This window comes from Pleurodeles waltl, chromosome 1_2 (genome assembly GCF_031143425.1).
Source record: "Pleurodeles waltl isolate 20211129_DDA chromosome 1_2, aPleWal1.hap1.20221129, whole genome shotgun sequence".
In the NCBI taxonomy this organism is placed as follows: domain Eukaryota; kingdom Metazoa; phylum Chordata; class Amphibia; order Caudata; family Salamandridae; genus Pleurodeles; species Pleurodeles waltl.
Genome location: NC_090437.1, coordinates 816952426 through 817024514, shown reverse-complemented (window position 1 = coordinate 817024514; position 72089 = coordinate 816952426).

Below are 72089 nucleotides of genomic sequence, written 5' to 3'. Positions count from 1 at the left end.
CGGCGGAGGTGGTGGGCAGTTCATCATCCAGGCTGGTGTCAGGGGTCCCTTGTAGTGCCACAGTGTCCCTCCTGGTGTTGAGCAATTCGTTCAGCACCCCTACGATGGTGCCCAGGGTGGAATTGATGGATCTGAGTTCCTCCCTGAAGCCGAAATCCTGTTCCTTATGCAGGCGCTGGGTCTCCTGAAACTTGGCCAGTACCGTTGCCATCGTCTCCTGGCAGTGGTGGTACGCTCCCATGAAGTTGGAGAGGGCCTCGTGGAGAGTGGGTTCCCTGGGCCTGTCCGTCCCCTGTCGCACAGCAGCCCACGCAGTTACCCTGTGTTCCTGGGCCTCCGTCCCCTGGACTGTGTGCCCACTACCACTGCCCCCAGGTCCCTGTTGTTGTTGGGGTGGAGGGTTAGCCTGGTTACCCTGTAGTGGTGGACACACAGCTGATTGACGTGTCCTGGGGACGGAGGTATGGGCCTGCTGGGTGGGTGCTGTGCTGGTGTTTCCAGAGAGGGGAAGCTCTGTGGTGGCCTGTGACTGGGTGAGAGGAACTGACTGTCCTGAGGTCCCCGATGGGCCAGGCTGGTCCTCTAGATCCAGTTGGACAGAGGTGCTGTCATCACTGTTGGCCTCTTCTGTTGGTGGTGTGGACATGTGTGGACCCTCCTGTCCGGTGATGTTGTGTAGGGGTCCTGCAGGGGTATAAAAGGATGTTTATTACATCTGTGTGTGCCATGGTGTGCAATGGGTGGGTGACCGTGTACCCCAGTGCTTGCATTCCTGTGTGGGACCTTGGGTGATGATGGTTTAGGGGGGTGTATGGGTATGTGCAGTGGCCATGCTTTAGTGATGGGTGTCCATGCTTTGTTGTTGCATGCAGGGCTTGGGGTTAGGATGTGTGGTTTGTGATATTGGGACATTTGTGAGGAGTTAGAGTGATGGGGTTGAGCGTGAGGGTGAGGGTGGGGGTATGTGCTGGCATGCAGGTAGGGTGGGGGATGTAATAGTTAAGATTTAACTTACCAGAGTCCATTCCTCCACCTACTCCTGCGATGCCCTCAGGATGCAGAATCGCCAAGACCTGCTCCTCCCACGTTGTTAGTTGTGAGCGATGAGGTGGGGGTCCGGCGCCAGTCTGCTGAACCGCAAGGTGGTGTCTGGAGACCACGGAACGCACCTTCCCCCGTAGGTCGTTCTACCTCTTCCTGATGTCATCCCGATTTCTTGGGTGCTGTCCAACTGCGTTGACCCTGCCCACTATTCTTCGCCATAGCGCCATCTTCCTTGCAATTGAGGTGTGCTGCACCTGTGATCCGAATAGCTGTGGCTCTACCCGGACTATTTCCTCCACCATGACCCTGAGCTCCTCCTCCAAGAACCTGGGGTGTCTTTGCCGTGCCATGGGGTGGTGTAGGTGATGTGTGGGGTGGTGTGTGGGGTGGTTAGTGTGCTGATATGTAGTGGTGTGTAGTGTGAGGTGCGTGGAAGTAATGTGGGTGATGGTGTTGTGTGCCTGTGGATGCTGGTATTGTTGATGGTGGTGTCTCTCTCTGTCCTTCGTTCGTGATTTTAGGTTGTAGGGGTTTGTGGGTGATGTGGGTGTGTGTTTTATATTGTATTGGGTGTGTGGGAGTAGTGTGTGTATGTGTATCAAGTGTGTGTATTTTGAATTGTCCAATGTGGTAGTTTTTTTGTAAATGTGTGTGTATTTTGAGTTTGGTGGTGTGTACCGCCAATGGAAGACCGCGGTTGAAAGACCGCCGCATGGATTCGTGTGTCGTGATAGTGTGGGCATATTTCTGTTGGCGTGACGGTGGAGGTTTTGTTTTCGCCAGTTTATCACTGACCTTTGGTGTGGCGGATTTGTGTGGGTGTCTGAATTTTGGCGGATTCCGTGCTGTGGGTCATAATAGCTGTGGCGGTTTTCCGCGGCGGTGTGTTGGCGGTCTTCTGCACGGCGGTATGCGGCTTTTACCGCCAGTGTTGTAATGACCGCCTCTGTGTTTTGGTAGTAATGCTGCAATATAATCTAGAAAATGATACACAGGAAACCAAAAAGCAGGAAAAAAGTACCTACTGTGACATACAGCTAATTTAACGTTTTTCTGAGCCATCCGTAATACATGCAATAGAACAAAACATTCCTACAGCTAACTTCAGCTGGACAAACTGTATCAGGAATATGTATGATTGCATTGCATCATGAATGCACCTTGCAATGGGGCTTATTTACATGTTTTTGGTGCAGGGCAGCACTGCAAGCCTTCTTGCTGCGCTCCTCTTCATTAAAAGAAAAGGGCAGGATTGCACCATACCTATGAGACACGGTGCAGTCCTTTTCCCCTGCACTGGCACACAATGGACTGCCAGGAACCATCACAGGCACCCTTGCACCATTGTGTAAGGGTGTCTGTTTTCCAGAGATGATTGTTTTTGTGCAGGGACAGACACCTTCCTGCACAGAAACAATCACAAGAGGTGTTTTCCTCTTTCTACATGTGATGCAGAATGCAGCACACACAGAAAAAGGAAAAACGAGGAGAAATACATATATTTCTTCTTATTGTGCCTCCCTTACACATCCCCTGGGGAGTTATAGGCTTTTGCCACATTCACAGCTTTACAAAATCTCACAAACCTGAGAATGTGTCAAATGCCATGGGTTTTACGTGGGAACACCAACCGTAATGTCCATGGCATTCCTTCCTGTCACAGGATGAGGCATTGCAGTGACTTGCGCTGCATTGCCTCAATCCAGAGCTACAAGCCTATGAAATCCACACAGTTACATGTACAACACAATGTTCTATAGCAGATATAAGAAGCAAAACCAAGCAATTTTGATTTGATCAGGACGGCCTCATAAATCAGAAGTAGCGGAACACTGCACACACTGCTGCATTACACTATTGTGCCCTGGCTCACAGTGATTATTTACAGCCAAAACGAAAAAGATTTGGACACTTCCACACATTTATGAGACTATGGCCCTCATTCTGACCCTGGCGGTCGGTGATAAAGCGGCGGCCAACCCGCCAACAGGCCGGCGGTCCAAAATATGCAATTCTGACCCTGGCGGGAACCGCCAACACGGCCGCCGCATTAACACTCCGCCCGCCACGGCGGAACAAACAAACAGCGCGGCGGTCCCCGCCAACAGCCAGGCGGCAGACAATGTACCGCCCACCCTATCACGACCCACCAATCCGCCACCTTTTCCGGGGCGGGAGCACCGCCGATAAAAACACGGCGGAAACAGACTACGAACAGGAAAACGCTCACCTCCACATACACCACGCGAGATTCCGGCAGTATGGAACCTCAGTTGCAGGTCATCCCTGCACTCCTATACCTGCTCCTGTACCAGGAGCACGCCCGGCGGCGCGGAAGACATCGGTGAGTACTGCACCTACGACACAGGGGAGGGAAAAGATTACCGGCACACACCCACCCACCCACACCCCCTACAACACACACATCAATGCATTCCCACAGATCACTGTCACAACCCACAAACCCCCCCCTTCCGAAATAATGCAAAGACCAAAAGAAGAGATCTCAAACGGGCAGATATATTGAAAAATGGACAGCAGTAATCCAAATAAATAAATAAACTATGTACAAAATATATACAGCTACTAAATGTAGTCCAACCACTGTCCGTGGACCACAGGGGTCCTGAGCAAAGGGGCAAGGCCCAGTCCCACGACAAGAACTCCACGGAGAGAACACTGCAGGGGCATCAGAAAGAAAAAAGGACAGGCACCTCAGGGGGAAGGGAAGGGGGGGCACCTCAGCCACTTGAGTACACGACGCCAGATCCACGAGGGGACTCCATGACCACTGGCCCATCCTGGGGAGAGCAAAGCCACAGTCCAAACAGTCCATACAGTGGGTGGCCTGCCCACTGGGCCATCCTGGGGAGAGCCAAGCCACAGTCCAAACAGTCCATACAGTGGGTGGCCTGCCCACTGGGCCATCCTGGGGAGAGCCAAGCCACAGTCCAAACAGTCCATACAGTGGGTGGCCTGCCCACTGGGCCATCCTGGGGAGAGCAAAGCCACAGTCCATACAGTCCATACAGTGGGTGGCCTGCCCACTGGGCCATCCTGGGGAGAGCCAAGCCACAGTCCAAACAGTCCATACAGTGGGTGGCCTGCCCACTGGGCCATCCTGGGGAGAGCCAAGCCACAGTCCAAACAGTCCATACAGTGGGTGGCCTGCCCACTGGGCCATCCTGGGGAGAGCCAAGCCACAGTCCAAACAGTCCATACAGTGGGTGGCCTGCCCACTGGGCCATCCTGGGGAGAGCAAAGCCACAGTCCAAACAGTCCATAACAGACTCCACTGCCACTGGAGGAGGCATGTTGGCCAGAGGACATCCTGCAGCCCTGCCCGAGACAGATCCTGCCCTGCCACGTCTGCCAAAGGGCCAGCGGTTCCTGCCTGGAAGGGCCCAGTTCAGCGGTTCTTGCCTTGAAGGGCCCAGTTCAGCGGTTCTTGCCTTGAAGGGCCCAGTTCAGCGGTTCTTGAGACGGCGGTCCCCAGCGGAGCGGTGCTGGAGACGGCGGGGCCCAGTTCAGCGGTTCTTGAGACGGCGGGCCCCAGCGGAGCGGTGCTGGAGACGGCGGGGCCCAGTTCAGCGGTTCTTGCCTTGAAGGGCCCAGTTCAGCGGTTCTTGAGACGGCGGTCCCCAGCGGAGCGGTGCTGGAGACGGCGGGGCCCAGTTCAGCGGTTCTTGCCTTGAAGGGCCCAGTTCAGCGGTTCTTGAGACGGCGGGCCCCAGCGGAGCGGTGCTGGAGACGGCGGGGCCCAGTTCAGCGGTTCTTGCCTTGAAGGGCCCAGTTCAGCAGTTCTTGAGACGGCGGTCCCCAGCGGAGCGGTGCTGGAGACGGCGGGGCCCAGTTCAGCGGTTCTTGCCTTGAAGGGCCCAGTTCAGCGGTTCTTGAGACGGCGGGCCCCAGCGGAGCGGTGCTGGAGACGGCGGGGCCCAGTTCAGCGGTTCTTGCCTTGAAGGGCCCAGTTCAGCGGTTCTTGAGACGGCGGTCCCCAGCGGAGCGGTGCTGGAGACGGCGGCCATTCTATGGCCAACTGCTCATTGCCTGGTGGTGCCCTCCTGGGCAGCGGGGATGGTGCTCCTTCAATGCCCACCTGGGCTGTGGGTGGTGGGGCCCTCCTGGCCAGCTGGGCTGGGTCCTCCCTGGGCAGCGGCTATGGGGGTGGTGGGCTCTCCCGGGGCAGCTGTGCCGATTCCTCCCGGGGCAGCGGCTATGGGGGTTGCGGGCTCCTCCTGGGCAGCTGTGACGGGTCCTCCATGGGCAGCAGGCCTGCTGCCTGACTTCTCCGCCTTGCTGCCCTTGCCCTCCTTAGTCGGGAGTCTGTGGCCCTTTCCTCCCTTTGGAGTTGTGGCTGTTGACGGTGGCTGGCTAGTGTCCTGGGGGGATATCGAATCCGGGCTCCGGCGGCGGCCCTTCCGCCTTCTGCTCCTCTTCCCAGGGGGTGGGCTGGCTGTCCCCTTGCTGCTGGGCGAAGATCCAGACCTGCGGGCTGGTGGGCTCCAATACCCCTGCACTCTTGTCAAGGGGGCTGCAGGGCTGGTGGTGGCTGAGGTGCTCTTTTTACCCCGACGAGAAGGAGGGGGGGGCTCAGGGTCAGGAAAGAAGGTAGCAGTGGAGAGATAGATTTTCTTGGGACAATGGAGAGTGGTAGGTACAGTGGGTATGGGAGTGGAGGGAGAGGATGTGGTTGTAGGCGAGACAAGTTTGCTGTCTTTGGGTGCAGGTGCAGGAGCGGGAGGCTGTCGTGAGGTGGATGGCTGTTGGGTGGGTGGGTGGCTGCGTTTGTGTGGTGTGGAAGAGGGGGTGACAGACACAGTGGGAGAGGACACAGGGGACGTGTAAATGGCAGTGGGGGTGGTGACTGCACATGTGCGGACTGGAGTGGAGGGTATGCTGGTGATGGAAACACTGGCTGATGGTGAGGTGAATGAAGGTGTGAGTGTAGACGTCACAGGGAGGGAGGAGGGAGACGAGGAGGTGGGGGTCACAGAGGTGGTAGTGACTGTTGGCATGTCTGCATCGGAATGTTGCTTGTGTGAATGTCTGCGTGATCTGTGGTGCTTATGTTTGGATGAGCTGCTCTTGGGTGTTGAGGTGTGTGCAGGCTGGTCTGATGGTGTGGGAGGGACAGGCAGAGGAACAGGAGACTGGGAGGAGGGAGTTAGTAGAGGGAGGCAGGAGACAGGGACAATGGCTGCCGTCAGTGCTGAGGCCAGAGCCTGGAACGATCGCTGATGGGCAGCCTGACCCGAATGAATGCCCTCCAGGTACGCATTGCTGCGATGAACCTCCCTCTCCACCCCCTGGATGGCATTCAAAAGGGTAGTCTGCCCAACAATGAGCGTTCGGAGGAGGTCAATGACCTCCTCACTGAGGGCAGCGGGGGTAACAGGGGCAGGGCCTGAGGTGCCTGGGGCGAAGGAGATGCCCGGCTTCCTGGCAGAGCGGGCACGGGGCGAACGCTGAAGGGCTACTGGGAGGGCAGAGATGGTGCGCTGGGTGGCGGCTGTACCTGTAATGGCGGGGGGCACGGATGGTGCCACCCCCGCAAGGGAGCTCCCTTCCGAGGACGTGTCCGTGTCGCTGCAGGGTCCAGTCGTCCCCGTTGTGGAGCTCCCCTCGCCCTCCGTCTCACTGGTCCAGTCAGACTCTGTGGCATGGGCCATGTGAGATGCAGCTCCCTCCTGCCCCGATGCCACTTCTCCTCCGCCTGATGATGCTGATGCACACAAGCACAGAAAGACAAACAAAAAGGGGGGGGAGAGAGAAATAAAGAGATTTTGAGTACATGGATCACCGGTACAGTTAGCGGACATGACAGACACAGATGCCCCCTGCACTAAGTTGCGCACTTGGGGTCCGCTACGCATTCCGTGGAACATGCCCTACACGCCTAGAGGTGACAACTGCACCCATGGATGACACGGCCCAGGGATGGCTGTACTGACACACTACTGAGGGTGGTGGCTGGGGACACAGGGGCTTACGGGGGTGCCCAGCCTACAGATATCGCCCTGGCCTAGGGGGACCCACAGCCCTCCTCCCCCACCCAGACACCTCCACTGCGCGACAACAGAGTAGATGATGCTTGTACTCACCCCCTTGTGTCTGCTGTGCTGCCCTCACGCGCCCATCCAAATCAGGGTAGACCACCGCCAGGATCCGGAACATCAGGGGGGTCAGTTGACGGCAGGCACCCCGCCTACGTTGGGAGGCCATCCCCAGCAGAGACTCAGCCGTCTTCTTGGTCCCGCGGCGGATGTCCTCCCACCTCTTGCGGCAGTGGGTGCCCCGTCGATGGTGGACCCCCAGGGTCCGGACTTCCTTGGCGATGGCACGCCAAATCCCGATCTTCTCATGGGCGCGGACCTATGTGACACGTACAGGGAGGGAGAAATACCACGTTCAAGTTTTTCGTTGCCAGTGGCCCAACGCCCCCCATCCCCGCCATGCCCCCCGCCAGGCCCAACATGCCCCCCATCCCCGCCAGGCCCCCCGCCAGGCCCAACATGCCCCCCATCCCCGCCAGGCCCCCCGCCAGGCCCAACATGCCCCCCATCCCCGCCAGGCCCCCCGCCAGGCCCCCCGCCAGGCCCAACATGCCCCCCATCCCCGCCAGGCCCCCCGCCAGGCCCCCCGCCAGCCCCAACATGCCCCCCATCCCCGCCAGGCCCCCCGCCAGGCCCAACATGCCCCCCATCCCCGCCAGGCCCCCCGCCAGGCCCAACATGCCCCCCATCCCCGCCAGGCCCCCCGCCAGGCCCCCAAGCCAGCCAGTGGCCCCAAATCCATATTGAATTAAACTCACTTGTTGGTCTGGAGGACCGTAGAGTAGCGCATACTGGGGGAGGACCCCATCCACAAGTTTCTCCAACTCCTCTCCAGTGAAGGCAGGGGCCCTTTCCCCAGTCGCAGCAGCCATTGTCCCTTCCAGACCGAGGTCACAGCAACACTTGCAGTATAGGTCCTCTCCTGTGAAAGTTCAAGTCGCAAGTGGATAAGTAGATAGGAAATGGCGGTCACGTCCGCGGCGGTGCGTACCGCGGCGGGGCGTACCGCCACCGCCGGCGCCCTTCGCCATTGGCTCCTGAAACCCATAGGCTTCAATGTTAATCAATGCGGCTTCGCGCCGCGGTCTTCGCCCGCCGACCGCCGCGGTGTGCCACGCCAGCGCATTGACCTCACATCCCATTGTCACACTTCACAGGTCAGGCAGCCGCCATTTCGAGGGTCCACATGGCTCAATTTCAACTGCGTCACACAGGCCTAGGCCTTGCATAGCCACTCAGACACGCCATTCACTGCATAGAGAATCGTTTACTGTGCAAGCTGTGAGTACGTACCTGTGGGTTGCTTGACTCTGTGCTCCATGTTGTCCTTCCTAGGCACCGTCCGCTGGGTTTGGCGAGGAGACGGATGAATCCTCGCGTGTACCGACCGCTGGTGGACCTGTCGACAATGGAAGAACGCCACATTATCCTGACCTACCGGCTTGACCGTGCCACTATACATGAACTGTGTGCCCAGCTGGAGCCCGACCTGATGTCCCCCATCCGCCAACCCACAGGGATTCCCCCTCTGGTGCAGGTCCTGTCAGTACTCCATTTCCTGGCAAGTGGGTCATTTCAGACAACAGTGGGAATTGCTTCTGGGATGTCTCAGCCCATGTTTTCGAAGGTGTTATCCAGAGTGTTGTCTGCCCTGATGAAATACGTGAGGAGCTACATCATTTTCCCTGAGGTGGGCGAATTGGCTACAGTGAAGGGTGATTTCTACGCCCTTGGACATATTCCCAACGTCATTGGTGCCATTGATGGGACCCATGTGGCTTTGGTTCCCCCAAGAGACAGGGAGCAGGTGTACAGGAACAGAAAAAGTTACCATTCCATGAACATCCAGGTGGTGTGTTTGGCTGACCAGTACATCTCGCATGTAAATGCCAAGTTCCCTGGGTCAGTGCATGACGCCTACATCCTGAGGAATAGCAGCATCCCTTACGTGATGGAACAGCTAGAGAGACACCGTGTATGGCTATTGGGGGACTCTGGGTACCCCAACCTGTCGTGGCTACTGACCCCAGTAAGGAATCCCCGGACCAGGGCAGAGGAACGGTACAATGAGGCCCATGGGCGTACTAGGAGGGTGATCGAACACACCTTTGGCCTCCTAAAGGCCAGGTTTAGGTGCCTGCATATGACAGGTGGATCCCTAATGTACTCACCTAAGAAGGTGTGTCACATCATCGTGGCCTGCTGCATGCTTCACAACCTGGCTTTGCGCCGCCAGGTGCCTTTCCTGCAGGAGGATGGTCGAGACGGTGGTGTAGTGGCAGCTGTGGAACATAATTTAGTGAATGTGAACTACTCTCCTGCATCTTTCTCAATCTTTGTCGTAGGGGTTTGTGGGTGATGTGGGTGTGTGTTTTGTATTGTATTGTGTGTGTGGGAGTGGTGTGTGTATGTGTATCAGGTGTGTGGAATTCAAATCGGCCAATGTGGCTGAGTTTTGTTCGTTTGTGTGTATTCTGACCGCGGCGGTGTGTACCGCCAATGGAAAACCGCGTTTGAATGACCGCCGCGTGGATTCGTGGGTCGTAATGGCATGGGCGTATTTCTGTTGGCGTGACGGTGGAGGTTTGGTCACCTCCACTTTTCCGCCGACCGCTGGTCTGGCGGTCTGTTGTGGCTGTCGGATTTTCGGATGTTTGGCTGCTGCGGGTCAGAATGACCGTGGCGGGTTACCGCGACCGCGGCGGAATTATGGAGGATTTCTGACCGGCGGTAGGCGCCTTTTACCGCCAAGGTCAGAATGACCACCTATGTGATCTTGGAAAAATGCAACAGTCATTGGCCTCCCCAGGTGTAGCACAATGATGTGCGAAATCACTATTTCTTCCAGACAGTACACATAGAAAGATGCTAAAGCATCACAGGTTAGCCTATGTGCAGGAAGGTGCCTCTTCCTGCACAAATACAATCATGCATGCAACACAAGCACCCTTCCACCATGGTGCAGGGGGATTACATTGGATCTAGACACACCATTTAGCCCCATCTTAGGGGTAGAAGGTATGAATGCAGTAAATGCCTCAGCTATGGCCGTTGGCTGACCTTTCAATTTACAGAGTACAGAGCATCAAGTTGACTTGCAGCACAGCACTGCACCACCTCTTACTGAATTTGCTCCCAAATCATGACACAGTCTAAAACACCTATGTATTAGGAAGTTTCTTCACCGTATAGTCTGTCACACAGCCAACCTCCTCTCAGCAATGTATATGGTGTGCTAGTTTAATGTGACATTGTTTTAAAGTCTCAACAGCTTACATTTAATTGTACCCTTTTCAGTTACATTTTTTTTAACTTTTCCTTCTTGGACCCAGTGCAAAATGTAAATGACTCCATGTATTGACATCATCCATTGTGACACTTGCCTGCAGATTTTAGTGATTCTGGCACACTTCTCAGCTAGCCAGCTTTCAGCACTGGTATGCGTCCTGGTTAAATGGTAGTAAAGCAGCATATCTACAGCATACTGTGCATTACTGACCTTCAATCAGCACCAGCGAACTGCTAAACAAAGAACCCATACACCATAGTGCAAGGGTGTCTGTGTCACATGCAGGATTGTTTTTGTATTGTAACGAGCATATGCCTGTGCAAATACATTCCTTGGAGGCATATTCATCTTTCTTTGTGTACAGCACAATGCAGCACAATTCAACTGATGACAAAAGGATGTAAATAAATGAGATTACTCCTCTCTGCACCTCCCCTTGGGGGAGGCATAAGGTTTTAACGCATCCCCAGGTATACAAGTTCTTGTGAATCTGGGTTGGCATCTAAACCCATGTGTCTTGGTTGATAACATTGAACGCCTTCCTTGTGCAGAGTGAAACAATGCAGCAGTTTGTTCAGACTTGTCTCACCCCATATCTATGATGCCATTCAAAGCCATGCAGATTGATACAGTAGCAAGGTCAGCATCACCATTGCATCACAGAAAATTATGCTACAGTGGAACCAGGGGCTCATGGATATAGTCCTTGGTAGGTGGAAAGTTTAAGAGATCCATTGTCCAGGATGAGGACATCACTAAATTGATATGTACTGACCTTAAGCAATGGAGTCATTTGCAAATTTGTCAGCACTTTACTCCAATATTTTCACAAAATCCTTAGCAGGGCCTGACGTTTGACTCATGAATACATCTGTTGTTGACAAACTATGTATGTGGTTTACAGAGAAGTCTCAGGATGGAATTTATGGACAATGGCCCTCATTCTGACCCTGGCGGTCTTTGACCGCCAGGGCGGAGGACCGCGGGAGCACCGCCGACAGGCCGGTGGTGCTCCAATGGGGATTCCGACCGCGGTGGTAAAGCCGCGGTCGGACCGGCACCACTGGCGGGGTCCCGCCAGTGTACCGCGGCCCCATTGAATCCTCCGCGGCGGCGCAGCTTGCTGCACCGCCGCGGGGATTCCGACCCCCCCTACCGCCATCCAGATCCCGGCGGTCGGACCGCCGAGATCCGGATGGCGGTAGGGGGGGTCACGGGGCCCCTGGGGGCCCCTGCAGTGCCCATGCCACTGGCATGGGCACTGCAGGGGCCCCCGTAAGAGGGCCCCTAAATGTATTTCACTGTCTGCTGCGCAGACAGTGAAATACGCGACGGGTGCAACTGCACCCGTCGCACAGCTTCCACTCCGCCGGCTCGATTCCGAGCCGGCTTCATCGTGGAAGCCTCTTTCCCGCTGGGCTGGCTGGCGGTCTGAAGGCGACCGCCCGCCAGCCCAGCGGGAAAGTCAGAATTACCGCCGCGGTCTTTCGACCGCGGAACGGTAACCTGACGGCGGGACTTTGGCGGTCGGCCTCCGCCGCCCGCCAAGGTCAGAATGAGGGCCAGAGTGTTCAATGTCCATCAATCATCATTGACAACAGACTGTGCAACCACATTAAGGGCCTGATTCTAACTTTGGAGGACGGTGTTAAACCGTCCCAAAAGTGGCGGATATACCACCTACAGTATTACGAGTTCCATAGGATATAATGGACTCGTAATACGGTAGGTGGTATATCCGCCACTTTTGGGACGGTTTAACACCGTCCTCCAAAGTTCGAATCAGGCCCTAAGTCTGTAGCACCATTAGTTGCTCATGAGAAAAAGTATCAACCAGTTGGTCATGCACCCGCATACTCTGCCCTGTTGAGTTCGGTCTCCTGGATTCAGATATAGATAAGGGTCCAGAGGTATGGGTAAACCACGATATACTGCAATGTTGTGTAACACATGACAGACTACTATAATCTTGCTGGCAACTTCAGGGGAGTACAGCAGTTTGCCCCCTGTGCAGTCAAGACATCTGAAATGTGACTTTAGGAGTATGCTTGATTATGGCTCTTGTCCATATGTGTGCCCTGTTGTACTTCTGTTGAGATACAGTGATGGCATGTCTGTATGGTGTGAGGAGATGAGGGGCAAGCGCATATGCAGCATCACCAAGATCCTGCTCCCACTCAGAAACCATCTACAAGATGACATAAGGAGGATACCTGAATCTGGCCCTGACATCTTGGCTGGACATCTCAAAGAAGAGGTTAATTATTTGCCTGAAGATCCTCTCTGATCTCCTCCTCCTTCTGAGATCATTTTGTGTCATGACTCGGCACACACCAACAAACACATTGAGAGGCATGTTGAATGGTCTGAAAGGGTTTGTTTGTTGCAGCTCATCTTTTATGCCTGCAAGCAGGATGTGATTGGTTAACAACTTCCAGCTGATGCTGGGTGGGGAGATGGCAAGCACTGACACAGGTGTGTGTGGGTGTGTTTGTGAGGAACTTAGGATTCTGAAGTTTGTTCATAGATTTAAACAGGCATATTACCTTCACAAGTTGACTGTATTTGATTATGGGTTACATGTGCTGCCATTAAGAAGATGTTTATGTGATAATGATGTGGTATTTAATCAATCTTGTAGTGTTGTTTAGTCTTTTGTATTTTTTTCAGGATATTTACCACTGCAATATATACTCTACATGCCCGTATATGTAACTGCCTAGTGCCTATATGTAGTTATTTCATGTCATCACCAATGTATTTATTATATGCTATTTAGTTTCTACATTTAGAAATTTGTGTTTTCGATCCTGAGTGCTGATTCTCCACCCGAGTGCGGAGGTTCCATCCCGAGTGTAGAGACTTCACCTCAGACTCCTCCCTGAGATCGGTCATAAACTTTCTACTTGTAAATGACCTTTGTGAATACCAAAATTCATAATTATAGGCTTTTGGTCTAAGTTTGGACCAAAAGTCTAAGTTTACCTTTGTGAATCGGGCCCATAGACTTGGGGTGGTGGTGAACACAAATGAGGCACACCATAAGAACATGAGTGTTTTTTAGAAGAATACATGGTGTGTGAGCCTGGTTTATCACTGGTAGTGCTGTGCAATGCAGGTGTGGCTGACCACATGGATCTGACACTGAAAGGCCATGTATGACCTGGGTGGCATCAGTGTGTGACTATAATTTAAGTCCCTGCATCTAGATGAGGAGTGCCAGAGGATGCATGTACAGGTACAAATGAGCAGGGCCTAGTTAAGAGAAGTGTAATGCTCTGCAGAAAACCAACTCTTGAAGTGACAACATGGGGGAGTGTCAATGTATGAAAATATATTAGATAGATTAGACAGATCACCTCAGAGTTTTGGCACAGTGCCTGTTCTTCTGAACTAGGATGACAACTGTGTGTGTAATGATTTGTCGTGGGTTCACACAAATAGTTAAATCTATTGTATGTCAATACCCTTACACATTCTTGTACTGTTGACAGGTTGTTAGCTGGGTAGAGTTTTATGGATGTGTGTCAGATATGAGCACTTTGCCACATGAATGCACATTGTGAATATAAGCCAGGACAACATGGCATCTGGTGTGGTGAACATTGTGTAAGGCAGACTGCAGGATCCAACCTATTACAAGAACAAACCTAAAACACTGTTCCCAGATATGTGTGCTGAGTAGTAGCTAAAGGTGATGCAGGTACCTTGCTGACTGTGCAATTTGCACAGTAATGGTTTCAAGAAGTAAAACAATAATGAGTATAGCCTTAATGTAAAAAAGATTATAATCCACAAGGCGGCATATGTGTACTGTAACTCATATCACCCTCAAAGGCAGGGTATGCCAGCAAGCTGGGTAGGGGTGTTCCTTAGGCTGTTCGAACGCCGCAATTCAACCTTCTCACAAATTGGTCAGGTGAACAGTGGAAATATCTTCCTATCAGAAAGGCAACTACAATGCAACTTTGCATTATTTCCTACAACTAGCATATGTCTTACACATCAATGTTCAAAGGAAAGGGAATGAGAATAAACTCTGAATCTCAGCAACATTACTCATGTCAACATCCCCCATATGTCACTAGTATCATTGCTGTTATATTGCAGAGGTAGAAACAACAACTGCTGACCAGCAGCCTGCCCTGGATGACCAAACTATTGGGGAGGACATCATGCTACCAATGGTTGATGACGCATTATAGCAACTCCTGTACCCCATTGAAACCCCTTCTCTGGTTACAGCAAAGAACAACAGTGCTACTGGGCCTCCAGAAGATCTGCCAGCCCCTGGAGATGCCCCATCTTCTTGTCCAAGCCCAGTACTAGACTCCGAGGATGCCCAAGTTGTCTTCCAAGGGCGAGTGGTAGGAGACCTGTGGCAGCTGGTAGATGAGGTGCAGATGGGATGGAAACCATCGTGGGCACTTTAGAGGGAGTCCATAGGTGCCTCAGTCCCAATAAGGACACATCTGAGGCTATCAAAGGCAACTACCCATTGTTCCATAGAATGGAACAATCCCTGGCTGACATTGCTGGTGTCATGACACAGAGGCAGCAAAAGCCCTGCCAAAGTAGACACCAGTGAGGTTGTAACACATGTGAATCTGCAATCTATGGAGCACAAGCAGAACTCCTATTGTTACCAGGGGTGCCTTTCACAGTGATGTTGTTGGCTTGTTTGCATGCTATCAGGACCTTGTCAGTGCTGTGCTATCTTACTTGCTGGCTCACACAAATGTGTTTGGGGGCAGGGGAGCCACATCTTCTGCCCCTGATGTGTCTGTTCGCAGATGCCTCATACACAAAGACCACCACCCTCAGGGGAGGCACAACACTCACCGGAGGAAGGAGATGTAGACTCCACTACTTTCCAGCATAAAACTGGCCAGTAACATTTATCTGTGCCTCTTTATCGGTTTCTCTTTGGACCTGTGAGTATGATCATGCCACCTTCCATCTCACCTGATACTGTTCCCATTTTGTTTGCAAATCTGTTAATCATATCTACTTATGGACTGACATGTGGCCTACCTTCCAAAATGGCAAGTCCTCTTCACTGGAATTCTCAACTCAGCACATGACATGGCATGTAACCTCTACGTACCCTGTCTGGACATTTGTTAGACTTCAAAATTTTTGTGGTTGTTGCCCCAAGAACTGCTACATTTGAATTTGCATTGTACACATGTAAATACATGCATCACCATGAACCTGTGTGTTGTCTGTCTGTGGTAGGTAGGATTTACTAGAACATAGTGGGTCAGTCAATATAAGTCACTGCTTTGCTTCTTAAGGAAAGTGTGCCACAATTTACATCAAATGCCCTAGGTGGACATGGGCCAGAATTATGTACATCCACTACCAAGGCATTATGTAAAAAGTACTATTGAAATATAGAATGTACTGGTGAGATACGAACCATCATTAACTTTACAGCCACACACTTAACTATTCACTGAAATGCCTACATGCTAAAATGTGTCCCGTGAGGCAGGTAAGCCACTTCTACAGTTACACACAGATAGCTTGCTCAGTGAGCACGGCAACATGATCTAACACATATTCCTGTCTAAATGCTCATACTGCAGAGATCCCATACATACCATGATAATGCATGCACTGACAACATGCAGATACTAACGGCCAGACTTCACATCATAGATATCCAGCTTAAGGATGTGGCAGCTCTGTTTTACACCTTTGATATCATTAAGCATCAACTACAACATCTAGGTGCTGGTGGCCTGGGTCAAATGAAGAATGGTGTATGGAAAAAAGGGATACCTGTGGTCAATGTGTTCCCTTTGCCTCTGAGACCACTCACATGCATTGAGTGTGTGTGTAACCACACATGACATCATTAGTACTATATAGACACCTAACAAAAACTAGGAGCCAGGTCACCCAACCATAAATCAAGCTACACATCCCTAGGGTAAGAGAAAATGGGAGACTTATGGTTTAATTATGGTTTGCCAACTTAGCAAAGTAACATGAAAGAAGTCCCCCATTTAGCAAGTAATCAATCCCAAGGATGATTGATGTTATTCAGGCAGTTGTGGTCCACATTCATTATTTGCAAACTGCTAACAGCAATGAGCTTCTACTATAATGGTGCAAAGGTAAGTGTGGAAGTGGCTGTCAATAGTGTGTTTCCCAGCACATCCAGGAATAGGCAATCTTGTGTGACAAAACCATCCACACTATAAGAGCAACATCTGGTAAACACACACTACAACAGTGGGTGACAGTCTGTGTTGGGCTGTGCGTGTGAAACAGATCAAGAAGAACACTCACAGTGCCTAAAAAAGGGTGAAGATTACACAAGTGACTCAAATGTAAGTTAGGCTGACTCTTGTCCATAGGCCTCACACAAAGTTACACATATCTCTAAACAATTAAGGTACTAAGTATATCATGTACTTAACTCATCCTAATCCATGTTGAACACTCTTCTACATTAAATTATTGCAAAATCGTGAAAGTATGAAAAATATTTCTAATTAAAAATTTTGCACTAAGCACAATGATGAAATTAACCCATAATAACTTACTAAACTCTACCTAAACCAGTGGTTCTTAACTTTTTGACTTGTGTGGACCCTCACTTCATCATTACTGGAACCCAGGGACCCTCATTGAATCATTTTTAGAATCCAGGGACCCCCTCCACTGACTGCTGGGACCTAAATCTGTTACTATTATTTAATTTGCTACGCAGTCGCGGACCCCAGAGGAGGCTTTGCGGACCCCTAGGGGCCTCCAGACCACAGGTTGGGAACCACTGTCCTAAACCTAAACTTATTTAACCTAAGTAGCCTACACTAAAGTACTAAATATAATCAATGCCTAACCTACCTTGGCCTACTTATCCTGCACCTGTTACCGAAACACAATCTTAATTTCACTAAACCTATTCTACATTAGCCTATGCATTTAGCATAAAGGACATGTGAAACAGCCCCCACCCCCTTAACAAGCATGTATTTGCACGATACTGACAGCAACTACACTTAAACATAAACTACCTACACATACTAAGCTAAACAAATATATGTATTTGGGTTCTTTCGTTTTTTATTTGTCTTCTTTATAAACATATCCTAAACATCAACACCCATCCACTAAAATCCCCGTAAATATACTAAAAACTATGGACATACTTAACTATAAAAAGATCTTAAATTGGAAACCTAACTACACAAAAACTGCCCTTAACACAAACTATTTCTATACCTAACTATATGAATAAATCTTAACTTTAAACGCCTCCTAACCCCCACCCCTCCAAGGTCCAAAACAATGTTCATAGCAGTTGTGAAATTTGGAGCAGGGCCTCCTCAATATTGTCCTGGTGTTGCCTCAGAGTGGCTTGCTCCTGCTTGAGACCCACCAAGGTTGTGCTGATTTTTCCCAGTTCCCTCAAAATGGAAGAACTAATAACAGAGTTACTCCTCTAGCTGGGCCACCTGGCACATGTGGTTGGTGGTACTGTAGCTCTGGAGCTTTCCGCTGGTACCTGGGATTGTAGGGATTTTTGCTGGCTTGTCTCTGCTGTGACTGCCAATGTAGCTGTGGGCCTGGCTGGGGTTGTACTTTGGAAATGTTGGCTCTTTTGTGCCCCCCTGCTGCCTTGCTAATGGTTTACATATGTGCTATTCGCCTGTACCCCTTGACAGCTTTTCGATATGATGGTACCTGTCCCTGTGTATTTCAAAGGTCCTGCATGTGTCTGCAGAAATGTTATCTAGGTTGGTAATTTTAAAACTTTGTTAGCAAAAGCAGCACATGTACAGTATGTATATTAAAATAGTTTGATTTATGAAACATGCATATATATGTGACCAGAACAACTCAACTACTTATAAAGTATATACGCACAAGATACTCTCCCTACATAGGCATCCCCTAGGTGATTAGGGAAACTAGCCTCAGCTGCCATCTGTATGGGCTTCCTTTATTTAAATATGCTCAATTTATATTTAAACCAGATCATACATAATCATGAGACATACTCATAATGATGTACATATTTCATATAGGACACATGGCCCTGAGTCTGTCCTAGTCAGTAAATTGGGTTGGGTTTTGCATTATGCAAGTAGGCAGAGAGTTTAACATACACATGTGAACGTGGATAAGGTGATACAATCTATGTAGAGTGCCTCTAGGTTGCATACCCCATCTGGAGTCACAAAAGCCTCAATGCTTTTCTGACTTAACTTAGCTTAGTAAGTGTGAGGTGGCCCAAACATGGACATGTGTAGGTCAATTATCTCCTTCAAAACATGACTGGTATAGCTTTAATTTATGTAGCTGTAAGCACATGTTAGGAAATGTGACATGTTGTCTCTAGTTGAACAAAAACATGTTTATTAATATTTCCACATATCTCAATGCGCACATCACCTCAAGCCTGCATTTGGCTGAACCCAACATGATTTATACAATGCTACTCGGGTGCGTGTATATGCATGCTGGAGACAGTAGATTGTTGTATATAATGCAGAAATCCTTGCGCCATGAGTGAGACTCAAGTACCCCTGAGAGTGCATCACAACAACATACCTCACTGTAGACCAAGTACAATAACTTCTAGGTATCCACATGATGATGAACTTACACATGAACAGTCACACATGTCCCCATGCCATCTGTTGTTTCTAAATGATAATTTTTATTTAGAACATTTAACATTTTCAAGTCACAGACAAAGGTTGCTAATAGCCAATACAGTCTGGTCTTTTTTATGGTTTCCCACAATTTGAGTCAGTCAAGCAGATATATGTTCAGCTTGGGAGATCTAAAGTATGTGCCATTTAAGGGTTAAGTATGCTGCATGTTAATCCAAAACATGTGGGGTATTGACAAACTGTGTGCCTCAGATTCCATCACAGCTACCTGTACATGTATACTAGGGCTGTCATTATGGCTTTAGCGGTCTTTTTTCAAGACGGCTAAGCTTCGGCAGCAAGCATATCATCAGTGCTGGTGGTATGATGGCTCCCCCATTAGGAGTTTTCTGCTGGGCCAGTGGGTGAAACCAATGTTTCCACCTGGTGGCCCAGCTGAAAACTCACCACAATACTGACACCAGCTCGTAATTGCACCGGCAATGTTGTGGAGCGTCGGGTGCAACAGTATCCGTCACCCATTTCACTACCCGAATTGCACGAAGGGGCCGTCCATGGGGTCCCCTGCACTGCCCATGCATAGTGCATGGGCAGTGCAGAGGCCCGCATGGGGCCCCCGAGGCTCCCTTTCTGCCAGCCTTTGCATGGCGGTCTTACTGCCATGCAAAGGCTGGCGGAAAGGAGACTCGTAATCCCAAAGGCAGCACTGCTTGCCCCACTGTCTTGGTGGATTGCGACTGCTGAGACTGCCAGGCAGTCGTCAGACGGCAATCTAGCGGTGCCGGTGGTCGGACCATGGCATAATAGGGCAGTTGGACAGCACTGTCTGCTGTGGTCTGACCGGCAACGCTAGTGTGGTGGTCTTGAGACAGCCACACTCGTAATGAGGGCCTAAGTATCTTTGTGAACATATTGTACATCTTCTGTACCTGTGTCCAAACATATTTTCAGAAAAAGCAACAGACCACTAGCTACTATGGGGGTGATTCTGATTCTGGCGGGCGGCGGAGGCCCCGGGCCAGAATTCCGCCCCCATTATACCGCTCCGCGGTCAGAAGACCGCGGAGGGTATTATGAGTTTTTCCCTGGGCTGGCGGGCGGTCTCCAAAAGACCGCCCGCCAGCCCAGGGAAAAACTCCCTTCCCACGAGGATGCCGGCTCGTAATCGAGCCGGCGGAGTGGGAAGGTGCGACGGGTGCAGTGGCACCCGTCGCGTATTTCAGTGTCTGCAAGGCAGACACTGAAATACTTTGCGGGGCCCTCTTATGGAGACCCCTGCCGTGCCCATGCCATTGGCATGGGCACGGCAGGGGCCCCCAGGGGCCCCGCGACCATCCCTACCGCCATCCTGTTCATGGCGGCTTTCCCGCCATGAACAGGATGGCGGTAGGGGGGGTCAGAATCCTCATGGCTGCGGAGCGCGCTCCGCAGCCATGGAGGATTCAAACGAGCAGCGGAAAGTCAGCGGGAGACCGCTGACTTTCCGCTTCTGACCGCGGCTGAACCGCCGCGGTCAGAATGCTCGTTGAAGCACCGCCAGCCTGTTGGCGGTGCTCCCGTGGTCGGTGGCCCTGGCGGCCACCGGCCGCCAGGGTCAGAATGACCCCCTATGTGTTTAGCAAAGCACATTTAACTGTTTTACTACATATATCGAACTTAATAATATTGCTTAGTGAAGTTTTTGTTAACAGCTAATGTGTTAGGTTTGGCATCATTGGCATGGTCTCCCCTAACTTTTTGCATCTACTTCCCAGGTTGTTCATGTGTGCTTGACTCTGTTTTGCTGTTTTGTTTGCTCTAGATACTTTACCACTGCTGACCAGTGATAAAGTGTGTCTTCCCTGTATAAATTGTATGTGTACATTTGCTAATCCATGATTGCCATATTTGATTTACTAGCAAATCCCTAGTAAAGTGCACTAGAGGTGCAAAGGGCCTGTCAAGCAAATGCTACTGGTGGACCTGCAGCACTGGTTGTGCCACCCACATTATTAGCCTTGTAGACATGGCTCAGTCCTGCCACTGCAGTCCCTGTGATTGCAGTTTTAAAGTGCCAATTTCACTTGCCATGTATACCCACTTGCCAGGCCTTAACCTTCCCTTTTTCTGAGTGTAAAGCCCCCCTAAAGTAGGCCCTAGGTAGCCCCAATGGCAGGGTGCAGTGTATGTTAAAGGGGGGACATGTACTTAAGAAAGTGCATTTTCTTGCTTCAACCATTCTGTGACTCTGCTTGTTTGTGGATTCCCTGTATGGGTCAGTTTGAAAGTTAGGCTGTTTGCACCTCTTCTCTACACAGTGGCACAAAGGAAGCTGGGGTGCAGCCTGCATATCCTGATAAGCAATTGGGGCTAAGGGGTGGGGAGGATTGGTCACTTACACCTGAAAGGGCTGTGCCTGCCCTCACACAGTGCAGTCCCCAACCCCCTAATGTGTGTCTGGGGCCTGGCCAAGGCAGGATCTTGAAACAATAGAGACTTCCCTTTGAAGTAGGCCTACATCAAAGGCAGAAAGGAGTATAAGAAGAGCACCCAAAACCCCTGAAAATCAGATTACTTCTGGAACCAAGAGGAACCTCTGCCAAGGAGAAAAGCTGGAAGCTGAAGGAGTACTGCCCCTTTGCCTGTGACTCTGCTTTGCCGGGTTAGCCTGCAGTAGCTGTTTTTGCCTGAGAGAGGACAAAGACTGACTTTTGTGTGACTTCCCACTGGTGAAGAATCTCCAAGGGCTTGAAGTGAGCTTGCCTCCTGTTGTTAAAGTCTCTCTCCAAGCACTTGGGCTTTCTTCTGAGAGTCCTGCCTGCCAAGTGGTGCCCTAACCTATCTCTGGGCCCTTGAAAGGTGCAGCTGGTGGAAAAGGACAGAAAGACTGGATTTCAACGCAATATCGCTGTGTGTGGAAAATCAGTGCAAAGCCTGCTTGGACCTGAGGTGCCCGTCCGGATCGACGCATTGCTCTCTTAGGGGAGAGAAGAAACAACGGACGCCGACCCAACTGGAGGAGGAACGACGCATGGTCTCGCTTGCGAATGAGAAATCGATGCATCGCTGGCCTTTTTTGATGCACACTCGCCCTTCCAGCTTTATTTTGATGCTACTCAGGTACTTTTGTCTAATAACCGTGTTCTCGCTGTTTTCTAAGGATTAAGACTCTTATTTTTAAAATTCATAACTTGACTTTTGTATGTCAGGTTTTTATCGGTTTGGTCTTGTTTTGTTTAGGTAACTATTACTTATTTTTCTAAACCTGTGTTGTGTACTTTTGTGGTGAGTTCACTGGGTTACTATGGCCCTCATTCTGACCCTGGCGGTCGGTGATAATGCGGCGGCCAAGCCGCCAACAGGCCGGCGGTCCAAAATATGCAATTCTGACCCTGGCGGGAACCGCCAACACAGCCCGCCGCATTAACACTCCGCCCGCCACGGCGGAACAAACAAACAGCGCGGCGGTCCCCGCCAACAGCCAGGCGGCAGACAATGTACCGCCCACCCTATCACGACCCACCAATCCGCCACCTTTTCCGGGGCGGGAGCACCGCCGATAAAAACACGGCGGAAACAGACTACGAACGGGAAAACGCTCACCTCTACGCACTCCACGCGAGACTCCGGCAGTATGGAACCCGAGTTGCAGGTCATCCCCGCACTCCTATACCTGCTCCTGTACCAGGAGCACGCCCGGCGGCGCGGAAGACATCGGTGAGTACTGCACCTACGACACAGGGGAGGGAAAAGAGTACCGGCACACACCCACCCACCCACACCCACTACAACACACACATCAATGCATTCCCACAGATCACTGTCACAACCCACAAACCCCCCCCTCCGAAATAATGCAAAGACCAAAAGAAGAGATCATAAACGGGCAGATATATTGAAATATGGACACCAGTAATCCCAATAAATAAATAAACTATGTACAAAATATATACAGCTACTAAATGTAGTCCAACCACTGTCCGTGGACCACAGGGGTCCTGTGCAAAGGGGCAAGGCCCAGTCCCACGACAAGAACTCCACGGAGAGAACACTGCAGGGGCATCAGAAAGAAAATAGGACAGGCACCTCAGGGGGAAGGGAAGGGGGGGCACCTCAGCCACTTGAGTACACGACGCCAGATCCACGAGGGGACTCCATGACCACTGGCCCATCCTGGGGAGAGAAAAGCCACAGTCCATACAGTCCATACAGTGGGTGGCCTGCCCACTGGGCCATCCTGGGGAGAGCAAAGCCACAGTCCATACAGTCCATACAGTGGGTGGCCTGCCCACTGGGCCATCCTGTGGAGAGCAAAGCCACAGTCCATACAGTCCATACAGTGGGTGGCCTGCCCACTGGGCCATCCTGGGGAGAGCAAAGCCACAGTCCATACAGTCCATACAGTGGGTGGCCTGCCCACTGGGCCATCCTGGGGAGAGCAAAGCCACAGTCCAAACAGTCCATAACAGACTCCACTGCCACTGGAGGAGGCATGTTGGCCAGAGGACATCCTGCAGCCCTGCCCGAGACAGATCCTGCCCTGCCACGTCTGCCAAAGGGCCAGCGGTTCTTGCCTTGAAGGGCCCAGTTCAGCGCTTCTTGCCTTGAAGGGCCCAGTTCAGCGCTTCTTGCCTTGAAGGGCCCAGTTCAGCGGGTCTTGCCTTGAAGGGCCCAGTTCAGCGGTTCTTGAGACGGCGGTCCCCAGCGGAGCGGTGCTTGAGACGGCGGGGCCCATTTCAGCGGTGCTTGAGACGGCGGGGCCCAGTTCAGCGGTTCTTGAGACGGCGGGCCCAGTTCAGCGGTTCTTGAGACGGCGGTCCCCAGCGGAGCGGTGCTGGAGACGGCGGGGCCCAGTTCAGCGGTGCTTGAGACGGCGGGGCCCAGTTCAGCGGTTCTTGAGACGGCGGGCCCAGTTCAGCGGTGCTTGAGACGGCGGGGCCCAGTTCAGCGGTGCTTGAGACGGCGGGGCCCAGTTCAGCGGTGCTTGAGACGGCGGGGCCCAGTTCAGCTGTTCTTGAGACGGCGGTCCCCAGCGGAGCGGTGCTGGAGATGGCGGGGCCCAGTTCAGCGGTGCTTGAGACGGCGGGGCCCAGTTCAGCGGTTCTTGAGACGGCGGGGCCCAGTTCAGCGGTTCTTGAGACGGCAGTCCCCAGCGGAGCGGTGCTGGAGACGGCGGGGCCCAGTTCAGCGGTGCTTGAGACGGCGGGGCCCAGTTCAGCGGTTCTTGAGACGGCGGGGCCCAGTTCAGCGGTTCTTGAGACGGCGGGGCCCAGTTCAGCGGTGCTTGAGACGGCGGGGCCCAGTTCAGCGGTGCTTGAGACGGCGGGGCCCAGTTCAGCGGTGCTTGAGACGGCGGGGCCCAGTTCAGCGGTTCTTGAGACGGCGGGCCCAGTTCAGCGGTTCTTGAGACGGCGGTCCCCAGCGGAGCGGTGCTGGAGACGGCGGGGCCCAGTTCAGCGGTGCTTGAGACGGCGGTCCCCAGCGGAGCGGTGCTGGAGACGGCGGGGCCCAGTTCAGCGGTGCTTGAGACGGCGGGCCCCAGTTCAGCGGTGCTTGAGACGGCGGGCCCAGTTCAGCGGTTCTTGAGACGGCGGGGCCCAGTTCAGCGGTTCTTGAGACGGCGGTCCCCAGCGGAGCGGTGCTGGAGACGGCGGGGCCCAGTTCAGCGGTGCTTGAGACGGCGGGGCCCAGTTCAGCGGTTCTTGAGACGGCGGGGCCCAGTTCAGCGGTTCTTGAGACGGCGGGGCCCAGTTCAGCGGTTCTTGAGACGGCGGCCGGTCTATGGCCAACTGCTCATTGCCTGGTGGTGCCCTCCTGGGCAGCGGGGATGGTGCTCCTTCAATGCCCACCTGGGCTGTGGGTGGTGGGGCCCTCCTGGCCAGCGGCTATGGGGGTGGTGGGCTCCTCCTGGGCAGCAGGCCTGCAGCCTGACCTCTCCGACTTGCTGCCCTTGCCCTCCTTAGTCGGGAGTCTGTGGCCCTTTCCTCCCTTTGGAGCTGTGGCTGGTGACTGTGTCTGGGTGGTGTCCGGGGGGGATGTAGAAGCCGGGCTCCTGCGGCGCCCCTTCCGCCTTCTGCTCCTCTTCCCAGGGGGTGGGCTGGCTGTCCCCTTGCTGCTGGGCGAAGATCCAGACATGTGGGCTGGTGGGCTCCAATACCCCTGCAGCCTTGTCAAGGGGGCTGCAGGGCTGGTGGTGGCTGAGGTGCTCTTCTTACCCCGACGAGAAGGAGGGGGGGGCTCAGGGTCAGGAAAGAAGTTAGCAGTGGCGAGGAAGAGTTTCTTGGGACAATGGAGAGTGGTAGGTACAGTGGGAATGGGAGTGGAGGGAGAGGATGTGGTTGTAGGTGAGTCACGTTTGCTGTCTTTGGGTGCAGGTGCAGGAGGGATAGGCTGTCGTGAGGTGGATGGCTGTTGGGTGGGTGGGTGGCTGCGTTTGTGTGGTGTGGAAGAGGGGGTGACAGACACAGTGGGAGAGGACACAGGGGACGTGTAAATGGCAGTGGGGGTGGTGACTGCACGTGTGCGGACTGGACTGGAGGGTGTGCTGGTGATGGAAACACTGGCTGATGGTGAGGTGAATGGAGGTGTGAGTGTAGACGTCACAGGGAGGGAGGAGGGATACGAGGAGGTGGGGGTCACAGAGGTGGTAGTGACTGTTGGCATGTCTGCATCGGAATGTTGCGTGTGTGAATGTCTGCGTGATCTGTGGTGCTTATGTTTGGATGAGCTTCTCTTGGGTGTTGAGGTGTGTGCAGGCTGGTCTGATGGTGTGGGTGGGACAGGCAGAGGAACAGGAGACTGGGAGGAGGGAGTTAGTAGAGGGAGGCAGGAGACAGGGACAATGGCTGCCGTCAGTGCTGAGGCCAGAGCCTGGAACGATCGCTGATGGGCAGCCTGACCCGAATGAATGCCCTCCAGGTACGCATTGCTGCGATGAACCTCCCTCTCCACCCCCTGGATGGCATTCAAAAGGGTAGTCTGCCCAACAATGAGCGTCCTCACGAGGTCAATGAGCTCCGCACTGAGGGCAGCGGGGGTAACAGGGGCAGGGCCTGAGGTGCCTGGGGCGAAGGAGATGCCCGGCTTCCTGGCAGAGCGGGCACGGGGCGAACGCTGAGGGGCTGCTGGGAGGGCGGAGATGGTGCGCTGGGTGGCGGCTGTACCTGTAATGGCGGGGGGCACGGATGGTGCCACCCCCGCAAGGGAGCTCCCTTCCGAGGACGTGTCCGTGTCGCTGCAGGGTCCAGTCGTCCCCGTTGTGGAGCTCCCCTCGCCCTCCGTCTCACTGGTCCAGTCAGACTCTGTGGCATGGCCCTCCTGGGCCATGTGAGATGCAGCTCCCTCCTGCCCCATTGCCACTTCTCCTCCGCCTGATGATGCTGATGCACACAAGCACAGAAAGACAAACAAAAAGGGGGGGGAGAGAGAAATAAAGGGATATTGAGTACATGGATCTCCGGTACAGTTAGCGGACATGACAGACACAGATGCCCCCTGCACTAAGTTGCGCACTTGGGGTCCGCTACGCATTCCGTGGAACATGCCCTACACGCCTAGAGTTGACAACTGCACCCATGGATGACACGGCCCAGGGATGGCTGTACTGACACACTACTGAGGGTGGTGGCTGGGGACACAGGGGCTTACGGGGGTGCCCAGCCTACAGATATCGCCCTGGCCTAGGGGGACCCACAGCCCTCCTCCCCCACCCAGACACCTCCACTGCGCGACAACAGAGTAGATAATGCTTGGACTCACCCCCTTGTGTCTGCTGTGCTGCCCTCACGCGCCCATCCAAATCAGGGTAGGCCACCGCCAGGATCCGGAACATCAGGGGGGTCAGTTGACGGCAGGCATCCCGCCTACGTTGGGAGGCCATCCCCAGCAGAGACTCAGCGGTCTTCTTGGTCCCGCGGCGGATGTCCTCCCACCTCTTGCGGCAGTGGGTGCCCCGTCGATGGTGGACCCCCAGGGTCCGGACTTCCTTGGCGATGGCACGCCAAATCCCGATCTTCTCATGGGCGCGGACCTATGTGACACGTACAGGGAGGGAGAAATACCACGTTCAAGTTTGTCTGCATTTTCGTTGCCAGTGGCCCAACGCCCCCCATCTCCGCCAGGCCCCCCGCCATGCCCCCCGCCAGCCCCAACATGCCCCCCATCCCCGCCAGGCCCCCCGCCATGCCCCCCGCCAGTCCCAACATGCCCCCCATCCCCGCCAGGCCCCCCGCCAGGCCCAACATGCCCCCCATCCCCGCCAGGCCCCCCGCCATGCCCCCCGCCAGCCCCAACATGCCCCCCATCCCCGCCAGGCCCCCCGCCATGCCCCCCGCCAGGCCCAACATGCCCCCCATCCCCGCCAGGCCCCCCACCATGCCCCCCGCCAGCCCCAACATGCCCCCCATCCCCGCCAGGCCCCCCGCCATGCCCCCCGCCAGCCCCAACATGCCCCCATCCCCGCCAGGCCCCCCGCCATGCCCCCGCCAGGCCCAACATGCCCCCCCATCCCCGCCAGGCCCCCCGCCAGGCCCCCAAGCCAGCCAGTGGCCCCAAATCCATATTGAATTAAACTCACTTGTTGGTCTGGAGGACCGTAGAGTAGCGCATACTGGGGGAGGACCACATCCACAAGTTTCTCCAACTCCTCTCCAGTGAAGGTAGGGGCCCTTTCCCCAGTCGCAGCAGCCATTGTCCCTTCCAGACCGAGGTCACAGCAACACTTGCAGTATAGGTCCTCTCCTGTGAAAGTTCAAGTCGCAAGTGGATAAGTAGATAGAAAATGGCGGTCACGTCCGCGGCGGTGCGTACCGCGGCGGTGCGTACCGCCACCGCCGGCGCCCTTCGCCATTGGCTCCTGAAACCCATAGGCTTCAATGTTAACCAATGCGGCTTCGCGCCGCGGTCTTCGACCGCTGACCGCCGCGGTGTGCCACGCCAGCGCATTGACCTCACATCCCATTGTCACACTTCACAGGTCAGGCAGCCGCCATTTCGAGGGTCCACATGGCTCAATTTCAACTGCGTCACACAGGCCTAGGCCTTGCATAGCCACTCAGACACGCCATTCACTGCATAGAGAATCGTTTACTGTGCTAGCTGTGAGTACGTACCTGTGGGTTGCTTGACTGTGTGCTCCATGTTGTCCTTCCTAGGCACCGTCCGCTGGGTTTGGCGAGGAGACGGATGAATCCTCGCGTGTACCGACTGCTGGTGGACCTGTCGACAATGGAAGAACGCCACATTATCCTGACCTACCGTCTTGACCGTGCCACTATACATGAACTGTGTGCCCAGCTGGAGCCCGACCTGATGTCCCCCATCCACCAACCCACAGGGATTCCCCTTCTGGTGCAGGTCCTGTCAGTACTCCATTTCTTGGCAAGTGGGTCATTTCAGACAACAGTGGGAATTGCTTCTGGGATGTCTCAGCCCATGTTTTCGAAGGTGTTATCCAGAGTGTTGTCTGCCCTGATGAAATACGTGAGGAGCTACATCATTTTCCCTGAGGTGGGCGAATTGGCTACAGTGAAGGGTGATTTCTACACCCTTGGACATATTCCCAACGTCATTGGTGCCATTGATGGGACCCATGTGGCTTTGGTTCCCCCAAGAGACAGGGAGCAGGTGTACAGGAACAGAAAGAGTTACCATTCCATGAACATCCAGGTGGTGTGTTTGGCTGACCAGTACATCTCGCATGTAAATGCCAAATTCCCAGGGTCAGTGCATGACGCCTACATCCTGAGGAATAGCAGCATCCCTTACGTGATGGAACAGCTAGAGAGACACCGTGTATGGCTATTGGGGGACTCTGGGTACCCCAACCTGTCGTGGCTACTGACCCCAGTAAGGAATCCCCGGACCAGGGCAGAGGAACGGTACAATGAGGCCCATGGGCGTACTAGGAGGGTGATCGAACGCACCTTTGGCCTCCTAAAGGCCAGGTTAAGGTGCCTGCATATGACAGGTGGATCCCTAATGTACTCACCTAAGAAGGTGTGTCACATCATCGTGGCCTGCTGCATGCTTCACAACCTGGCTTTGCGCCGCCAGGTGCCTTTCCTGCAGGAGGATGGTCGAGACGGTGGTGTTGTGGCAGCGGTGGAACCTGTGGAGAGTGACGAGGAGGAAGACGACGGGGCTGAAACAGACAACAGGGACAGAATCATTGAACAGTACTTCCAATAGGACACAGGTAACAATTCAAAGATAATTTAGTAAATCTGAACTACTCTCCTGCATCTCTGCTGCCTGTCTATTTGCCCCAGTGTATGATGACTGAGTTGTGGCTTTTCCCTCCCTATTTCAGATCTGGGGTCCCCACTACGAGTCCTGTGCTTCGTTTCCCCATGGACTACAGCTTTGTGGCAGCTGTTTGTTGACTTCACTATGTACAAGGACATATTTGCACTGTCATGTCAATTACAATATTTTGAAATCACAGCCAGACTCCAGATAGTTTTGTGCAAAATAGGTGTTTATTTCAGTGCTCAAAATGGGATGGTTGGTTTCAAGTGGGTGCGGGCTATGGTGAAGGAATGTCCATGGCAGAGTCCAGAGTAACAGTCACACAGGTGCATTGTCCAGAGGCCTGTGGAGAGATGGAGCATGGGCAGTTCAAGGATGGACAGGGTGACAATGTGGGACAGTGGGATGACATCAGGTGGTATCCTTTGCTGGCGGGGGTCTTGACATCCTACTCTGTCTTCTTGCGAGATCTCAGGGCCCTCTTGCGGGGTGGTTCTTCTCCTGCAGGAGGTGGGGGTCTGGTGGGCTGCTGTTGTGCGGGGGCCTCCTGTCCACTAGCGCCGGCGGAGGTGGTTGGCTGTTCTTGGTCCAGGCTAGTGGCAGGGGCCCTTTGTTGTTGTTGAGTGTCCGTCCTGGTGTTGATGAGGTCCTGCAGCAGCCCTACCATGGTAACCAGGGTGGAGGTGAGGGCTCTGATGTCCTCCCTGTACCCCCGATAGTGTTCCTCCTGCAGTACCTGGATCTCCTGGAACCGGGCCAGTACCGTCGCCATCGTCTCCTGGGAGCGGTTGTATGCTCCCATGATGGTGGTGAGGGCCTCGTGGAGAGTGGGTTCCCTGGGCCCGTCCCCCCCCTGTCGCACAGCTGCCCTCCGAGTTGCCCTGTTTCCCTGGGCCTCTGCCCCCTGGCCGGTGTGCCCACTACCACTGCCCCCAGGTCCCTGTTGTTGTTGGGGTGGTGGGTTATCCTGGGTGCCCTGTAGTGGTAGACACACCGCAGATTGACGCGCCCTGGAGACAGAGGCATGGGCCCGCTGGGTGGGAGCTGTGCTGGTGTTCCCAGAGGGGTTTGGGTCTGTAGTGGCCTGTGCCTGTGTGAGGGGAACCGACTGTCCAGAGGTCCCCGATGGTCCGGGCTGGTCATCAGTGTCCAGGTCGACAGAGCTGCTGTCATCGCTGACGGCCTCTTGGGTGGGGGGTGTGGAGAATTCTGGGCCCTCCGCGGCGGTGTGTTGACGGTCGGGTCCTGCAGGGGTATAGAGGTATGGTTATAGTTTCAATGTGTGGCATATGGGTGTATCTGTGGGTTCCCGTGTCCCCAAGTGCTGGCATTCGTGTGTGGGGGCTTTGGTGAGGGTGGCTTGTGGGGGGGATGTGTATATGCATTGGGCATGCTTTGGTGATGGGTGTCCATGCTTAGTGGACGCATGCAGGCCTAGGTTTTGGGATGTGTGGGTTGTGATGGTGAGACATTGGCAGGGAATAGGTGTGCTGGGGGTGGGGGTGAGGATGGTGGTGGGGGTGAGGATGGTGGTGGGGGTGAGGGTGGGGGTGAGGATGGGGGTGGGGGTGAGGGTGGGGTTCGAGGATGGGGTTGAGGGTTGGGGTATGATTTGGCATGCAGGTGGGGGGGAAGCAGTAGTGAAGCTTCAACTTACCAGTATCCATTCCTCCGCCGACTCCTGCGAGGCCGTCAGGATGCAGGATGTTCAAGACTTCCTCCTCCCATGTTGTAAATTGTGGGGGTTGAGGTGGGGGTCCTCCGCCAGTCTTCTGCACGGCGATGTTGTGCCTGGATACCATGGAACGCACCTTCCCCCGTAGGTCGTTCCATCGCTTCCTGATGTCTTCCCGATTTCTGGGGTGCTATCCCACAGCGTTGACCCTGTCGACAATCCTCTGCCATAGCTCCGTCCTCCGGGCAATGCTGGTGTATTGGATCTGTGTGCCGAACAGCTGGGGCTCTACCCGAACGATTTCCTCCACCATGACCCTGAGTTCTTCGTCTGAGAAGCGGGGGTGTCTTTGGGGTGCCATGGGGTGGTGTGTATGATGTGTGGGGTGGAGTATGTGTAGTTAAGTGTGTTGAGTGTGGTGGTGTGTGTTGTTTTGTGTGTGGATATTGTGTGGGTGATGGTGTTGAGTGGCTGTGGCTGCTAGTTTGTGGATGGTGGTGTCTCGCTCTGGCCTTCTTTCTGAATTTTTGGTCGTAGGGGTTTGTGGGTGATGTGGGTGTGTGTTTTATATTGTATTGTGTGTGTGGGAGTGGTGTGTGTATGTGTATCAGGTGTGTGGAATTCAAATCGGCCAATGTGGCTGAGTTTTGTTCGTTTGTGTGTATTCTGACCGCGGCGGTGTGTCCCGCCAATGGAAAACCGCGTTTGAAAGACCGCCGCGTGGATTAGTGGGTCGTAATGGCATGGGCGTATTTCTGTTGGCGTGACGGTGGAGGTTTTGTCACCTCCACTTTTCCGCCGACCGCTGGTCTGGCGGTCTGTTGTGGCTGTCGGATTTTCGGAGGTTTGGCTGCTGCGGGTCAGAATGACCGTGGCGGGTTTCCGCGACCGCGGCGGGATTATGGAGGATTTCTGACCGGCGGTAGGCGCCTTTTACCGCCGAGGTCAGAATGACCACCTATGTGTGTTAGTACTTTACATCTTGCTTCTGAAGCTAAGTCTGCCTGCTCATGCCTAGCTACCAAGGGGATGAGCGAGGAATTACAGAGGGTGATTTTCCTTTACCCTGACTAGAGTGAGGATCCTTGCTTGGACAGGGCATAACCTGACTCCCAATCCAAGACCCCATTTTTAACAAAATGCCCCTCATTATGACATTGGCGGCAGATCCCGCACACTGCCACAATGACTGCCACAATGGCTGCTGCCAACTTACCGTCACCGCCGCGTTCACCATATTATGACACATACACATACCAATCCATCAGTATTCAACCACAGACACAAATCCGCCATACCAAAGGCCCTTTGACAAACTGGCAGTATCAAAGCCTACACCGTTACACCAACAGAACAATGCCCATCACATTATGACCCACGAATCACCATGGCGGACATTCAACGGCAGTAAACCATTGGCGTACATACCGCCACGTTCAAAATGGACAAACACATTCAAAACAACACCACATTGGACAATTGAAACAACACACACCTGACACCCATACACACACCAGACCCACACACCCGCACCACTATAAAACACACACCCACATTACCCACAACCCTTTACCATTCCAAACCATTGCCAGCAGAGAGACATCAAGTCCACAGACACAACTAGAGCTACACACTATTCACACCTATACACCACTCACGCACCCCACATCACACATTACCCAACACACCCTCACCTACACACCTCACACAACACCCATGGCATCACAAAGACACCCCTGTTTCACCGAGGAGGAGCTAAGGGTCATGGTGGAGGAAATTATCAGGGTAGAGCCACAGTTATTTGGAGCACAGGTGCAGCATATATCGATAGCTAGGAAGATGGAGCTATGGTGGAGAATCGTGGACAGGGTCAACGCCGTGGGACAGCACCCAAGAACTAGGGATGACATCAGGAAGAGGTGAAGCGACCTATGGGGGAAGGTATGTTTCATTGCAGCAAGACACCAGCTCACTGTACAGAGGACTGGCAGTGAACCCCCACCTCCTCCCCACAACAAACAGCATGGGAGGAGCAAGTCTTGGCAATCCTGCATCCTCAGGGTCTGGCCGGACTAGGAGGAGGACTGGACTCTGGTAAGTCAACTCCCTGCTACTATCACCCCCCTAACTGCATGCAGTCACATACCCCCATCCTCACCCTCAATGCCATCACTCCACCACTTCCCACACACCCCACCATCACATCTCACTCATCCCAATGCCAAGCCCTGCATGCTCTACCAAGCATGCACATTATAGAGAAGTAATCATCCCACCACACACCAATGTACACAAGTGAAAGCTACCAGGGCAAATACAACCAAAGAGGGCAAGCCACGGATGCACAATATGTCAGTCACAGAAACCATAAAACATCATTTACATCCCCACAGGTACCCCAGCTAATGTCAGTGGAGAGGAGGTGCCAGCAATATCCAGTCCCCCAACAGAAGAGGCCCACAGAGATGACAGCAACTGTGGTATTCAGGATCTGGATGACCTATCTGGCCCATCAGGGACCTATGGTCAGCCGGTTACCCAGGCCCAGTCCCAAGCCACCAAAGAGCCTCCCCATCAGGAAACACCACCGCAGCACCCACCCAGCGTACCCACACCTCTGTCCCCAGGACACGTCAATCAGCAGTGTGTCCACCTCTACAGGGACCCCAGGCCACAACTCATACCCAAGATAATCAGGGACCTGGGGTCAGTGGCAGTAGGCACACTGTTCAGGGGACAGAGGCATTGGCCAACAGGGAAACTGGGAGGAGTGCTGTGCACCAGGGGGAGGACATGCCCAGGGAACCAACTCTCCAGGAGGCACTTGCAGAGATCCTGGGGGCCTATCAATATTTCCAGGACACGATGGGCCAGATTCTGGACAATGTGCAGGAGAACAGGTGGCTGCCGGAGGGACAGAACCAGGGGATCAGGGAGGACTTGCAGGCCATCAACAACACCCTGATCTCCATAGCAGGGGTGCTGGTAAATACTGCCAATATAATGAGGGAGGCAGTCATACAACAGTGGGCCCCTGCCACTAGCCAGACATCTGAACAGCCTTCCAGCTCTGCTACCACTAATGGCCAGGAGGCTCTGCCACAGGACTCACAGGCCACCATCACCCCTCCCCCTGCAGAAGGAGAACTATCCCACAAACTTTCCCTGCGATCCAGACATAAGCCAGAGACACTTGCCAAGACCCCGCCTGTAAATGAGACTCTCCAGATTGTCACCCTTGTGTCTTACTCTGTCACACTGTCCATTTTGAACTGCCATTGCTCCCCTTTCTATGTCTCCTTAGACAATGCATCTGTGCTACATACAGACTTGAACAATACCCTGGACTTTCCTCCATCATCACCCCATCCCATTACACTTGCCCCTCTATATTTTAACATTTCAATAAACACCCTTGGAAAAACAATAGAGGTTTGGATTATGTCATGTGTATCAATTTTGTATTCATTGAAACAGGTACAAACATTGCAAATCAACTGTACAGAAAATGAGCATAGATTAATGACCTGTAGCAGGCTCCAGTGATCACACCAGGAGTATATGTGAGGTCACCAACATCTGCAAAATGAATTGCCAGAGGGAACAGTAAGTGGGCATAGAGGTAGGAAATATCATCATGCCAGTGCCACAGAAAGTAAAACAAATGTCAATGAAATGTGAAGTAACACTGTCCTATCTGTGTGCCATTGGAAGTATTGTCTGATCACAGATGTTCTGTTGTCCTCATCCTCATCCTCTGCCTCCTCATCCTCACTGTCCACAGGGTCCACTGCTGGCACACAGGCATCACCAGCCTCCTCCTCCTGCAGGAATGGGACATGGCGTCTGAGGGCCAGGTTATGCAACATGCAGCATGCCACCACAATCTGGAAGACCTTCTTCGGTGAGTAGCACAGGGATCCTCCTGTCAGATGGAGGCACCAGAACCTGGCCTTCAGGAGGCCAAAGGTCCTTTCAATTATCCTTGTGGTTCACCCATGTGCCTCATTATAACGTTCTTCTGCCCTTGTCCTGGCATGCCTCACAGGGGTCAGCAGCCGTGATTGGTTGAGGTAACCTGAGTCACCTGAAATATTAAGGGACAACATTTAGCCACACACTATCCTATATGGCCCACACCATACCCATACACCAACATCTACTGGGTGGAAACCAGGGCTCACCTATTACCCAAACCCTATGCCTCTGTAGTTAGCCCATCACATTTGGGATGCTGCTATTCCTTGTGACTAAGGCACCATGCACTGAACCAGGATACTTAGCATTGAGGTGGAAGATGTACTGGTCTGCCAAGCACACCATCTGTACATTCATAGAGTGGAAACTCTTCCGATTTCTGAACACCTGTTCATTCTGGCGGGGGGGAACAAATGCCATATGTGTTCCATCAATCGCCCCAATTATTTTGGGGATATGTCCAATTGTACAGAACTCGGTCTTCACAGTGGCCAAATCTTCAACCTCGGGGAAAACAATGTAGCTGCACATGGGTTTTAATCTGGGCAGACAACACTCTTGCCAGCCCTGTTGAGAACATTAGCTGTGACATTCCTGCTGCCAAGCCTACTGTCACTTGGAAAGAACCACTTGCCAGGAAATGGAGCACTGATAGAACTTGAACAGGAGGAGGGATCCCAGTGGGGTGACGGATAGCAGATATCAGGTCAGGGTCCAACTGGGCACACAGCTCTGTGATTCTGGCCCTGTCAAGTCTATAGGTGAGGATAATGTGCCCGTCCTCCTTTGTTGCCAAGTCCACCAGGGGTCTGTACACGGGGGTATGTCTCCATCTCCTATTCATCCACAGCATTAGGAATCTAAGGGACAAAAGAGTGAGGAGCTGGTCACAAACTGAACAATGGAGCTGCAACAGAACTTTGCATCCTGTTAACTTGTAATGGGTCAGTGTGATTTGTCCAGTATATCCTAATATCACCGGTGACTCAGCAATTTTCCAGGGCCTGCCCTCTCCCCCTGAAATGGTGTCCGCCTGTCCTGTGTGGAAGTGAGGTAATTCCGCTGCCATTGTGCGCCGTTGCAGGAGGCGGTCGGGAAACACCATGCAACTCCTCATTGGTTATAATTGGGCCCTATGGGTTACAGTGACCAATGGTGATCCACGCCAGTAGTGACGGTAAGCATTGACGTGGGAGATGTACTGGTCTGCCAAGCACACCATCTGTACATTCATAGAGGGGAAACTCTTCTGATTTCTGAACACCTGTTCATTCTGGCGGGGGGGAACAAATGCCAAATGTGTTCCATCAATCGCCCCAATTATTTTGGGGATATGTCCAATTGTACAGAACTCGGTCTTCACAGTGGCCAAATCTTCAACCTCGGGGAAAACAATGTAGCTGCACATGGGTTTTAATCTGGGCAGACAACACTCTTGCCAGCCCTGTTGAGAACATTAGCTGTGACATTCCTGCTGCCAAGCCTACTGTCACTTGGAAAGAACCACTTGCCAGGAAATGGAGCACTGATAGAACTTGCACAGGAGGAGGGATCCCAGTGGGGTGACGGATAGCAGATATCAGGTCAGGGTCCAATTGGGCACACAGCTCTGTGATTCTGGCCCTGTCAAGTCTATAGGTGAGGATAATGTGCCCGTCCTCCTTTGTTGCCAAGTCCACCAGGGGTCTGTACACGGGGGTATGTCTCCATCTCCTATTCATCCACAGCATTAGGAATCTAAGGGACAAAAGAGTGAGGAGCTGGTCACAAACTGAACAATGGAGCTGCAACAGAACTTTGCATCCTGTTAACTTGTAATGGGTCAGTGTGATTTGTCCAGTATATCCTAATATCACCGGTGACTCCGCAATTTTCCAGGGCCTGCCCTCTCCCCCTGAAATGGTGTCCGCCTGTCCTGTGTGGAAGTGAGGTAATTCCGCTGCCATTGTGCGCCGTTGCAGGAGGCGGTCGGGAAACGCCATGCAACTCCTCATTGGTTATAATTGGGCCCTATGGGTTACAGTGACCAATGGTGATCCACGCCAGTAGTGACAGTAAGCATTGACGTGGGAGATGTACTGGTCTGCCAAGCACACCATCTGTACATTCATAGAGGGGAAACTCTTCTGATTTCTGAACACCTGTTCATTCTGGCGGGGGGGAACAAATGCCAAATGTGTTCCATCAATCGCCCCAATTATGTTGGGGATATGTCCAATTGCACAGAACTCGGCCTTCACAGTGGCCAAATCTTCAACCTCGGGGAAAACAATGTAGCTGCACATGGGTTTAATCAGGGCAGACAACACTCTTGCCAGCCCTGTTGAGAACATTGGCTGTGACATTCCTGCTGACAAGCCTACTGTCACTTGGAAAGAACCACTTGCCAGGAAATGGAGCACTGATAGAACTTGCACATGAGGAGGGATCCCAGTGGGGTGACGGATAGCAGATATCAGGTCAGGGTCCAATTGGGCACACAGCTCTGTGATTCTGGCCCTGTCAAGTCTATAGGTGAGGATAATGTGCCCGTCCTCTTTTGTTGCCAAGTCCACCAGGGGTATGTTTCCATCTCCTATTCATCCACAGCATTAGGAATCTAATGGACAAAAGAGTGAGGAGCTGGTCACAAACTGAACAATGGAGCTGCAACAGAACTTTGCATCCTGTTAACTTGGAATGGGTCAGTGTGATTTGTCCAGTATATCCTAATATCACCGGTGATGCATCAATTTTCCAGGGCCTGCCCTCTCCCCCGGAAATGGTGTCCGCCTGTCCTGTGTGGAAGTGAGTTTATTCCGCTGACATATTGCGCTGTTGCGGGAGGCGGTCGGGAAACGCCATGCAACTCCTCATTGGTTATAATTGGGCCCTATGGGTTACAGTGACCAATGGTGATCCACGCCGGTGGTGACGGTATGCACCACTGCAGACGTGACAATCATTTTCTACCTGATTCCTCACTTGCTACCTGACATTCCATAGAAGATGACCTACACTGCATGTGCTGCTGTGACCTGTGTCTGGAACCTACCTTGGCCCGTGTGACCGGGGAAAGGGCCCCAGCCTTCACATCGGAGGAGTTGGAGAGACTAGTGGATGGGGTCCTACCCCAGTACGGACTGCTGAATGGGCCTCCAGACCAACAGGTGAGTACACTGTGAGCATGATGCATGTGGCATGAATGCATGGAGTGGTGTGTGTGAAGGCCTCGTGTAATGGGGTGGGGGGATGTCCTCTGGGCGTTTTACCGACTTGTGTGCTGGGCCATGTGTGTGTAAATGGTGATGGAAATAGGTATGGTGGGCCATATGTTTAATAGGCAGGACTGTTTATCTAAATCTGGTCAGGACCCCAGTGCTCATAGTTTGTGGCCTAATGTGTGTGTTGTGAATAGTGCTTAACTGTGTCACAGAGGCTCTGCTAATCAGAACCTCAGTGCCTCTGCTCTCTCTGCTTTTACATTTGTCACTATAGGCTAGTGACTTCATTTACCAATTTCAATTTTTACACTGGACCCCCCCTTGTAAGTCCCTAGTACATTGTACCTATGTACCCAGGACATTGGGGTTCCAGGAGATCCTTATGGGCTGCAGCATTTCTTTTGCCACCCATAAGGATCTCAGACAAACCCTTTCACAGGACTGCCACTGCAGCCTGCATGAAATAGTGCACACATTAGTTCCCAGCCATTTTCACTGCACTTAAGTAACTTATAAGTCACCTATATGTCTAACCCTCATTTACTGAAGGCTAGGTGCAAACGTACTAAGTGTGAGGGCACCCTTGCACTAGCAAAGGTGCCCCCACATAGTCCAGGGCCAATTCCCGGGACTTTGTGAGTGCGGGGACACGATTACACGCATGCACTACATATAGGTCAATACCTATATGTAGCTTCACAAGGGTAACCTCAAATATGGCTATGTAAGGTGTCTAAGATCATGGAATTGTCCCCCATTCCAAATCTGGTAATGGGGAGCCAATTCCGTGCATCCTGGGGGCTCCACCATGGAACACCAGTACTGCCAAACCAGCTCTCTGAGGCTTACACTGCAGCTACAGCTGCTGCCACCTCACAGACACGGTTCTGCCCTCCTGGGGTCTGAGCAGCTCAGTTCCAGGAAGGGAGAACAAAGCATTTCCTTTGGGAGCAGGGTGTTACACCCTCTCCCTTTGAACATAGGTGTTACAGGCTGGGGAGGGGTAGCCTCCCCCAGCCTCTGGAAATGCTTTGAAGGACTCAGATGGTGCCCTCCTTGCATAAGCCAGTCTACCCTGGTTCAGAGACCCCCAGGCCCTGCTCTTGCACAAAACTGGACAAAGGAAAGGGGAGTGGCCACTCCCCTGTCCATCAACACCCCAGGAGTGGTGCCCAGAGTTCCTCCAGTGTGCCCATACCATCTTGTTTTCCAAGGTGTGGGGACACTCTGGAGGCCTCTGAGTAGCCAGTGTCAGCAGGAGACGTCAGAGACTCCTCCTGATAGGTCCATACCTGAAAAGGTAGACAATCCCCCTCTCAGGGGTTCCTGATGCTGGGCAAGGTCCAGGCACTGACAGGAGCAGGTGGACTTGCCTTTGTTGCGCCTTCAGCATGCTAGTGGAGCAGCCATGCTGCAGTGCCATTAAGAAGGGGGAGGGGGCAGCGGGAGCAGTCAGCTGGGAGGCTCGAGGGTGGGAAACGTGCTTTGAGGGTGGAACAGAGGAAGAGGGGAGTAAGGAAAAAGCGCTAGGGAAAAAGGAGGGATTATAGAAGAAAAGGCAGAACATGCAAGAGTGAAAAAGTGACAGAGAAAAGAAAAGATAAGGAAAATTCTTACTTTTGATGGGCACTAGACCACAAGGGATGAGGCACAGGGACGAGCCTGCCGGTGGAGGAGAGCCACAAACTGAGAGTCAAGAGACTCTCAGTTCATCTCAGACAAGAGGCAGAGCAGCAGCAGAAGCTAGAGGAGCTGGGGAGGGCAGCAGACACTGACCAGGACCCAGTCAAACCCAACATCTCCAAGTGAGACCTGTGTTCCACCTCCTTACAAGGCGAATCCTCCAGGTCATTACCAAGCAGACAATCTAAAGGCATGGTTGGACTCACAGCTACTCTCAAGGCACCTGAGGATCCCCCCATTCAAAGGGAACCTGTGCCACTCTGCTAGGTGCTCCGAGTTGTCTCCGGCAACTACTTGGTGAAGTACATTGGGATCTATCTGCTTTTCAGACACCAGGTGACTTCTCACAGTAGCCATACTGGCTCTTGTGTCTCCCAGACCCTCCAACCTCTGTCCATTGATGGTCACCCACTGCCTGTACTTCTTAGTATTCTCAGGCACAAGGGTTCTCTGGAAGATCTCACTGTCCCCTAGTGAGACAAGGGTAATCTCAGCTGGCTCCTACCCAGAACTAACTCCTCCCTAAGCGCTACATTGGCTAAAACCTATGACTGAGCACCAGTAGGTAGCGGTGTCCACTTGGGGCATTTGGGATCCCTCCTCACATGACCCACCTGGTCACATGCATAACACTTGCGGGGTCCCCTCCCCCTTGCAGGTTTCCCTTTAGAAAACCATTGCTTCTTTTCAACTGGAGGCTGGGAATCATTACCCTGGGATCTAGGTTGGGGCTCTTTAGAGAACTCCCCCTGTTTACCCTTACCCCCCAGTTCTTCGGAGAGAGACCCTGTCCAACCTTGTCATGATCTCCCCACACCTCTTTTGGACTCTTGTGCTCTCCCAATGGTCTGCTTCCTCTACAAGCTTCCTGGGATCAGTCAGCTTGCTGTCAATCAGGTGCTGGTGCAGCTCTGGAAAACAAAGACTGTAGAAGTGCTCCAAAGGAATCAAGTTGTAAAGCCACTAATAAGTTGTTACCTTACTGCCCTTTACCCAACCATCCAGTGACCTGCGAAAAGAGTCAACAGATTCTAGCCAAGTTTGGGATTCTTTCTTCTTATAGGACCTAAACGTGTCCTTGTACTGCTCAGAGGTGAGATCATATCTTGTGAGTAGGGCATCCTTTATGATAGAGTAAGTGAGTCCCTGAGGATCCCCTAAGGATGTCAAAGTGTCCCTCCCTTCTACCTCGTAGCGCTTCCACAGACCACCTCCAATGTGCTTCAGAGACAATGTTCATGTGGAGAGCAGACTCATACCACAAATATGTGTCACCCTCCCTCTTGTAATCCTTAACTAGGTCTTTGGGAATGTGCACCATCCTCTCAGGCTGCACTGTGGTACTGCTGCTACCATCTCTATTACACTGGCTACTATGATCTAGTTCCCTCAAACTAAGCTCATGAGCCAAGACCATCTATTTCTCCTCAATGCCCATCTGCCTCTCTTCCATCTCCCTCTCCATCTTAAGCTTCGCTAATTCAAACAGGTGCACCCTCTTGGCCTGTTTGTCCTGCAACTCTTCAGGAGTGAGATTCTTTGAGGACACACTGCTACCTGCTCTGCAGACCCTCACCCCAGGCAGTATAAGTGCCTCTCCTATGTCCTCCTGACTGTCTTGCACCTCTTCACCCTCGATCTCCTCCTCTGTGTGGCCCCCAACCTCCTTGGCTGTCACTCAGGCCTTCAGTGCCTTTTGCAGCTCCTTCTTCCTGGCGTAACTCCTAATGGGACAGGCAAGATTCTTACTGAACTGTTTCAGTTAAAGAATTGTATAACTCTCCAGCTTCTCCAACTCAAAAAAAGATCCAGGTGGTGCATCTCCAGATTGAGAAATGATGGAAAGTCAAAAAGTGCAAAGTTCCAAGGCAGAACTAAGAGTTCACAATGAGAAGTTCAAATGTCAAAAAATGGAAACAGAGGAAGTCTAAAAATAGAAAAAAGCAAGATGGCAAAAACAAGTGGTATGTGGTTACGTAATTGTCTGCACTGAAAATAGTAGTGTACACTTAATCAGTGTTTGTCAAGTACAAATACAAGTCCAATCCTCACCGCTAATCACTAATGTTAGAAATGGGGTCGTTGGTTGGCAGAAAAGTTTCCCCCTGTCCAAGCAAGTACCCTCACTCGAGCCACGGCAAAGGAGTAACACACAATTAACTCCCGCTCTACCCCTTGGTAGCTTGGCATGAGCGGAAATGCTTAACCAGAAGCAATGTGTAAAGTATTTGTACCAACACACACAGTAATACAGTGAAACCCTACAAACTGGGCACCACACAGGTTTAGAAAAATAGTAAATATTTATCCAAACAGAACAAGACCAAATATGATACACCATCGTGACTGAGTCATTTCCCACAATGCAATGCCACTTGTGCCATTTATGGAGTCACACAGACTCCCAGGTACAGTACCCTAGCAAAAGTGTGGAAAACAGGCCTGGGCACAGAGTTGGGGAGCCAGATCTGAGGCAGCTGTGGTTCTGGTGCTGCAAGGTGAAGGAGCGGAGGCGTCACAAAGAGGCTTTGGGTCCTTGCTGCTGAGCGCTGGAGGTGAGGCGGCATTGGTTGCTAGGAGCCAGTCCCTGGGCACCTCCGGCAAATCAAAGTCCGAGGAAGTAACGATACTGCGGGGGACCTCACGGGGTTGCAGTCACGTCACGGGGTCACAGGCGCTGCAACGGAGTCGGGTGCCATGTACTTTGGTGCTACCACACTCCGATCTTTTGTGTTCTTGGGATGTCAGCAGCATCCGTGACACAGAGCCTTTGATGTCAGTGGGGTTGATGCGGTTCTGCAGAGTCCACGGCTTTACGTTCAGGCTCTGTCACAGGTTCTGTGCAGCGGCATCCTTGTGAAGTTGCATGGTGTTGTCCAGCTTAGTTTCACAAGATTCTACCAGAAATTCACTCTCAAGGGCCCAGGAACTCGAATGGCATTCTTAGACAAGCTAGAGCCCACAGTATGTAGAGTCAGAGACTGATTGGTGAAGACTTTGCTGTCCCCGAGGCTTCAAACCAGGAGGCAAGCACACTCCAAGCCCATGGAGATTCTTCTCAAGCAGGAATATACTACAAATTCCAGTCTTTGTCCCCTTTCACAGGAAGAAGCTGCAAATGCAGGATAGCCCACAAAGCACAGTCACAGGCAGGGGCAGCACTTCTCCTTGGCTCTTAAGCCCTTCTCCTTGGCAAAGGGTCCTCTTGATTCCAGAAGCAAATCTTGAAGAAATCTAAAGTCTTGGGTTATCGGTCCACTAATTATACCCCTTTATGCATATGAAGTTTTACAACTTCAAAGAAAAGTTACTATTGTTTATAGGATCCTGCCTTGCCCAGGCCAGGCCCCAGACATATACCAAGGGGTTTAAGACAGCATTGTGTGACGGCAGGCACCACCCATTCAGGTGTTAGTGACCACTCCTCTCTCCACAGAGTCACAGACTGGTTAAAGTAAGAAAATGCCCACTTTCTAAAAGTGGCATTTTCAAATTAACAATCTAAAAACCAACTTCACCAAAAGATGTATTTTTTAATTGTGAGTTCAGAGACCCCAAACTCCCCATTTCTATCTGCTTGCAAAGGGAAACTGCACTTTAAGAATATTTAAAGGAATATTTGAAGAAACTCCAGTGTATCCAGAACGCAGCCACACGTCTCATCCTCACTCCCACACCACAAACACATCTCCGCTCACCTCAGATCCCTTCACTGGCTGCCCATCAGCAAAAGGATCATCTTCAAAGTCCTCATGCACACTCACAAATCCCTCCACAACACTGGACCAGCCTACCTCAACAAACGAGTGAACCTCCACGCACCCACTCGACTCTTCTGCTCTGCTGACCTCGCCACAGTCCCACACATCCACCGAACCACCTCCGGAGGCAGATCATTCTCCTACCTCGCCTCCAAGACATGGAACTCCCTGCCCAGAACCTCCTGACCTTCAGACAGCACCTAAAGACATGGCTTTTTGAGCAGTAAAACGGCATCCCCTCTCCCCCCCAACAGCGCCTTGAGACCCTTTCGGGTGAGTACCATGCTTAATACATTTCTTGATTGATTGATTTATTGAAAGGCAGCCTCTATGTTACCCTATCAGAGAGATGGTCCTTGCAACAGTGAAAAACGAATTTGGCATTATTTCACTGTTAGTACATGCAAAACACATCAGTACATGTCCTACCTTTAACAGACACTGTACCCTGCCCATGGTGCCACCAAGGGCCTACCTTAGGGGTGACTTACATGTATGAAAAGGAAAGGTTTGGGCCTGGCAGGTAGGTACACTTACCAGGTTAAACTGCACACACAGACACTGCAGTGGCAGGTCTGAGCCATCTCTGCAGGGCTACTCAGGTTGGTGGCACAATCAGTGCTGCAGGCCCACTAGTAACATTTGATTTACAGTCCCTAGGCAGCTCCAGTGCACTTTGCTAGGGACTAGCTAAGAAATCAAATATGCCAATTATTGAAATCCAATGACACATACAATTTCACATAGGAAGAACCTGCACTTTAGCACTGGTCAGCAGTGGTAAAGTGTCCAGAGTAACAAAAACAGCAAAAACAGAGTCCAGCACACTGCAACAACCTGGGAAGCAGAGCCAAAAAGTGAGGGGGGACCATGCCAAGGATCCCAGGTCTAACAGTGATAATATGCACAAAAATGTGGGTCTACTTCATATTGTGACAAGGTAATTGTACCACCAAGCAACAGACCTCTAGGACAGGCCTAAATTAAGTTGAGGAGAGGTGAGCATTGTGATGTTTGCAGTGACTGTGGATGAAATTTGTCACACAAAGGTAGTGTATAAATATTTAATTACAATTTGCAGACATCAGTCCATAATTCAAAATCTAGTCCATCCTGACACACAACATTTAAGAAAAAGGTTCTGGACAATGTGGCTTTGTCGCCATGTACCAGTATATGATTTTACAATTTTTCCTCCTCTGTCCCCATCCTCCTCCATTGTTTCCTGCTCCACAGGGGGCACGTCTCATGGGATATTTGTCCTTACACATTTGTTATGTAGTACGCAATACCAGTAGTGTTTTGCACACTACAGTAAGGGAATATAGCAAACTCTCCCCCGACATATCCAGGAAGCAGAAGCAACACTTTGGCACACCAAGCATCCTCTCAATGATACACCTAGACTTGCCCAATGGGTGCTTGAACTGTAGTTCACCCTCTGCCTGGGGATGTCCAAAGGGGGTCATGATGCACGGCTGCAGCCAATATCCTTGGTCTGCTGAAAATAGATATAAAAAGAAATAATGTAATTGATTATGGTGATTAATACACAGACAACCCTGTACATGGCTGTTATAAGTACTGACTGACTCATACACATTTGTAGTCATTATTTGACAACATTGTTTATAAAAACATATGTCCATTTTATTCCATGTTTCCTCAAGTTCTCTGTGTCAGATCAAAATATGTGCATGCCCTGGTACGTTTGATGCTTCCACAATCAGGCAATAACATATGGGCATTAGCTAACTGTGATAGTTGTTTTTGGATTTTTAATTGCAACTGCATGTTATGTGCACTTACTGCATGTGCAAAGTAACAGTATGTTGAGCTTAATGTAGCCCTTTTGGTCATCCCTAGGTAGAATGTGCCAGTGTCAACCTGTTTCACACTCACACATACATGTGTCCCTGTGGAACCAATGATGCTGTTGCTGCACTACCTGACAATGACAGAGCCTTTGATTTGTTCATGTGCTTTAGCTAGTGAATTGGGTGAGTGAAAGTGGTAAAATGAAATCATTTACCATGAAGAATTGTAGGATTTGTTGGCAGCCTTCAACTGCTGCTTATAATCATGCAACTTGTCATGTTTCACTGCATTTGACACACAGATGTAGCAATCTGAACCACCTCTATGTAGGACACACTCAGGTTGTTACAAATATCTGTGAACCACATTTGTGAACACAGTCTTGGTATTCACACATATGTGTGTTATTGTAACTTATAGGGGATTGTGCATCTGTATTCAGCGATTCGATCATCATTGCTGATGCAAATTAATGTTAATATTGGTATCGAATGTCCACTGTCGTGCCTTGTTCTGGTTGCATGAAATTCTATTTTGATGACTGATGTATGCCATATTTGCAAGCATTGTGTTAGTATTTGTGACTTTCACCTGCTTTTCATTGGGTAAAGTTATTACACTGAATACATGAGCCATACATTCGTTGCAACTGTCACTTGGCTGTAAACTTAAGTGTATATCTGTAGGTCTACTGTCAGTATGGCTGAGACATATGTGTCTTTTGTACTGTTGAATCCAAATTGGTATCAAGTCTTGACATTTGCCCATGTCTGTGGCCGACACTGACATTGCATGTACTGTGTTAGTCCTGACACTTTAAACTGCAAACCATTATACTGGCATGTGTGACACAATTACTCATTTACAAAGTACTTGTTCTCACTCCTCTGAAAATGATGAGCATTGACAGATATGGGGAGTAGGTGCACCATTGAGGACACACTTATCCCAGACTTCTCTATTGTGTTGGCTTGGTACCCATATAGAATTTTCAGGATTAGCACATTTTCATTGTGATTTGTTAATCAGTGCAGATTATGTGGTTCAAATCAATCCCACAGAGTTAAATGACACATTACTGATCACTGCTGTTCTGTAGCTACTGCCATTAACAGATTAGTGAGTGTCTGTCAATTTGGGACATCATTGTGTACACAGCATGTTTTGTCTCACTATGTGGGTATTAGACAAGGGCCCAGATACTTGGGAATGTGGCACTGTACAGTGCAGCAAGTCCCCTTTCAGCACTGCACTGCACCACTGAGAAAGTGCAGTTTTGGTTATAATGTAGGCCTTAAAGTGAAGTCCTGAATTTTCATGCTGTACTGGCACACAATGGGCTGTATAGCACAGAGGCAGACACATTTGCAACATGTTGCTCATATACCTGCATTTCATGTGAGGTTGACTTTGTGCTGGAGGGGTCACATCCTGCACAACATGAACCCTTAGAGGTCTGATTTAGTAGGTTTGTGTGCCATGCAATCCACCACACATAGGTTGCAAGAGTGTCTTGAGTGACTTAAGTTATTTTTCCTCGGTACAAGTGACGTGGTGAGAGCAATAAAATGCCCACATTTCACAGTTTAGCTGGTGTGGGATAAATGACAACCCTCATGAACCATAGGAGTGCACCATACAGTGCTACATTCTCAAATATCTGGGTCCTTGTCTCTTGTCCGTAAGGTGGGCCCAACACGATGCACTGGCATACAATGGGATGAGTAATATAGAGACAGACACCTTTGCAACATGTTGCTCATGTGCCTTCATTTCATGTGGGATTGACTTTGTGCAGAAGGGGTCACCTTCCTGCACAGCACGCACCCTTCAAAACCTGATTGACTATGCATGTGTGCCATGCAATCCAAAACACATAGGTTGCAAGGGTGTTTTGGGTGACTTAAGTTATTTTTCCTTGGTACGTATGACCTGTCAAGAGCAATAGAGTGCCCACATTTCACAGTTTAGCTGGTCTGGGATACATTACATGCCTCATGAACCATAGGAGTGATATGTGACCTCTCCCTTGCACACAGTGATGCAACACTGGTTTTTGCCCAGCATTGCATTTGATTTGGATCTTTACACTAGTCAAAGGAACACAGAGTGTCTTTCCCTGTCTTAACATGTGTGACTTGCAGGTTTGCATTACACATGTGCCATGATGTATGGTGCAAGTATGCATCCCTGCTACAAATGTCCTATCTCAATCAGCAGACACAGAAATGGCTATGTTGTCATACATTATTTTCTGTTAGTATGTCTGTCATCTTTTTCAGGTGTACTTACCAACAAGTAGGCCATAACCATATCGCCCATTCTGGAAGCACTCACTGATGATGTAGTGCTTGAAGCTGTAGGCAACATGGGTAATCCCAGGGTACTTGGCCAGCAAATTTGTGAACATCCCCAGATTGTCCACGATTGCCTGGATATGCTTTCTATTTCGATGCAGGTGTGATGTTGCTGCTGGAGGTACCAATTGCACATCTGTGCAGTCCATAGCCCCCAAGACATGTGGGAACCCTGCAATGGCACAGAAGCCTTCCTTGTTGTCCAGCTATTGTTGTTGTATCTTGGAGAACAGGAGATACTGGGGTGTGAGGATGTTGATGGTAAACAGGACAGAGGGTAGGAATGCAAAGAAAGATGTCTGTGGTATTCCTGGCACTCTTGCTGTTGCAGCCTGGAATGCACGTGGAGGACTGCCATCAGCTTGACATGCAAAGGAATGTTGGTTGGCCTGGCAGTTGCTGCCTCCAGTCTTGGCACAATCTGGTTCAGCAATTGAATAATGGACTACCTCTGAGTCTTTAATATGTGATGACCTCATCATCCCTGATGCCAATGAGGGCAATCTGCTGGAGATAGATGGCTCCATTCTCATGCGCAGCCAATGTGGTGGTGGTATTGATCTGCTCGCTACTCCAAGCTGAAGAAATAGCACTTCCATGGCATAGTGGAGCTTGCCAAACTGTTCTGTGTGTGTTATCTTTATATACCAGAGTCACTATGTAATTTCTTATGCCTGGTTTGCTGATGTGCAGGAATTTTGACACATTTCAGGCTCCTCACACCACTTGCAGATGATGCATCACTTTTTACATAATTTATAAATATCACTGCATCAGTTTAACGCTAGAATTGTTGAGGGAACGCCTACCTTACATATTATAAGAAGTGCGTGGCGCAGCAGGTTCTGGTGCATGTATTTTCCAACACAGGTCTATAAAAACAGATGCATTGGCTACAGTGTATTGCCTTGTAAATATGGAGTACTGACTGCACTGATAGTGTGTCAAAAATTAATGATGCACCTGCAGTGCAAGCCGCTAGTAAATATGCCTTGATATTTGGTGATTCTCAAGCTGATTACTTTCTAAAATAGGGCACCCAGTACGAATAACACATTTGCTCTTCACTAGCCTCTTTCACTTTTACCACAATTAAGTGTCACTTATTAAACATGGGGGCATATTTATACTCTGTTTGCGCCAGATTTGAGTAATTTTTTTTTACGCACACCTGGTGCAAACTTAACTCCAGATTTATATTTTGGCACTAGACATGTCTAGTGCCAAAATATTAGAGTTAAAGTCATTTCTTGCCTGCAGGAAACAACATTGCGTCAATGAGATGCAAGGTAGGCCTTCCCGGGCAAAAAATGACTCTAAGGCCCGAGCGCCTTATTTATCCTCCCATGCAAAAATCACGCACGGGAGGAGGAGGGCCTTAAATAATGGCGCTGAGCATGCTTAGCACCATTATTTAACGACTGGGTCGGGCTGCGTTAGAGGACCTGAGGGCTCATTTCCATGGCCAGAGACCATGGAAACAGCCCACAGGTGCCCTTCTCTGCCCCAGGGACACCCCCACCCACCCGCACCCGGATGACACCTAAGGATGGGGGGACCAGGTAAGTCCAGGTAAGTATTTTTTTTTTGCAAAGTGCCATAGGGAGGCGTAACCTGGGCCCCCCTACATGGCATTGTGCCCAATGGCCATGCCCAGAGGACTTAAGTCCCTGGGCATGGCCATTGGACTGAGGGGCATGACTTCTGTCTTTACTTAGACAGGAGTCATGTCCATGGGGATTGTGCATGGAAATAATGACGCTAATCAGGTTAGACTCATTTTTTGACTCTAACCTGACTAACGCCATTCTTTCGCGCATAATCTCCAGTTTCCCCTACGTCTTCTCCACCTGGTTAGCATCAATAATTTTGAAGCTAACTGGGCCTTACGACCGGCTAGTGTCATAGCTTAAATACGGTACACTTTTTGATGCAAACTTGCGCCAACGCAGGTTTGCATCAAAAAATATAGATTGGGGCCCTGGTTCCTTGAAACTCTGCACAGTTGGTCTCTAGTGCATTCCAAAAGAAAAAGGAAAAATCTAATGAAATGTCCGAGGATTCTATCTAAGCTTTGAATGGCATCAATCTCTTAAAACGTGATTACTTTGACTGTTTAATATAACTTCATTTCATAGTGCTTCCATTCAGCATAAAATGAAGAATTTATTTGGCTATTCAGCTGCCATTTCTCTTGATATGTGAAATATATTTAATTATACAAGGTCATATCTGAAGAGATAAAGCTCTCCCTCCCTGGAGAAAATCAAAATGAGCTTTTTCCACATCAGATTATTCTTCTCTCCGGAAATGACTTCTTTATTACTCTAAAATTACAACATAGTATGCAGAAGTGAAATGATATCTTCCTTTTTTTCTGAGTGCATTTCTGGATCCAAGTGAGGAGCTGAAATGAGCTTTTTAACATTGCTTTGGGTAGAGATGGATGTTTTCTTTTAACACCCCTCCATAATTGGCAGGCCACGACAGAAGAGGCGGAGCAGAGAAATCACGGGTTTCCTTTACAATACGGAATAGAAATGGGGCTACATTATGGCAGTTCAGTAGTTCATAACAACAAAAGGGAATTAGTTAACGCTCAAGGTTAATTTACAGATTCTTACTTCACAGGACACTGCATGATATAGAAGAACTAAGATGCACTTTGGGGCTCTAGGTGTTAAACTATGTAACCCTTAAAATGACAAATACATTCCAAAACGGCCATTGGGCATTAAATTTTACGTGATATGCTATTCTCCTATGTCTATTCTTCTAGATATGTTTTCATGATGTAACAGAAGCAGAACAGGAAGGTATCTGGAGCATCTGGTCTACATAATTTTCGAGACATACATTTCTAATTTATAGGGTTTTTTAAACGGTTTACAGAATATCTAGTTAATCTTGTCCACTGGATGTCTGTCTGGCTACAAAAAACGCCTACCCTCACACAAGTTTGGCTGATGTGTCTGTGACTGTCAATTAGCATCAAAGGTGAACCCACATTCTTAACTGTTTTCATTGTTGATATTATATTTGAATGCCATTTTCAGTATCTAGCAATCTTTATTTCCCAAATAATTTTATACACACGACCTTTATGGTGTTCCTCGCTTAGCTAAATCAATTGCCCGACTAAGGAATGTTGTTGGTCTTGGAATACTTTTATTTATGAAAATATGACCAGGGTACAAATCATAACGTATTTTTCGCTGGCGCCTTTTCACCTCTTTGGGTATAACTAAGTCTATGGATTTTGAATGTGTTAATGTGTGACAAGAATCATTATGCATACGTTTTGTGTGGCACTTTGTTCTGCTGTTGATCGGGTCTATTGTTTTTTTGTGCTCCTGTGTATATATGTGCTGCATTATTAGAATTACATTTTGTTGTATTGTACTGCGGTTATGTTTTGTTCCCTTTTGACCATTTTGTTGTGATGTGCCTTGTTATGTTTTGTGTTATGTCGCTTTTTGTATGAAATCCTGTTCTGTTCAGAGGTTTACTTAGATATGTCAACAAATGCTGCTTCATTTTCAGCCACAAGTGGCACCTGCATTGAAAGTTTCTGCGGTAAGCGGCAATTTATAAGAATAACCCAGAGCACAAAGCAGATCATCAACAAAGTCCGTTGATGATCTGCTGTCCACAGCAGGTCCAATTTATTGGTGAAACAACACTAATCCAGTCAGCGAAATGCGTTTCCAACATCAGAAAACAAACATTATGGTGGTCATTACAACCCTGGCGGACGGTGTTAAAGCGGCTGTAAGACCGCCAACAGGCCGGCGGAAAAAATATTGGAATTACGACCGTGGCGGAAACCGCCAACAAAGACAGCCACTATAATACTCCGACTGACACGGCGGTACAAACAAACAGCATGTCGGTCACCGCCAACAGATAGGCGGAGGACAATGTACGGCCCACAGTATCACAACCTACCAATCCACCACCTTTTCCGGGGCGGATTCCCCACGAACAAAAACACAGTGGAAATTGGACTTCGAAGGGAAAACGCTCACCTCTACACACCCCACGAGGAACCAGGATGCCATGGAATCAGAGCTGCACATTCTCCCTGCCCTTATCTTCTTGCTCCTCTACCAGGTAAGTACGGCACCTATGACACAGGGGAGGGTGGAGGGAAAAAACAGGGACACACACACGCAACATGCAACACCCCCACCCTCACCCACTACAACACACACACTAATACAGCATTATACATTACAGTTACACCCCCCAAACCCTCCGTAAGAATGCAAAGACAAAAGGAAATGAGTGTAACCATTGTAATATATTAAAATTCAGTACGCAAAAATATATATACACTATTAACAAATATATACACCAAGAATAGTAGTCCAGGTATAGCTCCATTGAAGTCCGTGGAACACTGGGCCCACACGGCATGGGCGAGGCCCACACTCAATAACCGAACATGACGGAGAGAACACTGCAGGGGCATCAGATAGCAATAAAACAGGCACCTCAGGGGGAAGGGAAAGGGGGGGGGGCACCTCAGCCTGTTGAGTGCACAACGCCAAATCCACGAGGGGGCCCATGCCCACTGCCATATCCTGGGGAGTGCAAAGCCACAGTCTCTCAAGTCTCTACAGTGGGTGGGTTGCCCACTGCCATTTCCTGGGGAGTGCAGAGCCACAGTCTCTCAAGTCTCTACAATGGGTGGATTGCCCACTGCCATATCCTGAGGAGTGCAAAGCCACAGCCTCTCAAGTCTCTACAGTGGGTGGGTTGCCCACTGTTCAATCCTGGGGAGTGCAAAGCCACAGTCTCTCAAGTGGATAACAGTCTCCGCTGGTTCTGGAGGGGGCTTTGTGGCCAGAGTGTTCATCCTACCAAGGACAGAGGTAGTGGATGCCTTTCTCCACTGGTTCTGGAGGGGGCTTTGTGCCCAGAGTGCTTCATCCTGCCAAGGACTGAGGTAGTGGATACCTTTCTCCACTGGTTCTGGAGGGGGCTTTGTGCCCAGAGTGTTCATCCTACCAAGGACAGAGGTAGTGGATGCCTTTCTCCACTGGTTCTGGAGGGGGCTTTGTGCCCAGAGTGCTTCATCCTGCCAAGGACTGAGGTAGTGGATGCCTATCTCCACTGGTTCTGGAGGGGGCTTTGTGCTCAGAGTGCCTCATTCTGCTCATGGCGGACACAGTAGCGTCAGTGCCCTTGGAGCTCATGGGCCAGCGGTGCTTGTGGCGGCGGTGTCCTGTTCAGCGGTGCTTGTGGCGGCAGTGTCCTGTTCAGTGGTGCTTGTTGCAGCGGGGTCCTTGGCAGTGACTCTGCTGCTGGCGCTCCTGTCTGGCCCAGCGAGGCTGGTGCTGGCGGTTCTTTCTGGCCCAGCGGGGCTGGTGCTGGCGGTCCTGTCTGGCCCAGTGGGGCTGGTGCTGGCGGTCCTTTCTGGCCCAGCGGGGCTGGAGGTGGCGGTCCTGTCTGGCCCAGCGGGGCTGGTGCTGGCGGTCCTGTCTGGCCCAGCGGGGCTGGTGCTGGCGGTTCTGTCTGGACCAGCGGGGATGATGGCGGTTGCCTCCTGGACAGCGGGGATGATGGCGGTTGTCTCCTGGGCAGCGGGGATGATGGCGGTCTTCTCTGCCGTGCTTCTCTTCCCAGACTTGCTGAGTTTCTTGAGCCCCTTCCCCACCTTGGAAGGTGTCTCAGCTGACTCCAAACTCCCACCTGTACCCCTGGGAACGGCTTTGGTGGCTGTAGTCTTCCCCCTCTCCAGCTGGGCACTGGCCAACTTTTGATGCTTGACAGGTGGGGGACTGTCTGTGCTGTGGCTCCTTGCCACACTGGCTGCCCTGCTGCCTGGTGCACTCCAGAATCCGGTGACTACTGGCACCACTGGTCCCGGAGATGTTGTGGCTGAGGTGCTAGGTTGGGACCTGGAGAGTTGGGCCCTAGGAGACTGACGGGGTGGGGAGGTGAGGGAAAGAGGTCAAGAGTTGACAGGAAAAGTTTCTTGGGAACACTGGGACGGCTAGCTGGAGGGGGTTTGGGAGTGGTTGTGGTTGTAGGAGGGGTATGTTTGGTGACTTTGGGTGAAGGTGCATGCGCTGGAGGCTGTCATGAGGTGGATGGCTGTTGGGTGGGTGTGTGCCTGCGCTTGTGTGTCTTGGGAGGTGGCGTCACGGACACACTGGGAGAGGACACAGGGGACGTGTGAACGGTAGTGGGGGTGGTGACTGCACGTGAGTGGGGTGTGGTGGTGTGTGTGCTGGTGATGGAAGTAGTGGCTGTAGATGTAGTGCATGCAGGTGTGAGTGGAGACGAGACTGGGAGGGAGGAGGGAGACGAGGAGGAGGGGGACACAGTGGAGGCAGTGGATGTTGGTGTGTCTGCATGTGTGTGATGCTTGCGTGAGTGCATGTGGGATGTGTGGTGCTTATGTTTGCCTAAGCTTCCTTTGTGTGTTGAGGTGTGTGCATGCTGGTCTGATGGTGTGCTTGGGATAGGCTGAGGTACAAGGGTGTGGGTCTGGGTGGAGGAAGTTGGAGGGGGGAGGCTAGAGACAGGGACAATAGCTGCCATCAGTGCTGAGGTCAGAGTCTGAAAAGCTTGCTGAAGGTCTGCCTGACTAGAATGAATGCCCTCCAGGAATGCATTTTTCTGTTGCAACTGCCTCTCTACACCCTGGATGGCATTCAAAATGGCAGACTGCCCAACAGTGAGGGACCTGAGGAGGTCAATGGCCTCCTCAATGAGGGCAGCAGGGGTGACTGGGGCAGGGCCAGAGGTGCCTGGGGCGAAGGTGATGCCCACCCTCCTGGGTGAGCTGGCACAGAGCAAAGGCTGAGGGGCTGCTGGGAGGGCGGTGCTGGTAGGGGGGGGTGGCGGCTGTACCTGTAGATGCGGGGGGCACAGATGTGGCCACCACCACAAGGGAGCTCCCATCAGAGGACGAGTCCGTATCACTGATCTCAGCTCCTGTCCCCGCGGTGGAGCTCCCCTCGCCCTCCGTCCCACTGGTGAATTCCGAGTCCATTGTCTCGCCCTTCAGGGCCATGTGGGATGCAGCTCCCTCCTGCTCCGGTGCCACTGCTCTTCTGCCTGATGATGCTAATGCACACAAGAACAGGGAGACCACAAAAAGGGGGATGACGACAGAAGAAAGACATGTTGAGTGCATGCATTACCGCTACAGTTGGCGGACACGACGGACACAGAAGGCCCCTGCACTACGCCGCGCACTTGGGGTCCACTGTTCAATCCCTGGGACATGGCCTACAAGGACCTGTCGACAATGGAGGAAAGACATGTGATCATCACCCACAGGCTTGATTGTGCCACAATCCTGGAACTGTGTGCCCAGTTGGAGCCAGACCTGATGTCAGCTATCCACCACCCCACAGGAATCCCCCCTCTAGTGCAGGTGCTGTCAGTACTCTATTTCCTTGCAAGTGGGTCATTTCAAACAACAGTGGCCATAGCATCAGGGATGTCCCAGCCTATGTTTTCCAACGTGTTGTCCAGAGTGTTGTCTGCCCTGCTGAAACACATGCGGAGCTACATCGTTTTCCCTCAGGTGGAGGATTTGCCTACAGTGAAAGGTGATTTCTATGCCCTGGGACATATCCCCTACAACATAGGTGCCATTGATGGGACACATGTGGCCTTGGTCCCCCCCGTAGGAGTGAACAGGTGTACAGAAACCAGTCATTCGATGAATGTGCAGATGGTGTGTTTGGCCGACCAGTACATCTCCCATGTTAATGCCAAATTCCCTGGCTCAGTGCATGACGCTTACATTTTGAGGAATAGCAGCATCCCTTATGTGATGGGGCAACTCCAGAGGCACCGTGTGTGGCTATTAGGTGAGCACCTGGAAGCAAGTCAGTGGGAATGGTTCTCTGGGTCTGGGGATATCCCTACAGGTTAGTGTGTGTCTCACCGTTGTCCCTCGCCATTTACAGGTGATTCTGGTTACCCCAACCTGTCATGGCTACTGACCCCAGTGAGGAATCCCAGGACATGGGCGAACCTGGAGGATTATAGAGCGGACCTTCGGCCTCTGGAAGGCCATTTTCAGGTGCCTCCATATGACAGGTGGATTCTTATTCTACTCACCAAAGAAGGTGTGCCAGATCATCGTGGCCTGCTGTATGCTTCACAACTTAGCTTTGCGACGACAGGTGCCTTTTATGCAGGAGGATGGTCCAGATGGAGGTGTTGTGGCAGCTGTGGAGCCTGTGGACAGTGAAGACGAGGAAGCAGAACAAGAGGACATCGACAACTGGAACTCTGTGATCCTGCAATACTTCCAGTGAGGCACTGGTAAGAATACAAACCTGCCTACTACATGTACTTTAACACTACTACCTCTCTACTGTCAGTCGTTTTCACCCAGTGTATGGTCACTGAGTTGTCACTTTCCATACGATTTCACAGATGTGGGTCCCACTGTGTGACATCTGCTTTGTTTCCTCATGGACTAGAGCTGTGTGACACAGGTATGTTGACATTACAATTGAAAGAGCATTTTGTCACTGTAATTGCTAATACACTATTTCGAAATCACTGACAGACTCCAGATTGTTTTGTGCTTTAAGGGTGTTTATTTAAGTGCTCAATATTGGAGGGTGCTGTAAAATGGTGAGGGGTGATGGTGGAGGAATGTCCATGGCAGAGTCCAGTCTATTAGTCTCACAGGTGCATTGCTCATATGGGCATAGGAAGTGGAGCTGGGGCAGTTTGAGGATGGACAAGGTGACAAGGTGGGACAGAAGGATGACAATCAGGGAGGTCTCATTTCTTGGCGGGGGTCTTGGCATTGTTCTCTGTCTTTGTCCTGGATCTCAGGAACTGTTTGCAGGGTGGTTCTCCCTCTGCAGGGGGTGAGGTGCTGGTGTGGTGGTCCTGTGGCAGTGCCTCCTGTCCACTAGCTCCGGCGGAGGTGGTGGGGAGTTCATCGTCCAGGCTAGTGTCAGGGGCCCCTTGTTGTGCCACAGTGTCCCTCCTGGTGTTGAGGACTTCCTTCAGCACCCCTACGATGGTGCCCAGGGTGGAATTGATGGATCTGAGTTCCTTCCTGAAGCCTAAATACTGTTCCTCCTGCAGCCGCTGGGTCTCCTGAAACTTGGCCAGTACCGTTGCCATCGTCTCCTGGGAATGGTGGTAGGCTCCCATGATGTTGGAGAGGGCATTGTGTAGAATGGGTTCCCTGGGCCTGTCCTCCCCCTGTCGCACAGCAGCCCTCCCAGTTCCCCTGTGTTCCTGGGCCTCTGTCCCCTGGACCGTGTGCCCACTGCCACTGCCCCCAGGTCCCTGTTGTTGGTGGGGTGGTGGGTTAGCCTGGGTTCCCTGTAGTGGTGGACACACTGCTGATTGACGTGTCCTGGGGACAGAGGTATGGGCCCGCTGGGTGGGTGCTGTGCTGGTGTTTCCAGAGGTGGGAAGCTCTGTGGTGGCCTGTGACTGTGTCAGGGGAACCGACTGTCCTGAGGTCCCAGATGGGCCGGGCTGGTCATCTAGATCTAGTTGGACAGAGCTGCTGTCATCACTGTGGGCGTTTTCTGTAGGTGGTTTGGACATGTGTGGACCCTCCTGTCCGGTAACGTTGGGTAGGGGTCCTGCAGGGGTATAAAAGGATGTTTATTGCATCTGTCTGTGCCATGTTGTGCAATGGGTGGGTGACCGTGTACCCCAGTGCTTGCATTCCTGTGTGGGACCTTGTGTGATGGTGGTTTCGGGGTGTATGGGTATGTGCAGTGGCCATGCTTTGGTGATGGGTGTCCATGCTTTGTTGTTGCATGCAGGGCTTGGTGTTGGGATGTGTGGTTTGTGATATTGGGACATTTGTGAGGAGTTGGAGTGATGGGGTGAGGGCGAGGGTGGGGGTATGTGATGGCATGCAGGTAGGGTGGGGGATGTAATAGTTAAGATTTGACTTACCTGAGTCCATTCCTCCATCTACTCCTGCGAGGCCCTCAGGATGCAGAATCGCCAAGACTTGCTCCTCCCATTTTGTTAGTTGTGGGGGAGGAGGTGGGGGTCCGCCGCCAGTCCACTGAACCGCAAGGTGGTGTCTTGAGACCACGGAACGCACCTTTCCCCGTAGGTCGTTCCACCTTTTCCTGATATCATCCCTATCTCTTGGGTGCTGTCCCACTGCGTTAACCCTGTCCACTATTCTTCGCCATAGCTACATCTTCCTAGCTATGGAGGTATGCTGAACCTGTGATCCGAATAGCTGTGGCTCTACCCGGACGATTTCCTCCACCATGACCCTGAGCTCCTCCTCAGAGAACCTGGGGTGTCTTTGCCGTGCCATGGGTGGTATGGGTGATGTGTGGGGTGGTGTGTGTAGTGATAAGTGGTGTGATATTTAGTGGTGTTTTGTGTGAGGTGCGTGGAAGTTATGTGATTGATGGTATTGTGTACCTGTGGATGCTTGGTAGTAGTTTGCAGTGTCTCTTTCTGGCCTTCTTTCGGTATTTTGGTCATAGGGGTTTGTGGGTGATGTGGGTGTGTGTTTTATATTGTATTGGGTGTGTGGGAGTGGTGTGTGTAGGTGTATCAGGTGTGTGTATTTGGAATTGTCCAATGTGGCAGTATTTTGTAAATGTGTGTGTATTTTGAGCGCGGCAGTGTGTACTGCCAATGGAATACCGCGGTTGAAAGACCACTGCGTGGATTCGTGGGTCGTGATAGTGAGGGCGCATATCTATTGGCGTGACGGTGGAGTTTATCACTGACCTTTGGTGTGGCGGACTTGTGTGGGTGTCTGAATTTTGGCGGATTACGAGCTGTGGGTCGTAATAGCTGTGGCGGTATTCTGCGGCCGCGGCGGTGTGTTGGCGATCTTCTGCACGGCGGTAAGCGCCTTTTACTGCCAATGTTGTAATGAGGGCCTATATTTTGAACAAAAGCAGACAGCCAACACATAGTTCGTCTTAGACTTTTTCAAGCCTGAAAGTTCAATAAATACAAGATCAGTCAATATACATCTCAGTGTGACCCATATTACATCATGCCTAAGTGAAAGTAATGGCAGGAAACGTAGTGTGGTCCATATTTTTAAAAAGGCCCACCTTGGCCATTGTTGAATGAAAACGTAAAACAGAGAATTTCAGTGTATAAAACTGAGGAAGAAATATGGTGCACCAGCATCGAACCAAAGTGAAAAAGACCCCTAAGGTGAAACCAGATTCCAGTTTAGAATGGTCAGTAAGTGTAGAAAAGGGGAAGGGGAAAAAGGAGGGTGCATGAATGGACAAAACCTCTCTAAAGAACCATATATACTTGAGCAAAGATGAGAACGAGAAAATATAAATCATGAGGATCTCCACAATAAAGCCCCATGTCAGTGCCCTATGGTGTAGTTATTAGGAGATCATACACCATTGTTTTTTCTTCCAGATTGCCTTTTTATTAGGAGAGAACTATTACATCTCACTATAATAATGTGCCACAAAAATGCCACAAAAAATCCAATAGTGTGCTGCAAAATTTCCATTTTTCCTAGCCCATGATACAATAGCTTGGTGGGATTGACCAGTCAGTCCACAACATTGTTGGAGCACGTGCCTTAAAATGGCTCTCCTGGTGCTCACTTTATGTGATACAGCCCTAGATTTAATGAAAGAAACCACTTATCTCTTTTTGCGTCTACCTGTTCATTCTGGGGTGTACCCTGCAATGACTTTTTCTACCCAGACTGTTTCTTTCACTAATGGGATAAATAAACAGTCATGAAAGAGGCCTTTTATGGTATGAAGATGGGATCCTAGATCTAATGTTGCAAAGGCATCTCACATGTCCCAAATCTTGAACTGAGGACTATCTCTTGGGGGCATTGGGATATAACAATGGATGAACTGACGCAAGGCTTAGGCTGTTCTCAGACTTTGTCTGTTTTGCTTCAATCCACGGTCTCCCATATATACTAGATTCTCCTGCTATTCCACCTGTTCATACATAAAACTGAGAGATGAATGACCACTCACTGCCCCACTCGACGCAAATACACACACTGATTGTGTTCGCTAAATGGCTGTAAGGTTCCTTCCAATCTCTTCCTTGAAGGGGCAGCACTGCAAATCCTAGCTTATATAAACCAGTAAGTCACTACAGACTCAGCCAAAAGCTGTGGCTGAGCTGCCATACTGCAAAAACAGAAGATACCTTTAAAGTAAAATAGTTTGTAAAAAGACGTCTAGCTCATTTTGTAAGCTGAATAGGAAGGACATCTGAAGAAAAAAAGTGTAGGGTGCTGTGTGCAACAAATACAACATCAATGCAATTAAATTAAATAAAGATTCAATTGATGCCTTTGAGTTTATGTGAAGAAAACAATTTATCAAGCATTATAAAAATAAATACAGCAGTTGATAAGTTATGCACGAAGAAGGACAAATAGCTAGTTGATAACAAAGGCACTGAAAAGTGACTTCCTACTGGAATATCCAAAACTAGAAAAGGCCCTTCTGAGGGCTGAACTGGTGGTATATGTTAACATCTGTGCAAGAACCCTGCTTGCCTAGATCAACTTATCTATCTTCATATGACTACAGACAACACACAATACCAGTATCCAATAGGTGAAAGACTCAAATGATAAAAATAACATAATTAAATGGATGCAACATATATGTTCATAGCAGAAGAAAAGCGTTCTCTGTCTGACAGAGGAGAAGCATACTCTATATAAGAGTTATACTAACACCAACTTGTACCTATTAGGTTGTCCTCTAGTAGCATTTCCCCCAGCCTGGGAACCCACTAGTGAATATGCCACGCACAAGCTCTGTATTACACATATATTCATGATCTGTGTTGCCAATATAGGAGCAACAGCAGTCTGGATTTTACCAATTGTCCTTTCAGAGCCAGTCTCTACGTCAACATCAGTATCTCACGAGTGATGCCCACATGTCTGAAATGTGAGGAATCTCACCTAATGGATTTCCCAGGACAGTGGGCAGTCACCATGTGTCCTTTGCTGGCTTTGAAATAGAATGGCTCGGCATCAAAAGGAGCATCAGACCTATGCTTTGTCCCCTGATGGACAAGCTCGATTTCGTCTTGTGAAGACAATGTCATTTACATAATGTCTCTTTTCTTCAAGGACCCTCATTTTCTTTTTAAGATCCAAATCTTTTGTACAGGTTTACCCTGCAGTTTTTGATCTTGTGTTGGTCCATTGAGTCAAACTGCAAAATCAAATGGTAGAATTCAAGATAGTCTTGAGGTCGAGCTTTTCTAATGCAGCACGCTGAACAGCTCTCCTTAATGTAATCATGAAACATTCAATGAGACCATTAGCCTGTGGTCAAACAGGTGAGCTCTTCGGATGCTTCACGTTCAGCAGATTGAGAAAGTATTGGAATTTTTGGCTATTGAAAGGTGGGCAATTGTCAGATTATAAAATTGTAGGAATGCCCCATGTTGCAAAGATGCCATATAATCTCTTAATGACTCTTTGCTGAGTGATGAATTAGTGATCTTCTATTAATGGAAAAACAGGTGCATTTATCCACAGTCACCACAAGGTGATGTCCATTGTCAAGTGGACAGAAAATGTCAACAGCTATTCTTTCCCATGAATGCTTTGACAACTCTGACATGCTTAAGGAGTTTTGAGTGACATAAATGACAGGTCTTTAATTCTCTTTCAACTCTTTCATCACTTTTTTATTTTTTATCCTGTATTGAGATCCAAATTCACATTAAATGCAAAAAATGCAAAACTAATATGACAGAGACAATATATTAGCACATCATATTTCATTACATCATAGCTCAGCAAAGCAACAATAAAATCTCCAAATAACAGCAGCGCTTAACTAAGAAAACCTTTTACCCACTCGCTCTACCAGCTTCTTTAAAAACCTATAGCTAGTCCATAAAGTCTCAACAAATTTGTATAAATTCTCATCCATTCCTTTACAGTATGGATCAGCAGAGTAATAAAGATCTAGCTACTGCCAGCGCTACACATAAAAGTTTTAAAAATTTCCCAGCTAATGTTTTGGAGGGGTCATATCCCAGAACTATCCACCAAATACTCAGGGCTATTTCAATCTGCCAGGCCATCTCTAGGTACTTAAATATTTGTACTCAGAATTCTTGAATAGGGGCACACAGACCTGTGCTCTCTGTGTAAACTGTATGTGTAATTGGCTTTACCATGATTTACATACTGTTATGAAGGCAAGGCGAAGCGGATTAAACAAAAAGGTTTATTGTAAAAAGACCAACCCAAAGAAGGATTCATGCTCCGTCTCTCCAGACCCGACCTCCAACACCAACCGCCTTCCTCCTGGAACCGTCGCATCTCCACACTCCAGAATGAGAGTCCTGGAACAGGGAAGACGGTGAGGTTCCAGGCCTAACTCAAGCTAGTGACATTACAACACATACTTGATTTAGTAGTACGTCCCTAGAAAAGTGCACTAGAGGTGTTGAGGGCCTGTATATCAAATGCTACTAGTAGGCCTGCAACACTGATTACATGAGTAGCTCTGTAAACATGACCCAGACCTGTCACTGTAGTGTCCGTTTGTGTAGCTTGAAACTGACAATTCGACCTGGCAAGTGTACTCACTTGCCAGGCCCCAACCTTCCCTTTTTGGCCCTAGGACAGTGACACAAAGGGAGCTAGGGTGTAGCCTGCATATCCTGATGAGTCTCCTGAGCTAGAGTGGGGAAGGAGGAGCTAACACTTATACCTGAAAGGGCTGTGCCTGTCCTCAAACAATGCAGTCTCCAACCCACTCTTATGTGTCTGGAGGAAGGCCTGGGAAAGACAGTATCTTGTGAACAACAGAGACTTTCCTTTAAAGTTTGGACCCAAAACCCCAGATTTTCAGATTACTTCTAGATTCAAGAGGAACCTCTGCCAAGGAGAAGAAGTGAAGAGTACTGTCCCTTTGCCTGTGACTGTGCTTTGTTGGGTTGGCCTGCAATTGCTGCTTCTGCCTGAAAGAGGACAAAGACTGGACACTGTGGTATATTCCTGCTTGGGAAGTGTCTCCAAGGGCTTGGACTGAGCTTGTCTCCTGTTTTGAAGTCTCAGGGCCATCAAAGACTTCCTCTGCCAGCACCTGCACTCTCTGCTGAGACTCCTACCCTGCCAAGTGGTGCCCAGTCCAGTCCCTGGGCCCTTGAAAGGTGAAGCAGGTAGAAGAAGGACTGAAATCCACACACAGGAAGCCATGCAGGGAAAATTTTGATGCACCACCTGCAACGTGGCTGTAAAAAGGACACGCCACCCGTCTGAAATCGAGGTACAACCTGCATCGCAGCTGGGAAACACATCACCTGCATTGCGTCTGGAGAAACAACGCAATACCCGCTTGTGGCTGCTGAAAACGGTGCAAACCCATCAGAGTATGGATTTGTTATCCCCTGGCAGCCAGATTTTGCACCACCGTCACTAAGTGTCAAAATCAACGTGATCCTGCGCGGACCCTTGCAGGAGGGAAAAACAATGCATCACTGACTTTTTCAGTGCATGCTCTACCTTGGGGCTTGATATTTCTCACCAACTAGGTACTTTGTGTAGCAAAAAAATTTAAATGTATAACTCTACTTGTGTATGTTGGATTTTTGTTATTCTGGTCTTGTTTGATTTAGATAAATATTGCCTATTTTCTAAACTGGTATGGTGCCCATTTTGTAGTGTTTTCACTCTATTACTGTGTGTGTTGGTACAAATACTTTACACGTTGTCTTTGAGATAAGCCTGACTGCTTGTGCCAAGCTATCAAGGAAGAAGCAGGGGTGATCTTAAGTGTGTATCTCCATTGCCCTGACTAGAGAGCGGGTCCCTGCTTGGACACAGTGCAAACTGACTACCAATGAAACTGTCATTTCTAACAAGTGCTTAATGCAATCTAATTTTGCCAGATAAAAAATGTGAACATAGACCCTACTTTCTTAAATAAGGGTGCTGTTAAAACACATGGGATAGCAGAAAACAGGAAATTAAATAAAGACAGAATCAACATTTTAATCCAAGCCACCATGCTTAAAATAGTTAAGGGAAGTGATCCCCACCATACAAAAATATCTTGCATTTTGGAAAGCAAATGGTCAAAATTAAGATCATATAGGTCTTTGAAGGATATCTAACCCCCAGATATCTTTTGGGCTGTGCATTTACACAAGACGCAATTTCAACAAGTAATCTATCTAAGCAGCAACCACATAATATAATTTCCATTTTTTTCTTGTTGATATTATAGCCCACCCATTTCTTCAAATTGTGAAAACATTGCAAAGGCTTTATACTGAGAGCTTTTACCACTGTCGAAAATTAACATAAATAATTGGCATATAGTTTAATCTTCCCCAACAGCTTAATGGGAGGCCATATCTCTTAATTCTGCCTTTTTGCAATTGTTAATGGCTCTTCAAAAAATGCAAACAAAATTGGCTAGAGGGGGCAGACCTGCCGGGTCCCATGACAAACTTGTAATTGATTTTAGTATTGGCTTCAGCATTCCGATATATCCTATTAACCAATTCTGTGATCTGGAAAGGCACCCCAAATTTAGCTATGATGTCAAATACTGTTTCCCAGACCAAGAGGTCAAAGGCCTTTTCAGCATCCAATGAAAGGATTACAGTTGGGAAACTACTGACAGAAAAATAATCTGGTGCTTCAGCCATATAATGTGCGTTTGTAGCCAATTGATGACCGGCACCGAAACCATTCTAATCATTGTGAATTGATTTAGCTGCAATCCAATTAAGCCGAATAGCCAAAAGCTTCATAATTGTTTTGTAAATGGAATTTAATAGGATAAATGTGCGAACTGGATTTTCCCCATCCTTACCCTTTTTAAAAAAAACTGACCACATTGCCTTCATGAAACAACATTGAGATAATGCCTCCCTTGAGCATTGTGTTAGCAACCAATAAAAGATGGTCTGCCAGTACTTCAAGAAAATTCAGCAGGGAGACCATCAGGACCAAAAACCTTCCCATTTTGGGAGGCTTTTAACCACCTCTATCAACTCATGCTTGAAAAAAGGAAGACAAATATTTCTAATATCTTCTTTAGATAGAGTAGGAAGAGTAAGTCCTGGCAAAAGCTCCAGTGTTTCCGGATACACCACTTGGTTCCAACTATATATCTTATAAGGTTCTCCCATTTTCTTATGTTCCCTATACCTTGCCCCAGAGGCCGGGCTTTTCAGAGCATGAATCACATTACTAGCAGCCTCCTCACATACCTGCCATGTTATGAACTTCCCTGTAAAATCACTTTTCTGTTGCACTTTCTGCATATAGGAACGATTTGTCACTGCGCACCTAATATAATTCAGTTCAGTCAAGGTCAGCTTGGCCTGATCTAACTCTTTCCTATTTGCTCTGGAATGGTGCTTCAAATATTTAACCATTTTTTCCAGAATCTGCTTTGGGTGCTTAATACTCTGAATATTAGCAGCATTTTTTGCGACCAGGAGCCCCCTTTTATATGCTTTAAGTGCATCGCACACTACACTTGGAGAGGCCGACCCGTGATTCCTAGTAAAGAAGTTCCTCATCTCCTTTTCACACATCTGAACCGATCCTTCGACTTGGAGGTAATATTTGTTAAGGGTCCAACGCCTTTCTCTGGGCCCATCTCTCTCCATCAATACCTCCAGCACTAGTATTGCATGGTCTGAAAAATCATTAGGAAGCATCTGTTCGCCCTTAAAACTCAGGGTTCTTGAAAGTAGAAAATAATCAATCCTAGACACGCTACAAAATCTAATAGAAAACCATGCATTTTTTATCTTAGTTGGAAAGGACTTCCTTGAGGGGTCAATAAGTGTAAAGGGTTTTTGATAATTCTGCAGCACTTTCACAACTCTACGTTTCAACTGTTTTTTTCTTTTTACTGAGGAGTTTATACTGGGGTCCTGTAGAAAGCTGAAATCCGCACCCATGAGGATCTTCTCTGGAAATTGTATTAAAGACTGAAAGAGCTCCTCGTAGGGCCCGGGGTTAGGTTCTACAGTGGCATAAAAACTAAAAAATGTGAGTCACCTAGAAAGCACTGAGCAGTTCACCCAGCTCTATCACAAGTGAAGTCAAGCACTTCAGTTTCAAGCCTTTTGTTCAAAAGTATTGCTGTACCTCGATGTGCTGCTTTGGCAGTCAAAAACCCCCTGTAATCTATCCAGTTTCTAAACATAGAAAATTCCAAAAGCTTTTTGGCTGTTATGTTGGGCTTTTGCAATAGCACTACTAGAAGATTCTCAGCTCTAACCCATGCCTCTATTGAACCCCACTTCTTATTGTTGTTAACGCCATTAGTGTTGAGGGAGACCACTTTCAATAGACAGTTAGACCTAGACATTAAACCCTCATTCCTCACTTTGCCTCTAAATGAGGTAACAAAAGCTATACCAAGAGGTATACAAACATGCTTAAAGGTGCCAGTTGTGCTGAAAGTAGTGTTAGTGCAATAATAAAGCCAATAGACCAGCCTTGACCTGAATAAAAAGTGCAACAGTTGCAGAAGTGCCCTTCGATCCATCTATTCCCCTTGTCACGTAGGCTCTCATTATCCTAATGAGGCTACTGGTTCAGGTGGCAGAATCACCTGAATTGTGGGAAACTGAGTCCAATCCCACAGCATGTGGCATCTGTCAGCCTAATTAGTTTTTTTCTGGCTAAGTAGCAGCGCCTCATCTCTGACCAAGAATAGGGATGATTGTGGCAACCAGGCTCATGACAAGATTGACTCATCAGGGGAATTGTGGACGATCAGATCTCATCCTTTTCTCGTAGTTACATTAGCCTCACAGATGCAAAGTCAAGCAGAGGCAGAGAATGGTTCAATAAGGTTTATTAAATTAACTGCATCTTTAAAAAATAGCATGAATTGCAATAACTAGGATGTTAAAACACACTAGAGGCTAGAGTCAAAATGGTGACAAGAAGAGTGAAACACAAACACAGTCCCACCATACTGTCACTATGCTTAATATATGTGGTTCCATCCAAGCTATGTTAGAGCACAGAGTGATAACGTGTAATCTGCCCTTTAGGTTTTACCCCCTGGAAAGACATCATCCCCCATACCTGAGCAAGGAAGCCTGTTACCTAGAAAGACACCATCCCCATGTAGGCTAGGGATTCTGGTAGTCTAATGAAGCAGCTGTAGAGAAGGCCATTAGCAGTCAGAATGTGGTCATGGTCATCTAGCTGGAATCTCCCTCTAAAGTGCATGGGACAGATAAGTGTTTTTATAATAAAACAGCTGATGTTCTGAGAAAATGTCCCCACGTAAGAATGTGTGTGTTTCTGTGAATGTTGGAGACACAGCGTACCACTTTGCCGGCTACTCTATCTGGCTGCAGTCTTGGGGAAAGCACATAGTAAAAAGAATGCCACCGCAAAGGTGGTCTATGCTAGAAACATAAAACAAAGCTGAATAAAATGTAACGGGGCTAAAGTACACAATAGCAGGTTTAGTTGTTAAATTAACATGTCTAAAAACATGGCTAATATAACTATACAACACTGTCCCCTTGCTAGTTCAAAGGTGGTTAAAGCCAAAAATGAAAACATATAAGTGACTAAAACCTATTCATAAAAGCATATCCACATGACTGTCTATAATAACCCTTGAGCATGTGGAATAGTAAAAAGGGGCACTTTAAAACATCAGTAGTGGAGCCAATAAAACCAAATTTAAAAGTCAGTGTCATTTTTAAAATCTCCAGTTATATCCAGGACAATTGAAGCCAGGAAATGTTCCACTTCGGCACGTGGTAAGGTAGCCAAGTTGTTGCAAAGGAAAACCAAAGTGCACTCACGTTCCAAATCTGTAACTCCAGCTGAGACAGTAGCATTCTGTGTTGTTAAGAGCTGAATGATTCAGGAAGGGAAAAACAGTTTCCTGTAGCAAACGCACTATCAGCGTGCATGTCTGGTAATGAGCCCTTAGCGAGAACATCAGCAGATCAGCATCCAGTAAAAATAAGCGTCGCATAGAAAGACAAATTTGCATTGCACATCTGAAAAGACACCAAAGGCATCGCAACAAGTGCTGCACACAATCCAAAACAGGTCTGAATGACAGAGACCGGCCACACTCCACAGTTGCATTGGTGGAAGAGCTTTCAGTCCTCCTTGTTGTGAAGGGAAAGCCATTGCGAAGAAAAAATAGCAAACTCAGGATGCTACCTATTATAGCCAAAGTAGGAATCCCCCGAAAATACTCACGACTATAGAGTGTATGGCTGAAGGTATTAAGCCAACTATAGAGGAAAAAGTGTGTGAAGGAAACCAGAACCAAAAGCCTTAAAGAAATGCACAATCCCAGTAGTACTGGATGCGTTAAATATTTGTCCCACAAGTTCACCAAAGTGTCTCGTAAAGTTTGTACTTAAAAGGGACTGAATTTCTGAAGATGACCTCTCAGCTTGGCACACAAATGTAAGCGCCACATGTTTTTGAAACAATGAATCCTTGATTCTGCTCAACTTGTCAAAATTCACATTTGAAGTAGCAATGTCAAGCCAAATATCTGCTACTTTCATCTGTTGTGTAGAAGGAAAGAGGACATTCTCACAACAGGTGACAAATTGGGAGAATGAAACAACATAAGCTATTTTGGCTCGGATTCCACAACAGCTCTCACTTTTAAGGAACACATAGCTTCCATTCGAAAGCACCTGGTATGCAGGTCTAATCAAGGGGACTGGAACTCCCTTTCAATAGCAAGCTAAGTTTGCTGCCGAAGCCTTATAAGCCCTGCGCAAGGACAGCAGCTTACAAATCATTGAATGACTCACAGAAGTCTAGCATTCTCTGCCACTAAGAAAGAACTCTTTCATGCCATTGAAACATTTGTACAAAAAGGGAAGCTCCCACACCTCGTGTATGTAACTATCTCCCAGCATTTCATATCTGCCTACCGGAATGTGTTTCAAGCAGGATCTAAATTGAAGTATTGAAATAGGCAGATTAATAACCCCATGTATCAACCATTCAGCAGATGGTATTTCAGCCATAGCAAAAAGCTGCTTTTCCTATTTTTAGATGTTTAGCATGACATAAGTTGCTTCCTTCTTTGCGATTATTTATTGTTGTTACGTTAAATTAAATGTTGAAAAAGTGTCCCTTGTGCTAACGTGTTGGCAGGGAACGCGACCTGCTTTCAATGTTTGAAGTGTCCAACCTAACTGCATGATGGACCTTAGCTGGCTCTGTCCATGTTGTAAAGATGATGTGTCACTAACCACTATGGGGGTCATTCTGACCCCGGCGGTCTTAGACCGCCGGGGCCAGGGTCGGCGGGAGCACCGCCGACAGGCCGGCGGTGCCCCGCAGGGCATTCTGACCGCGGCGGTAAAGCTGCGGTCAGACCGGCAACACTGGCGGTCTCCCGCCAGTGTACCGCCGCCCTTTTGAATCCTCCAAGGCGGCGCAGCTAGCTGCGCCGCCGAGGGGATTCCGACCCCCCCTACCGCCATCCAGTTCCCGGCGGTCCGCCCGCCGGGAACCGGATGGCGGTAGGGGGGGTCGCGGGGCCCCTGGGGGCCCCTGCAGTGCCCATGCCGCTGGCATGGGCACTGCAGGGGCCCCCGTAAGAGGGCCCCTACGAGTATTTCACTGTCTGCTTGGCAGACAGTGAAATACGCGACGGGTGCAACAACACCCGTCGCACCTTCCCACTCCGCCGGCTCGATTACGAGCTGGCATCCTCGTGGGAAGGGAGTTTTTCCCTGGGCTGGCGGGCGGTCTTTTGGCGACCGCCCGCCAGCCCAGGGAAAAACTTAGAATACCCTCCGCGGTCTTTCGACCGCGGAGCGGTATTTCGGAGGGGGGAACTCTGGCGGGCGGCCTCCGCCGCCCGTCAGGGTCAGAATGACCCCCTATGTCTATTGCTGAAGAAGCAATGTTGTTTAAAGTGTATATGCAGTTGGACAAGATGTTAATCTCATTATCTACAATGGCTAATGCTTTCTGTGAGTTTTCCTGATCTATTTGCCTTAACTGGGCAGCAGTTTCTTGTTGAGGAAGTTTCCAAATGTCATTATATACTGCATATAAGAAGCGCTTTCTAAGTTGTCTTCTGGGGCCTAACCCGAAATCCTGCAAATCTGTATTGTTAAAATAGGAGAATGAGGTGTTCTTTAACATCATCCAGAGAGGAACTTTCCAACCTTTGCTGGCATAATTTCCCCACACTGTATGTTGTCACTGTACCCAAATATTCTAATGACAGATAGCGAGGTTCTGGCCTATTTGTTCTAGAACACCCCGTGGAGTTTACAAAACATGCATGACAACCATTGGTGTATACTGGCAACAATAAACACCCACCAGGACGTGAAAGTGATGTGTTAAATGTTTCAATATGGACCCACTCATCGAGCTGATCCTCAATTGCATTAGCGTATTCTTGCCATTTGTAAAATTGTGCAGGAGTAGAGATACTGGACGCATTCAATTCCATAATTTTTGCCAAGCCTAAACAACTTGTCTGTTGTACAGTTTCATTTAAAAATATCCTTTGAACAGGTATCAGGCATGCGCTAAATAAAGCTTGTTTCCCCTTATTTGCCAATTCTTAGTTCCCCACGCACTTTTTAAATCAATCGACTTCAGCCAATATTCGTAGCCTTCTATGGCCAAACAGGAAACAATTTCATATCAGTTAATAAAATATGTTGACTTTCTACCACTGGCAATTTAAAATACTACGACTCAGCATTTTTCACATTGTTCCCAGAAAAATATACAAGCTTTTCAGAATACGTTTTGGACCTCCCCACTGGCAGAGTCGAACAGTGTTCCCATTGTGTAGAAATAAAAATAGTCTTTGGAGTACTTGCTGTGTGAATGAAATGGTGTCCATGTTAATTATAACAGAAGATATCTCTATAATTTACGTTTGATTGATAAACATCATCATCACTTTCAAATACAGTGAACTATTGCAAATCAGGCATCATACAATCAACTGTTTTTATATCCCAATCATCACAAACAACTCCGGGTATTTTTTTACATCGTTCATGGAAAGGTTAAACAAATATGGAATTTGGATGACCTGAGTTGGGCCACATATATCAAATGATACTTTATCCCAAATACTCCCATCTGGAATTGGTACAACTGAAATGTTCAATAGGGACATGTCTCTGCGGACCTTATAGGAGGAAAAATGTGGTTTTAGGACCTCATCCACCAGTTCAACTGCAGAGCGTTCAGGAAGGTAATGACCATGTATTAGTTAAAAGAAGATGATGACAAACCCAATCCAAAGGAGGAAGGCAAGTGCAGTTAATAAGAACCACAGATAGTTCCATGGAAGAATAAAATAGCAAATTATCAGCTTACATGCTCTTGACAGTTCAGTTGCTGAAGAGGCAGATGAGTCAGTGAAAGTGTCATTGATTTCGGCAAAATGTCCAGAAGTAGTTTGTGCAAAACCTGGAGCCATGTTTGGAAGAGGAGAGCTGGCAGAAGTCTCCTCTAGTGGTTCATAGTAGACAATACCATCCGTTTGTGTTGAATTTGAGTAGAATCTCTCAACGTAGTTGACATTACTTGTCACAGAAGAAGTTAATCGTACTAATGATAGATAATTTTCCACCCTCCCCAGGCTCTGAGAGGTGTCAGTGTTGCTGCTTAAAGCCTGTAAAGGAACATCCTGGTCTGTAGTGAGAGGGATTCAGGTACTATCCAGGAGTACTCTAGGTCTGCTGTGCAGGATAGTGCCATATGGTGTAGCTTGGCATTGTCGATGGAGACATAGCGATTTTTTGTAGAACCAGGCAGCTGTGGTAGAATGACCGTTCCTTTACCATGTATTCCCAGGAACGGAACCGGTGCACAATAAGAAGGACCCAACTCCTTTTTCACAGCAATCTTCTCATGCAATAGATCCCCAACTTTAAGACTTGAGCCAATAGGTGCTATTAGTACATCTCTTATTCCCAAGGAGGCAGCAAAGGAAGATGTGCTGTCATCATGGAACTGTTGTTAGTCCTGCAAGACAGTTAACATGTTAATTTATGTCAAAAGGTGTATATGCCGCCTCCGCACCAGTACCATCAATACCTGGAACATACATTTGTGTTCTGAACAGGCATTTGTATGAAGTACGCCCCCATGGCTCTTCTGGGCAGATTATTAGGGGCTCTCTGAACTCCATACAGGTGACTAAGCCAACTACGACCAGTGCCTAATACTCCAGCTGTTTGCTTTAAATCCCGGTTTCTTTGCTCCACTACACTATTTCCTTCTGGATGAAATGGAGGCGAATAATACAGTAGGACTCCTAATAAAGCCAAGGAGTCCTTGAAAGCCCTTGAGGCGAAAGCAGGCCCCTGGTCCGAGTGGAAAGCCGCAACTGCATATGCGCTGATAAAGAATTGCAAAT